The sequence below is a fragment of the Rhineura floridana genome, chromosome 2 (genome assembly GCF_030035675.1).
Source record: "Rhineura floridana isolate rRhiFlo1 chromosome 2, rRhiFlo1.hap2, whole genome shotgun sequence".
NCBI lineage: Eukaryota > Metazoa > Chordata > Lepidosauria > Squamata > Rhineuridae > Rhineura > Rhineura floridana.
Genome location: NC_084481.1, coordinates 227,300,843 through 227,372,931, shown reverse-complemented (window position 1 = coordinate 227,372,931; position 72,089 = coordinate 227,300,843). Strand labels below are relative to the sequence as shown.

General features: G+C 41.7%; 1 protein-coding gene across 5 annotated transcripts; it reads right to left on the bottom strand.

The window, feature by feature from the left end:
* Positions 1-42,424: 42,424 nt before the first annotated feature.
* On the bottom strand, positions 42,425-71,402 carry C2H14orf39 (chromosome 2 C14orf39 homolog). 5 transcript variants are annotated; one of them, XM_061613295.1, is made up of 18 exons: positions 71,040-71,402; positions 68,914-68,970; positions 67,724-67,780; positions 67,100-67,226; positions 63,356-63,445; positions 62,698-62,885; positions 57,471-57,513; positions 56,354-56,474; positions 54,649-54,743; positions 53,542-53,675; positions 52,506-52,585; positions 49,941-50,023; positions 49,179-49,243; positions 47,908-47,975; positions 46,530-46,639; positions 46,235-46,367; positions 43,498-43,555; positions 42,425-42,978 (listed from the first exon to the last, which is right to left on the bottom strand). In XM_061613295.1, the coding sequence occupies exons 2-18, from the start codon at positions 68,960-68,962 to the stop codon at positions 42,788-42,790; spliced, it is 1,692 nt and encodes a 563-aa protein (XP_061469279.1). In that variant the 5' UTR covers positions 68,963-68,970; positions 71,040-71,402; the 3' UTR covers positions 42,425-42,787. The 5 variants fall into 5 exon arrangements, with proteins under 5 accessions (XP_061469279.1, XP_061469277.1, XP_061469280.1 ...); XM_061613293.1 differs by lacking the exon at positions 71,040-71,402 and adding an exon at positions 69,713-69,744; XM_061613296.1 differs by lacking the exons at positions 57,471-57,513; positions 71,040-71,402 and adding an exon at positions 69,713-69,744 and having other exon boundaries at positions 56,354-56,478.
* Between the last annotated feature and the right edge of the window lie 687 nt (positions 71,403-72,089).

Below are 72,089 nucleotides of genomic sequence, written 5' to 3'. Positions count from 1 at the left end.
TGGGGGGTTGTTAGCCTCTACTGTAGTGCTCAACTTTTAGTGGGATGGGATAGGACTTGTCCTTGTCCTTGGATTATTGGATGAACTTCATTTGGCTTTTCATTTATTTTCCATTTTTTCTATTTGTATCTTAAGTCATTTTGAGACTTTTTTGTATAAAGCAATTAACGAATGCAAATAAATAAGACTCTCTTAGAGCCTTAACTCTGTTCTGTAATGTAAACAGGCAAGAGGAACTTGATGTGGCTAGAAAGGCTGGTTCGTATTAAAACTGGGAAACAAAGATACTGGAAATGAGGCATTCAGCTTGGAATCCATGCAGTTAATATGGGGTGGGGAGAGAGAGGGCAAATATTAAATTATATCACTAAAGGCAAAAATTAGGGCCTCCACCAAGTTTTGCCCAACCAGAATTTGCACTGGAATGCATGATGGGCTGGAGTTGGTTGCAAAACAAGAGTCAGACTTTATTGGGATCCAGAGTTGGTTCCATAGGCTTGGGCAGGATTACGCCACTTTGCACCTCATTACATACTTCATCAGAACAAAAATGGATAATTTCTCACAGATAGCACCTGGATATCCCCTTATATCTTATTTTATTTTCCAAAACTATGATCATCTCTAAATATTTTATATATGTGATAATGGCATCCCTTTGAATGGAATCCAGAATATAAGAGAGAATAAAAAATCATAATTTGGGTATTTGGCATAGTTCCTCCACAAGAGTTTAATCAGTGGAGATATACTGCAAGGGTTTGTTGCACCTAATGTGACTGTAATTTAATGGGTCCTTAAAGCATAACATAGAAAGTTTATATAGTATAAAAATACACGCCTATAATCCAAAGGTAAAATCCCCAAATATAAGAAAAGGATGATTCTCACAGCATCCTGTTCTCACAGTGACCAGCCAGGTGCCTGTGGGAAGCCTGAAAGCAAGACTTGGGCACAACAGCACTCTCCCCGCTTATCAGCTACTGGCATTCAGAGAGGCATACTGCCTCAGACAATGGCACAGTGGGGGGGAGAGCCTGGCTGGGAGTCCAGAGTCTGTGAGTTCAAATCACCACTCATGTCTCCTGGTTGTAAAGGGCCAGCTAAAGATCACCCCACAGTGAGTGGCTCAGGGGTTACGTGCCCTGCCACCTGTGCAGCCGTGGACAAGCTGCAGAGTCCCAAGGAGCCCAGTTGCTCCCCAGCTGCGGACAAGGAAGAGACTGGCTTGTGCAGCTGTGACAAGCTGAGCAGGCCCTAGCCAGCTGGGGAGGACTAGCCTCAGAGGGAGGCAATGGGTAAACCCCATCTGGATACCGCTTACCATGAAATCCCTATTCATAGGGTCGCCATAAGTCGGGATCGACTTGAAGGCAGTCCCATTTCCATTTCATGGTGGCTAGCAGCTATTGATAGCCTTATCCTCCATGAATTTGTCTAACCCTCTTTAAAAACTATCCAAGGCGGTGGCCATTCAGACAGATGATTCCCCACTGCTGGGATATGAAATGGTACAGCCTAGTAGCAGCTGCACTGTTTGTGGAACTAGTTTTAAGAAACAGTGATTAAACGTTGACTATTAGACCAGGCCTTAAAAGGCTGATTATTTTCCCAAATGCATGCTTCCGACTGTCACTTCATCTTTGCATTAGCCCTACTTTGGGGAAGGGGAATAAATCTGCACTGCAACATTTTTTCTTTATTTACGTGTGAACTGGTTCAGATGAGAGTCTGGGACTGGCAATAGGAAGAGGCAGTTGCAGGTGATGATTAAGAGACAAAATATATGCTCCACTGCGAATGTGGGTAGCAGCCAAGCAGCTGCCCATCTCCCAAGGCCAGCCCTACCATTAAGCAGAGTGAGGCAGGTGCCTCCAGCGGCAGATGCTATAAGGGGCAGTGGCGGGAGCACCTTGCATGTTCCCTTCTGTTGGGAGACTGAGCTGTAAATGGCCTGCCCAGCACCCCCTGAGCTAGCCTGCTGCCCTCAGATCTGGTAGGGGACAGTCATTCATTGCCAATACCATCTTATCAGGAGGTTCATTCTGCTCGATATAGGAAACGGACCTTTAGTGTGGCGGCACCAACCCTGGGGAATTCCCTCCCTTTGAATATTAGGCAGGTGCCATCTCTGCTACCTTTTCGGCGCCTTTTGAAGACTTTCCTCTTTCAACAAGCCTTTTAGGTTGAGAGCTATCCCAGTCTGTGTCTGTATTGGAATTGCTTTTAATATGTTTTTTTAAAACAATATGTTTTTAACCCTTTTTTAAAGATTTTTTAAAATGTTTTTAACACTGTTTTGTCTTAATGTATTTTAAGATTTGTTTTTATGAAGTTTTAAAGTGTTTTTAGTGCCTTGTTTGCCACCCTGGGCTCCTGCTGGGGGGAAGGGTGGGATGCTAATTGATTGATTGATTGATTGATTAATTAATTAATTAATATAATGATGATGATGATGATGAAATAAAATGCAACAGCCAACCAACTGGGCGTCTGTACATGGAACAGCAGTGCAGTGGCAAATTCAGAAATGGCTTCCTTTATGGAATCTCTTGTTTGGCCTTCCTCTTTTTCTACTCCCTTCTGTTTTCCCAGCATTATTGTCTTTTCTAGTGAATCCTGTCTTCTCATGATGTGTCCAAAGTATGATAACCTCAGTTTCATCATTTTAGCTTCTACAAATTATAGAATAATCTGGCCAGGCCTGAATACTGCTTTCTGCTTATCACCGCCACCACTTGTCCTTTCTCACTGTCAAGAGATATTGCTTTAGATTTATATCCCGCCCTTCCTCCCAGTAGGAACCCAGGGTGGCATAAAGGCTTGCTTACAATTGACACTTATTGGACTCCTCTCAGTAGCTAACACTCTCCCTTTCTTGCTGATTGGCTGATAGGATGCTGGAGCCATAGGGATCCTGCTGGGACCTGGCTTCCAAAAAAGTAAGGGGTCTAAGACTCTCTGGGACCCTGGATGACTACACTTCTGACATGGAATGATGGGGGCACCATCTTTACCTTCACCTTAGGCACCAAAATTCCTTGGGGTGGCCCTGCCATCTTCCACTGCAAGCATCCTTGGGAGAGGGCAGTTTGCATTGGGGGAACAAGGGGAATGCTTAACCCTTCCCCTGAAACTTCCCCCCGTACTTTTGCCCTTAGAGGGTTTATTTATTTATTTAAAGGGTGTATAAAACATCCACCCTTTGAAAATATTGCGGTAGTGTTCAAAAAAAAAAGTAATCCAGTAAGAACATATGAAATCCGTCCGTAAAACCAACATGAACAATATCTAGTAATGCTACCCTAAAGAAGCCTGGTTGGGTTTCAAAAGGTCTTAAGGGAGGCATCTGAAAGAACAAATTGTTGGCCCCGTCTTGATTTCCAGGAGGAGCATGTTCCAAAGTGTGGGTGCCAAATACAGAATAATTTTTTCTCCTTAATCTTACCCCCTGATGATGCTTCATGGAAGGGACAGGACAATTTCCTAATAGCTGAATGTGCTTTTTAAAAAAAGAGTAACGCAGTGTTGCACAGGATTGCTCCAATCTTTATGATTCAGATCACTGATGCAATTAGACTCTGGATGTAATAGTCTTATGCCCCACCCTTGGAAAGCTGGTCCTCCTGCTTCACCCCCCCACCCCTCCTGCTGAGTGAGCCCTCAACTTCTGCCCTAAACATCACCTGCCCCAACATCACTGCTGATTCTGATTTGCCATTCTCACCTCTCTGCATCTTTACATGAAGAAGTTTCTGTCCCCTATCTCCCCAGAGGGTGCGGAACATCTACATGCATTCACATGGGTGAAGACAGCAGCATCCTACATATTCTCTCTGAGTTAGATGGCGACATGTTCAAGGCAAAGACTTTGTTTTGTTTGTTACATAAGAACATAAGAAGAGCCTGCTGGATCAGGCCAGTGGCCCATCTAGTCCAGCATCCTGTTCTCACAGTGGCCAACCAGGTGCCTGGGGGAAGCCTGCAGTCAGCCCAAATAACAAAAACAAGACGTGCTGTGCTTATCTTGTTTTAGCAGGGAGGAAGCAACAATATTAAGACAGTTGGTATAATTCAGATAGTTACTTTAAATATGTTTGTTTTGTTTTATTTATTACATTTATATACCACCCCATAGCCAAAGCTCTCTGGGCGGTTTACAAAAATTAAAAACATTGAACATTAAAAACAAATATACAATTTTAAAACCATACAAAGTTTAAAACCATGAAGCACAGATGAACAAGGTAAAAGACCTGGGATCAGAGCTCAGCACATGCGGTTAGAATGCCTGGGAGAAAAGGAAAGTCTTGATCTGGCGCCGAAAAGATAACAATGTTGGCACCAGGCGAACTTCACTGGGGAGATCATTCCATAATTTGGGGGCCACCACTGAAAAGGTCCTCTCCCTTGTTGCCAGCCTCCACGCTTCCCTTGGAGTAGGCACCCGGAGGAGGGCCTTTGATGTTGACCATAGTGTACGGGTGGGTCCGTGTTGGGAGAGGTGTTTCGTCAGGTATTGTGGTCCCAAACCATGTAAGGCTTTATAGGTTAAAACCAGCACCTTGAATTGGGCTCGGAAACATATAGGTACCCAATGCAAGCGGGACAGAATAGGTTTTATATGTTCAAACCATCTGTCCCTGTTACTAATCTGGTTGCTGCATTTTGCACAAGCTGCAGTTTCCAAACCATCTTCAAAGGCAGCCCCACGTAGAGCACATTGCAGTAATCTAATTTGGAGGCTACCAGAGCGTGGACAGCTGAAGCCAGGCTATCCCTGTCCAGGTAGGGGCATAGTTGGGCGACCAACCAAAGTTGGTAGAAGGCACTCCGTGCCACCAAGGCTACCTGAGTCTCAAGTGACAGAGATGGTTCTAGGAGAACCCCCAAGCTACGAACCTGCTCCATCAGGGGGAGTGCAACCCCATCCAGAACAAGTTGGACATCCACCATGTGGTCAGAAGAACCACCCACTAGCAGCATCTTAGTCTGGACTGAGCCTCAGTTTATTAGCCCTCATCCAGTCCATTGTCGCAGCCAGGCACCGGTTCAGCACATTGACAGCCTCACCTGAAGAAGATGAAAAGGAGAAATAGAGCTGTGTGTCATCAGCATACTGATGGCAACACACTCCAAAGCTCCGGATGACTGCACCCAACGGTTTCATGTAGATGTTGAACAGCATGGGGGACAGAACTGACCCCTGTGGAACCCCATACTGGAAAATCCATGGGGCCAAGCAGTGTTCCCCAAGCACCACCTTCTGGAATCGACCTGCCAAGTAGGAGCAGAACCACTTCCATGCAGTCCCTCCCACTCCCAACTCAGCCAGTCGTCCCAGAAGGATACCATGGTTAATGGTATCGAAAGCTACTGAGAGATCAAGGAGAAGCAACAGAGTCACACTCCCCCTGTCCTTCTCCAAACAAAGGTCATCATACAGGGCAACCAAGTTTGTTTCTGTGCCAAAACCAGGCCTGAAACCCGACTGAATTGGATCCAGATAATTATTTTTCAATTTTAGTGAAGGTTCCTATAGTAAATCATTTTCTTTTGCTTCTGTTTCTGTGAATATGTGAAGTACAGCAACACTAAAAAAAACTTCCAAAAACAATTGTGGAATAATGGCACTGACTATTCTGCAGAATAGTTTCCAATACACATAAGGAGTGTCTCAGTTTGCACAAGTTAAAACAGTAGGAGGTGAAATACAGTCTAGCAAAATTCTGTGTGCTCTATGTTTTTAATTGACCATGCCCACCTTTCCTTATGTGGAGTGGTTTAAGCATAGCAGGCTAAAAACATGCATCTTGGGCAGGCCAAGTTTGTTTTTTCCAGCAGCTAGATTCATTGCTGAAGTAGCAACATATTGTAACCAGTCTGATTTTACATCAAACTGCAGTTTCACATTCAACAGTGCACCCAAAAAAGAAATAGATCATAACCTCCAGTTTGAAACAGAAAAGACTATCTTCACCATCATATGACATTGACCAATAAAAAGGCTTTGAAATTAATAAAAATAAATTTGACACAGATTTCTAGGATGAATGAGAGAAACATATTTTTTTAGGTTAGATTCTCTGTAGAAACAGTAGTAACGCAGGAAAGAACAAAAGTAAGAACACCAACAAACATACAAAAATGTAATTCTCCATCTTTGGAGATGGCAGGTGTTGTCACTACTCACCATATGCTCAGAGACACATGTTACCAAATTGTGCCAAGCTACACAGGAAGTAGATTGGACTGTGAAAGACCAACCCAAACTGTCTTTGCATTTTTATAAATGTGTAGGGCCGTCCAGTATCTCAGAGAGGAGGTCAGGTCTCCTGCTCCCCTGGTGCATTCACTATAGCTGCCCAATTTCCCTGCTTTTTAAAGTTTGATAGAAATATCTGTTGGTTATAGGTGCGTTCTTAAACTGCAAGTTTTTTTTTGCCTATTAGTGAATCTACAATAGGTTACCATGACTGTGAGAATGACCCCAAGAGAGATCTAAAGGTAGGGAGCATTAACAACATGCATGAAGTTAACTAGTAGTGCTTATAAAATTTCTATAAAGCCATGTTAAACTTTTTTAAAAAATGGGAAGGCAGAGGGTAAATGTTTCAAGAAGTAGTAGTCTTTTATGTTAAAAAAAATGTGTTGCTGGTACTGATATCTTGATAAATGTATTGCAGGTGCCAGTACGAAATGGCTGGCATTGGCAGCTAAAAGAGAGGTGCCGGTGAGTACTATCACAAAAAAGGCCCCAATTATCCTTTCTGTGTATAAAACTGAGGAGCAATAATGGGATTGTTTTCTACATCTAAGCTACCCCCCCCACTTAAGTTAGGTCTTGGTTCAGAAGCAGGTCTCCAGGTGGGCCACAGCCCCTATGCTAGCTTCCTGGCTGGTGGGTTGCTGTTGCTTGCCATTAATGGTGCATTTGCGCTACCCCATCCTCTATCCACCACCTCACCCCTCTCCCATCTGGTAAGCAACAGCAGCCCACCTCCAGGGTTGCTAGCATAGTGGTTTTGGCCCACCCGCCAAGCCGCTTCTGTCTAGGTTTATGACATTATTAGAGGGCCTCTTTACATAGTCACCCCATTCCATCTGGGGTGGGCAGGCAAAGCAGTTGTCCGTGTATAGATGGAAGTTTTGTAGCTGGATGAGGAGCCACAAGCATATCCCCTAAATAACAGAACCACAGATGCAGCACCACGTTAGAAAATTGGCAATACACTTCATCTACTGTTTGGAAAGGGGTTTGGCTGGTGCACATGGCGCGTGCGCGCACACACAGAGTTGGATCAGTGCTATTTTTCAGTGTACACTTTGAATTGTAACATGAATGTGATCACTGGAAGTTTGAAAAGACATGTCTCATACAGAGAGCTGGGATCTGCTGTGGCTTCCTGTTGAGATGTATACTCCCTGACAAGCACATTTATTTGTATTTAGTTGTTACTTTTTTATCCCACTTTTCTCCCAAGAAATCCAAGGTGGCGTAACATGTGACATGGCCCGTTGGGATTTCTATGGAGCCCTAATTTTTGTTTTTCCATCAGCATGAGATGTCATGCGATTGTCATAATGATGCTTAATTCATCAAAGAATGTTCCTGGCACTTGAGCTTCCTTTAGCTGTCAACTTGAAACCTCTGAAAAGAGGTGTGGTTGGGGGAAATGCATGCTGCACATGCTCTGATGCACCCTTTTTTTTGTTAACATGATTTTACAACTGAGGCCTGTGATGTTCCTGTATTAGTGTAAATAGGGTAAGTGCTGTTTGTATAGGAGATACATGGTAAGTAGAATGAAAGAGGAAGGGGGAGTGAATGGGCAGTAGAATGCTGGATGATTGGCTGAATGTTTAAAATGGCTGACAGTATAAAAGGAAGAATGACAGGTAAATCTGGGTGGACGTTGGTGGACTTGAGAGGGTTGTTTTGGTGGGTTTTGAGAGGAGATTGTGTGGAGAGTTGGTGGATGTGAGGAGAGGGTGGAGTTCGGATTAATACTAAGACCAGTACCTCAGGAATAGGTGAAACCATATGCTTAAGTGCCTTTTAAAGTAATCTTGTTATCTCTGTTATATAATAAAATACTTATTTGGTTTACCAAAGGCCTGATCCTTGGCTGGGGTTTCACAGACCAGAAGGGAGGGTAAGGTAAATACCAAGGCTGAAGAGTGACAAATGGTGGCAGCGGGGAAGGAAAGAATATAACGCCACAAGTATTCAGAGCAAACCAGAATTATAAGCAGTCTGAGTAAATCAAAGGGATTGGGACAGTTTAAGCACGCAGTCACAGAGGTAACCTAATTGAGGGAGACTCAGGCAGAGTCTCTGGGAATACTGGTTATAGGACGTGACTGGTGGTGCTGCCTAGCAGGGGGATCTGTTGAGATCTATGCTAGAGCGGGGAGAGAAACCATAAAAAAGGACAGTCCGGACTGGTGGAGTCCCTGGTGGTGCCTAGTGACAGGCAGTAACCACGAGCAGGTAGGAACCTGACAGGGAGAGCCAGGGAAGGGCGTCACAAGGCCTAGCACTGAAATCTGTCTTGGATCTTAGCAAAGGCTCAAATGCCTGGAAGCAAAGTAAGAAACAGCTACCTTCTCTATCTAGTTTCTAGTCCAGTGGTTGCCAAACTGTGGTGTGTAGTCCACCAGTAGTCTGTGAGCTTCATTCTGGTGCACAACAATGTGCCTGTAGATTTGTGGTTGAAGATGGGGGATTGGCACATCCATCACACTGAATATCCATATTGATTTTTAATTCTGTTTTTATTGCTTCTTTTTATATACATATATATATTATGTTTTATTGTATTACAATTTGAACACTATAGAATTACAATTGCACAGCAGGCAGAAAAATAGTTAAGTGGTCTGTCAAGATCCTTAGCAATTTTCAAGCAGTCTGGGGGGGAATGTTTGGGAACCACTCTTCTAGTCTGTTTTATGCATTCATATGGGGAGAAGTTCAAAACAGAGTATGTTCCAAGGCAGTAGGGATGGAATGCTCTCCTTGTTTACGTTCCTTTTTTAAGTGTGGTCATTAATGATCGAATTCATTTTTCCTTCGGTTTCTTTTCATTTTTCTGTTCTCCTCTAATGTTTTTTTGCTTTGCAGAGAATTTTTGATATTATAATCGCTATTTATTCACGAGTATTGATCTTTAATCTGAACTCTGTAATTCCCTATTTACATTTCTTTTCCAAGTGCATTGCAGAGCAGATTAAGGCAGACAATCACGTTAGTGTCTTCCCCCCTGCTGCTTACAATCAACACACCTCATTCCTCTCTTGCTTTCTGTCTGTCAGTTACAATCAACACTTTATTGACATCAGTGAAGGGAATATACATTTGAAGAGCTCATATAGAAAGTAGATCGATAGAAGTATCACTCACACTATCGATGATTTCAAAAGCGATTAAAAAAAAAGAATCAGAAAAGAAGAATGAATTGGAAACCAGGCATGGAGAGTTTCTACTTCCAAATTCTTTCTGCAAAGATAGAGAATATCAGAAAAAATAATCTGATGGCACATCTGATTACTGCAGAAACAGCCCATTGCTACAAGGCAGTAAGAAGGTTGTATTAAGGTGATTCTCCTGGAACCACGACAGCCACAGGTAAGTAGGTGCATAGCTGATACTGAGCCTGTATCCTTTATCATGCCATGGAATAAAAATTAAAACCCTGGGGAAAAAACCCTGCTTCTGCAAAAGATTAGACTTTTTGCAGTAAGGAAAGTGATTGGGCAATGTACTGAAAAATATGGAATAACACTTCCTTTGATGCAGTGTCATCTAACTGCCTCACAAACAAATCTGAATGAAAGCTCAATAAACTAGTCATCTGGAAGTACCCAGTTAGGACAGTTGACAGATGGCTAGAAAGGGTCCATTTCTACCAACGCCAGCAGGACTCTTAGCTTTCATTTAAAAAATAAATAAAAGTAAGTTTCTAAGTGCACTAGAGAAAGATTATAGACCAAAATGTGAGCAGTCCCCCTCTCCTGCAGTTTCTGTGAAAACAGCTAACTGGCTACTCCAATCTCTGCCCTTTCAGCTTTTTAGCCAATGAGTGAAATCCAAGCTGTGATTGACAAGGGATTTGTTGAAATAGCTAGAAACCCTTGCAAGTGCTGAAAAGAGCTGCATTTCCTGCTTGTCTCTGCATACTGGTTAACGGCGTGCATGTGCATGTCACATGAGCTGAGTAAGTGTACAGCTTTCAGCTGCGGTCCATGTCCTTGCCTGTCCACTTTTCCCTCTCTGTGCACATCCAGAAAATCAAAAAAGCAGACACAGCACGGCAGGATCTTGGTAGGTATGCACAGTAAACAATTCCAGTGATAATGATGATAATAAAAGTGTACATGCAGGGTTTTTAAAATTATTTGTAAAAAAATAGCATATTATAAATATTATCTATCAAATAATTTTTGAATAAAAAAAGTATACATGCAATTTATGATGCCATTTTAATTTGTTATAGTGTTCTAAATATAAGGAGGAATAAAGGTTTAAATTTTTCTGGGCTACTAAACAGGGCAGTTTATTTGTCTAATTCATAACCTGCTTTGAAAACATTCTCAACATGAGGCTTTAATGCTGTGCTCACTTTTTTGGGAGTAAAGCTGCAATCTTAATCCCATCTACCTGGGAGCAAACCCCACTGAATTCAATAGGACTTACTTTTGAGTAGACATGGTTAGGATTGTATTGTAACTCAATGGGACTTTTGAGTAGATATAGCATGGGACTGTGTTGTTAATCCTTCTCTTTCTTTCTCTCCACCCTCTCAATCCTATTTTTAGGGCATTTAGGTAGGGCTTACCTGCCTGTCACTGCTGTAATGGCAGGAAACTATTTTTTTTAATTATTTGCAATGACCAACTGGTTTTGACAATAAACTTTTATATGGGGTATATGTATTCATGGCCGGCGCTAGGTATGATTGGGCCCTTGGGCACCAGACTGCCCTGAACCCCAGTCATCATGTTCCCCGACACCCCCTCCCAGTGCAGGTACCGCAGGCTTAAATAGGCTCACCCGCCGCACCTCCCGTGTCACTGTGTCAGCATGCTAGAACACACATGCCTGCCATCACCCAAGATAGCAGTAGGGGTGTTAACCCCTTAGGGATGCCCCTTCCACAATCCTAGGTGATGGCAGGTGTGTGCGCGCAGTGTGCTGATGCAGCTGCATGGGAGATAGGTAGGGTGGGTGGGCCTATTTAAGCCTGTGCTGCCTGCATTGGGGGGTTACCCAAGATGGTGGAGCTCCTGCTCCAAGATCCTTGGCAGCATTGGATAACTAGGTGCGATTTGCCCCTTGACCTGATGCTGGTGCAGATCACAGAGTGGAAGCTCCATCCTCAGCAGGGGTCTTTCTGGGCCACAGGGCCTCTCAGCCAGTGGCTGACCTGGTCACCAGGCCTGTTTGTATTTTTTCATCTCCTCTATCTGTGTGGAGTCTTTCCAACAATCCTGTGAGGTAGGTTAGGCTGAGAGTTGGTTCAGTCAAGCTGCACACACATGTGTGTGTTGGCAAGTTTTTTTGGGGGGGCTAATTTGCTGTAAAATCAGGATTGTGGAATGTTGCAGTTAAAGCAATGAGGAGGCTGCCTTTGTGCATGCAATTTTCTGCTCAGTGCATGGTTTGTGAATATGGCATAATAAGTTTGCACCTCGCACCTTGTATCATACTCATTGTTATCCTCCGCCTGTTCTGCCGTTGAGGACTTTCTTGGATCGTTCTTTGTCTGGTTCCTGTCCCTTGACCTCACCACCATGGGTGACCCTGCTGGGAGTACATGACTCTCGACGGCATCGCTCACAGGGTTCATTGGAACATGCAAGCCCACTCACCACTACAAGGTGACGATCCATCAAATGGGGAATTATCATGTATCTAACCAGTGGTTTGGTGTTGTAATATACTGCACCACAAGTGAACACTAGGAGGCTCCCATACCTTGTCTCAGGGACTTGGCCAAATAACTCTGAAAGCTGAGATTAAATTCCTTTGCAGAATTAAGTTGTAGGAAGCTGTGTTTCAAATTAATTCCCAGCATTGCAAAGGTGCAACCAGAGGAACGGGACAGGATTGGAGGCAAGTAGGAAATGCACATCTAGTAAAATTCTGGGACTTCTCTTGCAATTCACTCATCTTATTAGCATCTGTCCATTCTCTAACATGACAAAGGTGTACACTGATCATTATTTCAGAATGCCTCCTTATACTTTTAGAACACGCAGCCCATGTGCTCCTGAATTCTGTTTCTAACAAAAGTCAGGCAGATTCCTTTGGGGAGCTCCAAAGCAAGGCATGAAGGTGAAGAACATCCCCTGTTGTTGTTTCCAGCCCCTGGTGTTTGGAGGCAGACTGCCTTTGTACACAGAGGTTCTATTTCGTGATCTTAGGCTCATATCTATTGAGAAATCTGTCTTCCATAAATAAGATGGGCCAGGCTGTAGATCAGAGGTAGAACTGCATGGAAAGCAGATGTGCCAGGTTCAGTCCCCAGCATCTTCAGGTAGGACTCGGAGAGACTCCCTGTTTGAAACCCTGAAGAGCTACAGTCACATATTGAGCTAGATAGACTAATGGTCTGACTATGGGTTCTATTCAATTAACTTTTACTCGGGGTAGATCCATTGAAATTAATGGACCTAAGTTAGCTATGGGTATTTTTTCCTTTTTTAAATTTTTTGTCCTCTTCACCCCAAAAGGGAGACCAGGGTGGCAAACAAAGGACAAAACACTAAAAAAACCCTCAGAACTTCTAAAAAAAACCCTTAAACATAATTTTTTTAAAAAATGCTTAAAAACATCTTAAAATGCAATTGCAAAACATGCACAGAGTGGGATAAAGTCTCTACTTAAAAGGCTTGTTGAAAGAGGAAGGTCTTCAGTAGGCACTGAAAAGACAACAGAGATGGTGCCTGCCCAATATTTAAGGGGAGGGAATTCCACAGGGTCGGTGCTACTGCCCTAAAGGTCAGCTTCCTATGTTGTGCCGAATGGACCTCCTGATAAGATGGTATCTGCAGGAGGCCCTCACCTGCAGAGCACAGTGATCGACTGGATATATAAGGGGTAAGACAATGTTTCAGGTATCCTGGTCCCGAGCTGTATAGGGCTTTGTACACCAAAACCAGCACCTTGAACTTGACCCAGGAGCTAATGGGCAGCAAGTGCAATTAATAACGGGATAACAGGGTCACACTTCCACTGTCCTTTTTCAGTGGGTCTACTTTGAGTAAAAGTTAGTTGAATACAATCATAAGTCTAATCCTTTTTAAAAGTCATCTAAGCAAATAGTCTCTCTATATGTTTGGGCAAAGAAGTAGTTATCTATTTTACTTTCTAAATTTTTCAGATCTCCAGTAGGTATTGCTGCCCACTTGGGGAGGGAGGTAAAGAGGGAGAAGTTCCACTGCACTAGTGGATCTCCTGGTACTAGCAGATCTATTTCATTGGATCCTACCCAATCTACTTCTCCTCTTTTAAGGTGCTTCTCAGTGGTGGCACCCAAAGGGTGAAACTCTTTCCCCAGACATACTGTTCTCGTTTCCTGGTGCCATTTTTTAAAAATCTTCTGCAGTGTAGGTGAACATCTGTCCAGTCCTCTCACACTTTTAATGGTACCCGAGAATCCTTTTAATGGCTTTTATCTGCTGGCGCTATGTTTATCCTTACGCTTTTATGGCTATACATTGTTATTTATTTATTTATTTATTACATTTATATACTGCCCCATAGCCGAGGCTCTCTGGGCGGTTTACAGCAATTAAAAACAATAAAAACAAATATACAAATTCTAAAACACAAAAACAATTTATGTATTTATCTATTTACTTAACAACATACTGCTTGATTGTGAGAAACCTTTAAGCAGTTTACAAAAAATTTAGCATTATCAAATAATCAATAAAAACAGTTTAAAACAGGTAATTAAGCATTTTAAAAAACAATTGGCAGTAGACTTAAAAGAGATTAAAACACATTAGCGTCTATGTGTATGGATAGGCTTGCCTAAATGAAAACACTTTAAGCAGGCATGGATGTCAATAGGCAGGGAGTTCCAAAGCATAGAGGCTGCCAAACTAAAAGAATTTCTTACACACACAGAACGCATATTAAGTGGCACATGTAACAGTGCCAGTATGTATTGTGTATGCATGATTACTGCAAAGTGCTGCCCTTGAAGGTGGTTTGGAGGCTGCAGAATGCAGCAGAGGTCTGACTGGTTCAGCCATCCATAGCCAAATATAACACCAGTTTGGAAGAGTTTGCATTAGCTGCCTATATGCTACCAAGCCCAACTCACAGTTTAATGCCAGCATGACTTAGGACCTAGCTAACAGAAGAGGCACCTCTGTCTGTCTGTCTTTCCTGCCCATGCTTTAAAATCAGCCAAAGAGACCCTTCTTGGTGTTCCATCTCCAGTCAAAGCCATAGAGCTTTAACTCGAGACAAGGGCTAAGAACTTAAGAAGAGCCTGCTGGATCAGGCCAGTGGCCCATCGAGTCCAGCATCCAGTTCCCACAGTGGCCAACCAAATGGCCATGGGAAGCCCGCAAACCTTCTCGGTGGTGGCACCGCAGCTCTGGAGATATTAATGGCACTGACGTTGCTTAGTTTTCAACACCAACTTAAAAAAAACAACCTTTTCCTCCAAATCTTTGATGGGAGTGGGAGCTATCAGATTAAGGTATGGGGAAGGGCCATAGCTCAGTGGTAGAGCATCTGCCTTGCATGCAGAATGCACCAGCTTCAATTCTCAGCATCTCCAGGTAGGGCTGGGAATGTCATCCTGCCTGAAACCCCAGAGGGCTGCTGCCAGTCAGTGTGGATGATACTGAGCTAGATGGACCAATGGTTTGACTCAACATAAGGCAGCTTCATACGTATGTATGTATTCATACCCCTGACTATCTTCATTGCCCTCCTCTGAACTCGGTCCAATTTGACTGTGTCCTTCTAACAGTGCTGGGTTCAAAACTGAACACAGAACTCTAGAACTTGGGGTCTGGCAAGGGCCAAATAAAGTGGAACTATGTGATGAGATCATGCCGCATTATTTGGACAGAGCAGATTAAGGCAGTAAAAACTTTCATGCTGTTTTATGGACTTTTGATGTTACATGGGTGATTTTGTGATCTGTTTATTCTGTAACTTGCCCTGGGATCACCTGGCAATGGAGAACGGGTGCAGACATTTTAAAAAATAAGTAACATGTAATAAACTAACCAGTAATAATTTAGTACATAGGTAAAATGTAGAGCAGGGTTAAGGATTGTGTGGCCTTGCAGGTATTGTTGGACTCTACCTCTCATCAGCCCAAGCCAGCATGGCCAATGGTCAGAGGTGATGGGATGAGGAGCCCAGCAACATCTAGAGAACCACAGGTTCCTCATCCCAGATTTAGAGTCCTTACAGCCTATTTGTTATTATAATATTTGTTATTTAATTTAATTTTTGTAAATTGTATTGCTTTTATTGTATTTTTATTGTATTTTTATACCTGTGTTTATTTTTCTTTGTAAGCCACCTTGAGGGCCTTTGGCTGAAAGGCGGGGTATAAATAAAATTTAATAATAATAATAACCTACCTGCTAAACAAAAGGTGTGATATCCAATTGTGGCATCCCACTTGCTCAGTGGACATCTCCTGGTGCAAAAGGGACTTGCCCTTCCTTCCCCTGCAGCCCTCTGTGCACCCCCCCAATCTGTTCCCAAGGGTTGGAGGACCCTCTAGAGCAGATGGGGGGGCACGGAGGGCTGCAGGGGCAAGGGAGGATGGGAAGCCTGTCTCATTTGCTGGCACAGTATTGGATCCTGCATAAAGATGGGCTCCTGCTGGGAGCAAGGGCGGGATGTAGTGGTTAAGTTGTTGGATATGACCTGGGAGACCAGGGTTCGAATGCCCACACAGCCATGAAGCTCACTGGGTTACCTTGGGCCAGTCACTGCCTCTCAGCCTCATGAAAACCCTTATTTGTAGGGTTGCCATAAGTCGGAATCGACTTGAAGGCAGTACATTTACATTTTAAAAAATAAATAAAGTGCCCCCCTCTTGTTCTCAGAGGTTGCAACTGCTTCTCTGAAGCCCTCCCAACACAGGACGCTCCATCCAGACAGGCATCAATATTATTCTGAGTCACTATGGCAGGAACACCAGAGGTCTTGATCCTGAGCTCCACGTGCAGGCTGATGCACAGAGCGAGATGCAAGCAATTGAAACTGGGGCCTCTTATACATGCAAAGTGTGAGGTCTACCACTGAGCCCCGATTCCTCTGTAGGGATGGGTGATCTGGTCTGTTTTGGTTTCTGTCCGTTTCTCATTTTTCCAGTCTTAAGTTTAGTTCTCCACATCCCTGCATCGTTTTACAATATTTTTTAAAAGTCCTTATGAAAAGTCATCTGCCTTTGTGTGAATTTCTTCAAACATGCACATTTTTGCATGCAGTCTTTGCCTAATGCAAAAGGTATTTAGTCTAATGTGTGTTTTGCTTGTCATTTTCACTAATATGTGCAGTTTATGCACACTTTAATATATGCATTTTTGTACACATTACTTGGCCAGAGAAGTGCATTGCAAAATTCAGAAAAGTTCAAATTTTGAAGGAAGACTGTTTTCATTTTCATAATTAGGCAGGCTTGCCTTTAAATATGAACTGAATTGAATGCCCCACCCCCCACTTTCTAGCCCTCTGGAGAATAACTGGTCTCAGTTACAGGGCTTTGCTCTGGGGAGTTTTCCGGCTGATAAAACTGATGCTCCTGTCGAAACCCTGGTCCACCTGTGGAATACGGAAATGACCCGGGCAGCTGACACGATCGCCCCAATGCGCCCTCTCCTTTGCAGAGCTCAATTGGCTCTGTGGTTTACCCCGGAGCTAAGAGTGATGAAGCAAGAAAGGAGACGGCTTGAGTGCAAATGGAGACGAACTCCCGACGGCTGTAACCTTGCACTTGTGAAGGTCTCTACCAAGCTCTATGTGAAGGTGGTGAGGGCAGCAATGAAGCAGTAATAATAATAATAATAAATTTAATTTTTGTGTCGCCTATCTGGCCGAAGCCACTCTAGGCGACATACAAACTAAAATTCAGTAAATTACAATACAATACAGATAAAATACAATAAAATCAGAACGATCATTAATCACAGCAGCATGAAATCAGTTAGGGCGATCAATAGATAATAAAATATCCCAAAAAAGTTAGCCCTCCCCGGAATTCCTGAAGGCCTGTCCAAAGAGCCAAGTTTTTAATGCCCGGCGAAATATATCCAGGGAAGGGGCATGGCGAAAATCGAATGGGAGGGAGTTCCAGAGAGTGGGGGCCGCCACTGAAAATGCCCTCTCTCTAGTCCCTACCAACCTAGCTGTTTTCGTTGGTGGGACTGAGAGAAGGCCCTGTGTGGCTGATCTGGTTGGGCGGCTTAATTTGTGGTACTGGAGGCGCTCCTTCAGATAAACTGGGCCGAGACCGTATAGGGATTTAAAGGTTAATACCAACACCTTGAATTGGGCCCGGAAAACAACTGGCAGCCAATGTAGGTGAAATAATACTGGCGTGATGTGATCACGGCGGCAGCTGTTTGTAAGCAACCGAGCCGCCGCATTCTGCACCAGTTGTAGTTTCCGGACCGTTTTCAAGGGTAACCCCACGTAGAGCGCATTGCAGTAGTCTAATTGAGAGGTGACCAGGGCGTGTACCACCAGTGGGAGCTGATGAATAGGGAGGTAGGGTTGCAGCCTCCGTATGAGATGTAATTGGTACCAAGCTGCCCGGCTCACTGCCGAAATCTGAGCCTCCATGGACAGCTTTGGACAGTACTTTGCTGCCTCTATTCAGTCATCTTCCAACCGCCCAGCGGAGCTTTATAAAGTTGTTCGGGGACTCTTACATTCTGGTCCTCAGAACGCAATAATATCATCAACAGCTCGCTGTAATGAGTTTGTGAGACACTTCCAAGATAAGATCACGAACATCCGCCGGGACCTTGACTCCAATATTGTAGCAGTTGATCCTAATGAGGTGTCCAGAGCACAGTCTTGTCCTGTTTTATTGGATGAGTTTCAGTTGGTACAGCTCAAGGATGTGGACAGGGTGCTTGGACAGGTGCGGGCGATCACGTCCGCTCTGGATCCTTGCCCCTCGTGGCTAATAAAAGCTAGCAGGAATGGAACAGCCGGATGGGCCAAGGAGGTGATCAATGCCTCTTTACGAGAGGGAGTGGTACCACTCTGTCTGAAACAGGCGGTGGTGAGACCGCTCCTAAAAAAAGCCTTCTTGGACCCTGAAAATTTTGACAACTATAGACCGGTAGCAAATGTTCCATTCCTGGGCAAGGTTTTAGAGCGCGTGGTCGCTCGCCAACTCCAGGCTCTCCTGGATGAAACTGATTATCTGGATCCATTTCAGTCGGGCTTTCGGCCAGGGTTTGGTACAGAAACAGCCTTGGTCGCCCTGTATGATGACCTTTGTCGGGAGAAAGACAGAGGGAGTGTAACTCTGTTGGTTCTCCTGGATCTCTCAGCGGCTTTTGATACCATCGACCATGGTATCCTTCTGGGGTGACTTGCGGATTTGGGAGTTGGAGGCACTGCTTGGCAGTGGCTGTGCTTCTACCTCGAGAATCATCTCCAGAAGTTGGTGCTTGGGGAGCATTACTCGAGTCCCTGGATACTCCAATATGGGGTCCTGCAGGGTTCGGTTCTGTCCCCCATGCTTTTCAATATCTATATGAAGCCGCTGGGTGAGGTCATAAGGAGATTTGGAGTGCGTTTCCAGCAATATGCTGATGATACGCAGCTCTACTTCTCCTTTTCATCTTCTTCAGGTGAAGCTGTTGATGTACTAAACCACTGCCTGGCCGCGATAATGGACTGGATGAGAGCTAATAAACTGAGACTCAATCCTGACAAGACTGAGATGCTGTTTGTGGGGGATCTCTCTGCCCAGATGGCTGATGTCCGACCTGCCCTAGATGGGGTTACACTCCCCCTAAAGGAGCAGGTCTGTAGTTTGGGGGTCTTATTAGATCTGCTCCTGTCATTGGAGGCCCAGGTAGCCTCGGTGGCACGGAATGCGTTCTACCAGCTTCGGCTGGTAGCCCAACTACGACCCTATCTGGACAGGGAGAACCTTGCCACAGTTATCCACGCTCTGGTAACCTCTAGATTGGACTACTGTAATGCACTCTACGTAGGGTTACCTCTGAAGACGGTTCGGAAACTTCAGCTGGTGCAGAATGCTGCGGCCAGAGTTCTTACTGGGACTAAAAGATATGATCATATAACTCCTGTCCTGGCCCAGCTGCACTGGCTGCCAATATGTTTCCGGGCCAGATTCAAAGTGTTGGTCCTTACCTATAAAGCCCTTAACGGCATTGGACCGCAATACCTGGTGGAACGCCTCTCCCGCTATGTACCTGCCCGTTCACTGCGCTTGACGTCGAAGGCCCTTCTCTGGGTTCCAACGCATACGGAGGCCCGGAGAGTAATAACTAGAGCTAGGGCCTTCTCAGTGGTGGCCCCCGAGTTATGGAACGCCCTCCCTGACGAGATACGCCTGGCGCCTTCTTTGTTATCTTTTCGGCGCCAGGTAAAGACCTACCTCTTTGCCCAGGCATTTTAAATTTTAAAATTTAAATTTAATTTTAATTTGTTTTTGTCTTAATTTTGTTTATATTTTCTTTATAGCGCACTGTTCTCATGTTTACTTGCATTTTAATCTGTTTTTACCTTTTTGTACACCGCCCTGAGAGCTTGTTGCTATAGGGCGGTTTAGAAATGTAATAAAATAAATAAATAATAAATAGTGGCAGAGGGTTCCACAATTTCCAGTTGTGCCCTGTGTCATTTCAACCCCCCACCCATTTGTTTTGGCTTTCTGTCTTTCTTTTTTTTTTGCCAAATCCTCTCAACTGCAACTTATCTCTTGCTTTGCATGAAAGGCTAAACGAGTCCCACCTGCTCACTTTTATCCAACTTCTTGAAAAACAGTTAATGTTGTGACCAATTGCCTGAAATTACACATTCTTTCATTGAAAACAGTTAATTAGGAATTGAGCTCTGAAGTTAATTTAGCCGAGGTCACCCAGTATTCTGTTGGGGCCCAGTGACCCTGTCTTGACTAATCGGGGCTTTAGCACACAAAAGTTACGGCTTTTCTTTTCAGTTGATGACATAATCTCTTTAATTGGTGTCAGGAGGCCTGCTGGTGAAAGAGCCACAGAAAACACCTATAGGCGATAATTTTCCTGGGCCTCCATTCGCAGAAGAGTGAATGAAACAAGCGTTAAGAATGTACTAGAGTCTCATTACGTCCCCCTTGGCTGTCAACACAAAATCCCTCACCTTTCAAGGCGGAGGATTAGCAATGGGAAATTCTGTTTGCTACTTCCTTCACTCCCTGAACTATTAACCTTTTCAGCAAAACTGGTGAAAAGTGAAGGTTGGCTAATCCTCCCTCGAGAACCTTCAGAGCAGGGAGGGTGGGGGAGAGGAGGCAGCGGTGGTACATTTGAGCAGATTAAAAGTTTCTTGAGTTTTTAAAGCATTTTAAGTTTTTAAAAATCAAATGGGAGTATCTAAGGAAGCCAACAATTTATTTAATTAAAACATTTCATAGAATCATAGAATAGTAGAGTTAGAAGGAGCCTACAAGGCCATCAAGTCCACCCCCCCGCTCAATGCCGGAATCCAAATAAAGCATTCCTGACAGATGACTGTCCAGCTGCCTCTTGAATGCCTCCAGAGTCGGAGAGCCCACTACCTTTCTAGGTAATTTATATGCCCCCCTCCAAATGTGGCCCTCCAAGCCTCTTGATCAGGCTCTCAGGACTATTGCTGTGTCACACACCCCCTCCCCTGGCCACATTCCTCACCATCCTTGTTTCACACCCTCCACGAGTGTTTTTTTGCTGGTCCCCCCCCCGAAGGCATGCATTTTTGTGGACGCTGTTTGATAGAACTATGTTGCAAAATTTGGAGAATTGTGGATTTCAAAGAACAGCTGCGTTTCAGCTCTCCTCTTGTTTCAGAAAGTGCGAATGGGATGGATTCAGTTTCAAATGCAAACAAAATCAAATTTCTCCATCATCCCAACTTCCAGCTTGACTCATCCGAGAGGCTGGCAAGCCTTAAAACGTGACTCTTGCCGCTCCGGATGAAGCGGCGACGACTGGGATGTCTCTGGACCTCAGCAAAGAAAAGAGACAAATGGAGGAATCCTCTGAACAGAGTTAATTATGGGAGCCGATTAAAAGGCGAGGTGAGCCCAAGGATAAAAGGGGCGCAAACCTCCGGCGTTGTCAAGATAGAGTGACATGCAGCCGTTGTCTGTCACCTAGCAACAGGTTTCCTTCCCCTGCTGTGCTCTTTAATTTGCCAAATCTGCTCAGGATGTTGGCCTGTTCGCCTGACAAAACGCATTATGCCGGAGGACTGAAGGAGACAGGAATCCACTGTACACAACGGACTGCTCCCTGTTGACCGCTTGCTTGTCTCCTTTCTGGGCCACAAAAGAAGCCCGCAGGAAGCTCTGAAAGAGGCTGGTGGCAGTGGGGGGAGAGGAGAAAGGGTAGGGGAGAGCTTGACAGAGAAAAATTTGCTTCTAATTGAGTTTGACTATGTAAAGAAAAGGATGTTCTTTTCAAAATGTTGCCTTACAGAGGCTACACACTTTTTTGGTCTCCTAGCACCCTGCATGCATTCCCCGCTGTGAAGAGGAGTAAACACTGAAAACACTCAAACCTGGGTGCCCTCTGTCCCTCGCACAAATGCATGCACGCACTCTCTCTCTCTCTCTCTCTCTCACTCACTCACTCACTCACTCACTCCTGTCTCCAAAATCCTGCTGAATGAGGAAATAAGTGTCCCCTGTACTTCTACTAAATAAGTCATTATGGTAGAGGTGGGGAACCTTGGGCTGGGGGCCAAGTGTGGCCCTATAGGCCTTTGGGTTGCCAGGTCAGAAGCATCCCAAGCCCTGAAATTTCAGGGGCGGTCCCTAGTGATGTCATTAAGCATGATACATTAAGTATCAACCACAGTTGCTTGGAGCATACCATTTGAACAACAAACAATTCTCAGATTGGAAATTATGATAGAAAACTTAGCTAAAAGAAGATGTTCCCAGGTCCAGCTGACATGATGGGATTATTCCTTTTCACATGCTTGGGAAGCCTTGATAAGGGGACATTTAATCTAGCCTACTTGCTTTTGGCAAGAAGGGTTTAAATGCCCTCAGGCCAGACCAGTCACCAGAAGGCCATTGTAGGAAGAAGGGAGCCTAGTGCTGTGGAGATGTTAGATGGATGGTCCTGAAGGCTGCAGTTTTAACTACACATACTAAGAGACTAAACCCCCTAGAACTGAACAGGACTTACTTCTGAGTAGATATGGTTAGGATTGTGCTGTTGGTAAGGCTTGACTAGGGATCCTCTGCAAACATATCCATATCAAAGCAGGGTTGGTTTGATATCCATATCAAAGCAATTCCCCTGCCTGGAATGCCCTGCTCCTGCCTTTTAATGTGGCTGCTCCAAATCTCTTTACAGACTTGACCCTTCACTGCAGAGAGAGGTTTGAGAAATGAATAAGAAGATGCTCTACCCTTTCCTGCCTACTCTGTGGGTTCTATAAACTCACTTTAGCAGCCAACCCAGTTCCAATGAGTAATAAGGGACAGAGAAAACACACATGGTTTGGTCTACCTTCACAGGCAGTAGATTGGGAACAAAAGTAATTGAGACCACACTTCCCATTATGTGAATTCTCTTTTACCATTATTGGGCAAGAAACAAACTATCATGCAACCTATCTGGATAGGGAGAACCTTGCTTCAGTTGTCCATGCTCTGGTAACCTCTAAATTAGATTACTGTAATGCGCTCTATGTGCGGCTGCCTTTGAAGACGGTTCGGAAACTGTAGCTCGTGCAAAATGCAGTGGCCAGACTGATAACGGGGACCAGGCGGTCCGAACATATCACACCGATTCTGGCCCGCTTGCATTGGCTGCCTATATGTTTCCGGGCCCGATTCAAGGTGCTGGTTTTAACCTATAAAGCCTTACACGGCGCGGGACCACAATATCTGGTGGAACACATCTCCCGATATGAACCTACCCGTACACTACGCTCAACATCGAAGACCCTCCTCCGGGTGCCTACTCAAAGGGAAGCTCGGAGGGTGGCAACAAGAAAAAGGGCCTTCTCAGTGGTGGCCCCCGAATTGTGGAATAGTCTTCCTGATGAGGTACGCCTGGCGCCAACATTACTATCTTTTCGGCGCCAGGTTAAAACCTTCCTCTTCTCCCAGGCATTTTAATACGTGTTTTAATATGTGTTTAATATGTGTTATAAACGTTTTAAATTTAAAAAATTTTAAGGAAGCCCATTTTTAATGTTGTTTGAATTGTTTTAAATATGTGTTTTATTGTATTTTGATATTGTCTGTTGTGAACTGCCCAGGGAGCTTTGGCTATGGGGTGGTATATAAATTTAATAAAATAAAAATAAATAAAATAAATGCAACCAACAAGATGCATCATCAGTGAGTTTAAGGGGGTTGAACTAACCGCATGGAACCTCTATTGTTGCTTCTATGAAAGTAAGGGAGGTCAGAGGTAAACAAAATGCAAATAGAAAAAGAAAAGACAGCGATAATTTCCTAAATGCAATACCACATTAACCACAACAAGATTCCTATGAGTAAGGCAGAATACTCAGCATCCAATAACCAGTCAGGGTTTCCAACGAAAAACCAAAACTAAAAGAATCCTGGCAGCCAGTCAGCAAAGGTCACAGAAATCCCCATGCAGCACAACCTGACCCGGGGGCTGCTGTGGCATGATTGCTGACATGAGTGAGACTGTGTCAGCGCATAATACCTCTGCTCTGAAATCTGCACTGGTTGCTGATTTGCTACTAAGCCATGTTCAAGGTGTGCTTTCCATGTTATGGGTGCTACATAGTACTTGTTCTGCTCTTGTATGAAATCAATCTTTTAGTGTGGCAGCACCAATGCTTTGGAACTCCCTGCCTACTGACATTAGGAAGGCCCCTTCATTGTACTCTTTTCAGGAAATGCTAAAAAAAAAAACAATTTAGGCAAGCCTACCCAGGCATGTCGAAGCTATTATGTTTTTAACATAATAAACCATTGTTGGTTTTCTTATTTTGAATGTTTTTAAATACCTGTCTTTAACTGTTTTTGCCAATAATTTTGTTGTTTTAATTCCTTCTGTAAACCGTTTTGAGGTTTTTTACAATAAAGCTGTATATAAATGTAAATAAAATACATAAATAAATTTCTGAGTCACTGTGGTCCTTGGGTCTCTTTCCTCTTTTAGGAACAAAGGAATTTGCCTTATACCAACTTTAAAAATGTAAATGTACTGCCTTCAAGTCGATTCTGACTTATGATGACCCTATGAATAGGGTTTTCACGAGGCTGAGAGGCAGTGACTGGCCCAAGGTCACCCAGTGAGCTTCATGGCTATGTGGGGATTTGAACTCTGGTCTCCCATGTCGTAGTCAAACACCTTAACCGCTACACCACACTGGCTCAGAATACCAACTTAGTACACAGAAACTTAGTTTCTTAGAAACTAAGTACCAACTTATGCCATTTGGTACCATCTAGCTGAGTACTGATGACATGCACTAGCACAGGCTCTCCAGGATGCCAGGCAATAGTCTTCTTCAGAGATTGGATTTTGGACCTTTGCATGCAAAGCATGTGCCCTATCACTAAGCTACAGCCCTTCCCCTGTTAAAAAATTACCTGTTAGAGTGGTTCTTTTCAATTTACTAATGAATGCACAGCAAACCTAGGGCAGATCCACAGCATGCATTTAAAGTACATTCAACACACATCTGAAGCACATGAATCACACCACAGAATCATGAGAACTGTAGTTTGCTAAGGGTGGTGGGAACATAACTGTGAGGGGAAACTACACTTCTCAGGATTCTTTGGGGGAAATCATGCCCTTTAAATGCAAGTTGGATGTGCTTTAAATGTATTATGTGGATGTGCATTACTTCATAATATTTACCTGCATATAAATCATTTTAATAATTTTTTAAAAAAGAGAAACCAGCTACAAAGTTACTTGGTGACCATGGGCTACTCACCATCTTCCAGAAAACAAGAGGGGGACCATGACCATCCCAAGGAAGAAGGGCACACTTAAAATGTAGAGGAAATAATAATGTACAAATAGCATGTGAAATCTGATACTTATCAAGACATAGTATGAAGAAATATTTATATAAGCATGACTGTCAAATATGTTTATTATTTACACAACCAGTAAAGATATTTACAGTGTAATCCTATGCATGTTTACTCAGAAACAAATCCCAATGTATTCAATACGGCTTACTCAAACAGGGAAATGTGTACAGGGCTGCAACCTCAAGTGATAAGGAACTTCACTCACCCAACCCAAAATTTGGAATAATGCCACTTTAAACTGTTTTGCAACTGTTTTATACTAGTTTTTATGGTTATTGGATTTTAAATGGATTTATTTCTTATTTTGAGCTGCCTTTGTTTCTAATTGGCAACCCTACCTCACAGGATTGTTGGAAAGACTTCATTCATATACACAGACACTGGAGATGTAAAAATACATACATCCCATATAAAAGTTTATTGTCAAAACCAGTTGGTCATTGCAGAACATTTTTTTTAATCTAATTTGCTACCAAATAAAAGTAGGGAACCTAAGTAAGCTCTGCCTAATTGCTTAAAAAAGGAATGGATGGGGAAAGAAAGGTTTACAGCTCAATCCTTTGCTGTGGTCACTCAAAAGTCCCACTGATTTATAGCACAATCCTAACCATATCTACTCAAAAGTAAGTCCTATTGACTTCAGTAAAGTTTACTCCCAGGTATGGAGAATTAGCATTGCAGCTTTAATGGGGAATTTTATATATCCACACATAATAAATATAGATATTAAGAAGGTATATGTTTAGAATCACAAGGAACTAAGCAATAGGCCACAGGTTTTGTGAGACTACAAAATCTAGTCTCACAGAGGAGCAAATGAAGTTCAGGCTGAACCCTTTCACCCTGGGTCCCTGATGCCATTCTATTTACAAGTCCCATAGATATAGATATATATGTTAAGAAATATACTTAGAGAACCCTAAAACCCCTAAATCTTAGCATTTAATTCAGACCTGTGAGCAAGGTTTGAAGAAGCAGGCCATGGTCACAGTGATCTCCTGTTTCCTTGCCAAATTCGGCCAGTGCATGACTGACAAGTGATTAATTAGTCTATTGTGTAAACCCAATCAGCATATAACTGGTAAGCAGTGATTGATATGATATTTGTTTTGATCCAAGGAGATGGTTTCTTGAGTGAAGCAGGAACTCCATCTAGGGGGGAAATTATGTAACATGTATTAGAAGTTATAATGAGACAAACGGTGTGATTTTATAATGATTTTAAAATAATCCAGTGTGTTATAATACAGCAACAGAAAGCGTGTTTTTATCATAAAAAGGTATTCTGAGGTAGCTTGCCTTTTCTATTTTCTCTGAGGCTGAGAAACAAGAGCTGGTTTTAGAATTGCCCAGTGTATTCCTTAACTAAGTGAACTTCCAACACAGTATAGCCTCTTAATTATAACTTTTCCTCTACAGTTAAGTATTTTACAGTTAGAGATGGAACTTCTAAGAAAAATATAAGAAATAAGAAACCCTATTAAGATACTGTGGGGCTCATGGAAATTCAGTCCTCCTGAGTTGAGGCAAAACCTAAGCAGGAGTACCTGGGTCAGCATGCCTGATCAGAACAATGAAACAATGTATGTACTAGATAAACTTGAAGGCACATTCACAATGGTACTGGCCTGAAAGAGCATTACCGTAGGGTCCCGCTTCCCAGCGCTTCGCTTCCTGGCATTCCGCTAATGCGGTGGCATTCATTCCCCATTTTAAAGCCAATTTTGCACTTTTGTAGCATTTTGCGGCATTTTTACGCGACGCACCCCATTATACTCAATGGGGTTCCGCTTTATTTATTTTATTTATTTATTAATTAAATTTCTATACTGCCCCATAGCCGAAGCTCTCTGGGCAGTTCACAACAAATAAACATCTGAGATACAAGTAAAAAGCCATATATAGCACAAGTTAAGAATGAATTAATTAAAACAAAAATATAAACATAATTAAACACATAACTGCAAAACTCAATACTAAAATATTAAGATGTTAAGATGTAAAATTAGTAAGAGTGTTAAGATAATTAAAATGTCAGCATATTAAATAATTTAGATGTTTAAATGTTTAAAATATTTAACATGTTTAAAATGTTTAAAATGCCTGGGAGAAGAAGAAGGTTTTTACCTGACGCCGAAAAGATAGTAATGTTGGCGCCAGGCGAACCTCATCAGGAAGGGCATTCCATAGTTCAGGGGCCACCACTGAAAAGGCCCTCTTTCTCATTGTCACCCTCCGGGCTTCTCTCTGAGTAGGCACCCGGAGGAGGGCCTTTGATGTTGAGCAGAGCGTATGGGTAGGTTCATATCGGGAGAGGTGTTCCATCAGGTATTGTGGTCCCAAGCCGTGTAAGGCTTTATAAGTTAAAACCAGCACCTTGAATCGGGCCCGGAAACATATCGGCAGCCAGTGCTAGCGGGCCAGAATCGGTGTTCTATGTTCAGACCGCCTGGTCCCTGTTAACAGTCTGGCCGCCACATTTTGCACAAGCTGTAGTTTCCGAACCGTCTTCAAAGGCAGCCCCACATAGAGTGCATTGCAGTTGTCCAATTTAGAGGTTACCCGTGCATGGACAACTGAAGCAAGGTTTTCCCTGTCCAGATAAGGGCGTAGTTGGGCCACCAGCCGAAGTTGGTAAAAAGCACTCTGTGCCACCGAGGCTACCTGTGCCTCTAGTGACAGGGATGGTTCTAAAAGAACTCCCAGACTATGAACCTGTTCCTTCAGGGGGAGTGCAACCCCATCCAGGACAGGTTGAACATCCACCATTTACAGCGATTTCCACTTTACGGCGGGGGTCCAGAATGGAACCTGCCGTATAAGCGGGGCCCGCCTGTAGTCTTGAGGGACAGCGGAACAATGGTGACATTAATGAGATGGACAGAATATTGGAATCAGCACTGGAGTTACTTAATGCTTTCTGATTGGTTTGGAACGATTGTAGAGAGGAGGAACTGTGATGTTATATGGGCAGGAACTCGTGAGATTGGTGAATCACTGTCACATGCTGTAACTGTACACTATAAAAGAGCTTGCACATAGTGTCTCAGTGCAGTCTCTCCTGGATGTTTCTGGGAGGCTGACCCTGCATATGCTTGTAAAGAATAAAGGCCTACTTTTTTGCTTCAAGCCTGTGTCTTCTAGTTACTTCAAGGATCCCCAGCAAAAGATCCCATGGAGAAAATTCTCCATCAGCTTTACACCCGGAAAAGTGAGTATAGAATTAAAACTTCATATTGAGAACATTTTCAAAACAGGCTATGAATTAGACAAACTGCCCTCTTCAACAGCCCAGAAAAATTCAAATTTGTGTGACTCCTTATAATTAAAAAAAGTATCACACTGTAATGGCATTATAAGCTGCAGCATGTACACTTTTTAAAACTTCTATTCAAACATTAATTGAAAGATAACATATATAAAATGCTGTTTTTGCAAGTAATGAAAAAAAGCCCACTGCATGTATACTTTTATTATACTCATAACTGAAATTGTTTGCTGTGCATGCCTACCAAGATCCTGCTGTGGTGTTCTAGATCTGCTGTATTGTGCAGCATGAACAAATCCCTTGTCAGTCACAACCCTGATTTCATATTGGCTACAAACCTGAAAGGGCAGGGATTCAAGCAGCTGGCTACCAGCTGATTTAACAGAAGTTGCGTGTAGGGGCTGGCATTTTGGTGTATATCTCTTGAACCAGACAACCTAGGAACTTAATTTTTTAAAAAAATAAAAGTTATGAGTCTGGAGATTGGGGTGGCTCACCTGGAGACCTGAAGAGTACCCCCCAAAACCAGAATCTCTGGATGAAAATCAGAGACTTGGCAATCCTACTAGGCCTCTGTCCCTCAGAACTCTCCCCAGGCCAAACTCCTCACCACTCCAGCTTCACACTCCAAGTATTATTTTTTTACCCTCTGGAATGCGTCCATGGACAGTGATAATGCCTCTTGCTTGTCTGAATGGATGATGAGAGAGATGTGTGTGTGTAGAGAAACTAGCCTACTGTACAAAAGTAAAATTTATGTTCATTGCTCCACCCACTTTTGCAACTGACCCCACTCACTGCTGGCATGTGGCCCTTGGAAGGTTGCTCGAAGGGAATATGGCCCTCATTTTGAAAAAGGTTACTCATCCCTACATTATGGCTTTAATATGCTTTGATGGACTAGAATCGGTATGGGGAACCTTTGGCCCTTCATATATTACTGAACTACAACTCCCATCAGCCCCAGCAAGCACCGTCAGTTGCCAGGGATGATAGGAGTTGTAATTCGGTAACATCTGGCGGGCCAAAGGTTTCCCACACCTGGGCCCACTTCATCAGATGCATGATGGGTGAGCCACACCCCTGGAGTGTTGCATCTACTGAAATTGTCTTTTTGGCGCCAGGCCTTCTGCTTGTGCAGCAGAACTTACCCTCCCTCTCCTCCCCCCCATGTGGCCCCAAAATCTGTTCTGAGTCCCCTTCCAACCCTCTGAAGCAGATTGGAGGGGGTGCGAGGACAGAGAGGGGAAGTTCCTTTGCGGAAGCAGAATTCCTGGCATGAATGGGACAACTTTGTTGAATACAACCCATAATATTTTTATTTATCTGCCTACTGCTCACTTGCCAAAATTGCTTTAAAGCAGTAATATGTGAGTGTGGTATAAATGGCGCTAGTCCAGGGAGCCACACCCCAAATCCTGAAGATGGGCCAGCCAGCAGCACATTGGCAGTAAGTGATAGTAGCACACCTTTGAGGAAGGGAATGGCTGCGTTGGCAATATTTCAATTTTTACAATTTCTGGCCATAAAGTGAGAGTGGCATCTGGTGCCCATTGAGACTGGTTGGGCAGAAGGCAGGGAGGCCAACAGTAGCTGCAGCCAGAACCAGTGATAGGAGGAGCTAGAGCCAATCACAGTCAGAGGTAACTAAATTCTGTGTTTGTCCCCATCCTCTGCCCTGCTGAGTTCTGTAAGGGACAACTCTGGGACGAAGGAGGAAGAAGCTGACAGCCAGAGCCAACCCCTGGGCTGGTTGGAAATAAGAAGGCTGGCAGGTGTGGGCTGGCTGAGGGCAAAATGAAGTTGGTGTGGCAATGCCCCACTTACCCCAATGGACCAGCCTCCACTGTGCTGGTGGGTGGAGCAGGGACAGGACTGGGGGGAGGACACCCACATCTGGCCTCTGTGCTGCAGTCCAGGCGTGTAGTTGTCCGGGGTCTCGGGGGGACTTAAACCCTTTACTTTTGGGGGAGCAGGGTCCCAGCAGGATCCCTGTGTCTCCAGCATCTTATGAGCCAATCAGCATGAAAGGGCAGTGGGTTAGCTACTGAGAAGAGTCTTCTAATATACTTCCTTGTCCTTTCCTGCTGATTGGAGCCAATCAGAGTGAAGGGAGGTGAGTCAGCCACTGAGAAGACTCTTTTCAGTAGCTAACACTCTCCCTTTTCATGCTTATTGGCTGCTAAGGACATTTGTTGTGGTGGGATGAGAGATTAACAAGGATCTCGTTTAGCAAAAAAGGGGGGAGGGGCATGGTTATGATTTTGATGAAGGGACCCTGCACTTCTGAATTTGCCACTACACTAGTGCTGCAGTCCCACCAAAAATATCTATTAGTCCCAGGAAGGAAGCTTCTGGGGTGGGAATTTTTGGCAGGACCACAGCATGGGGGGGGGGTCACCTCCCCCCCTTCTTGCATGCTGCAGTCTCAGTCCAGCTTTGGGGGCGGGGCTGCAACTGCTTTTGTTGAAGGAAAAAAGCAGTCCAATGTGTTCACGCAATGGTCATGCCTGTTTGGCCCCTAATACTGGGACAATGAGCAGAATGCTTTAAATTTTTTAAATTGTGTTTTAAATTGTTTTTAAAATATGTGTTTTTAAATCTGTATATTTGTTTTAATGTTTTTAGTTACTGTAAACCACCCAGAGAGCTTTGGCTATGGGGCGGTATATAAGTACAATAAATAAATAATAAATACATAAATAAACGCAAAGAACTTGTTCTAGGAGCTCCAGAGGGGTTTTGAGCAGGGACGGGGGACCTGTGGCCTCCCAGGCATTGGCAGACTACAAGTCCCATTCTTTGTGACCATTGGCCATGCTGGCTGCTGGGAGTTGGAGTGCAACAACATCTGGAGGGCCACAAGTTCCCCACCCCTGATTTAGAGAACAAGGAAGTTTATAAAGCATCAGGCACTTCTCACATGGCAAAAGCAATTTTAAAAAAATTAAAACAACAACTTGATAATGCTTGTAAAATGTACTTGCACTCATATCTGGCGGTGGGGTGGGGGTAGGAGGTGGGACATCTTTTTCTTCTCCCTCTCCACAGCTAAATAGCTCTGCTTTCAGTGCAGGACGGTGCTTCTTGAGATGCGCAACGTAAATTTAATGTAGCGGGGATAGAAATTGCAAACAAGAATGCTGTATTATTGATGAAACAAACATTGCCCAGGCAGCCATACGCTATTAGCCGTCCCCTTCTGCTATAGATTCTTTTAACTAGGTCTTGGCCACTCAAAATGGCTTCACCATTAGTACTTGAGGCAGAAGTAAGTGGGGGTCTCTTCTCCCCTCCCCCAGTTAGCTGAACAAACCAGTATGAATTAGGGCCGTAAAATGCAGATAACAGCATGCATTTCGTCTCTGGCACTACCAGGGATACTCTTAAAGTGGAGGCAATATAGTTACAGGAGGAATTTCCCCCCCAACCTTCTTCATATCATGTATTAATATATTATGGCCTCAAGCATAGCTTTTGCTCAGCTCTAACTGGATGCATTTCTGTCTCCATTTGTAAATCACTTTGGTTTATGGCAGAATGAGAATGGAGACAGGCAATTTATCTCACTCACTCTCCTATACACACACAGATATTTTTTTTAAAAAAAGCGACCAGACATTGTCATGTGAGAATTAAAGGAAATGTTTCCAGTTATGACGATAGTTCAAAAAGGCCAGGATCAGCCCCTAGAAAGAGGCAGAAGCTCTCTTAGATGTGCTCTTTGCGGTCGAAGTGCAAGGTCTCGCAGCCCATATAGAGGGTCCAGGTGTCCTACTTTACAGAGGGTAGGCCTTCATTTGAAGGCCTGCCCAGAGCAAATCCAATTTAAAGATAAAGATCCTCTTAAATATTTGACAGGTGCTGTCTCTATTGTCTTTCTGGCTATTGCTGAAGGCCTTCCTCTTTCAGCAAGCCTTTTTGAATTGAGACCTTATCCCAGTCTGCATCTGTACTGGAATGGTTTTTAAGATGTTTTTAAGATGTCTGTTTGTCTTTAAGTTGTCTGCGTCTGTGTTGGAATTGCTTTTTAAGATTTTTTAAAGCTTTTTTTCAAAAATATGTTTTAAAATATGTTTTTTCATGTTTTAAAATCTCTTTTTAAGATGTTTTAGAGTATTTTTAGTCTTTTTGTTTGCCACCCTGGGCTCCTACTGGGAGGAAGGGTGGGATATAAATTTAATAAATAAATTGAAAAGAAAGGGGAACAGGGGCCTTGAAGTTGCTTCCCAACAGTGAGCATCTGGATGGCAGACACTGGTCACCTGGTCCTAGACTTCCCCACTACGATGAGATGCATTATATTTCCACTAAAATGATAGCAATTATTTCTAAATTTGCATGTATGTCTATAAATTAACATATGCCGATTTTATGTAAATCTCCCCCACCCCTTTTTTTGTGATGGGGTGGTGCTAAGATGCCGGGCACACTACAGAGCAAAGCACTGAACCCTTCACAAGGGGACCAGAATCAGAGTGCACACTGCCCATTTGCACAAAGCATTTTTTAGAAAAACAAATGGCACAGCAGGAGAGAGGGGCAAGAGCAGCCCAGGTGCCCAAAAAGTTTTTTAAAGCGGGACAGTAATAGAGAGAAGCAGAGTGTCCAGGGAGAGTAGGAGAGAAAAAAAGTAACCAGGGTGGTGGGCCTGGAAGGTATTTCACCTGGGAGTCGCTCAAATCTGGCAACATGTGGTTTTGAGACTATACAGAGAACAGACTATAGGAGCACCTTTGTGTGAGCCAGCAAACAAACCAGGAGATTTCCCATTAAATATAGTTTCTCTTTACATCCCAACCAGGAAACTATGGTTACCAGCTTTGGAATAAGCCAGGATGATAAACCATGGTTTGAAGCTGACTTAATGTCCTGGCTTGTTTGGATGCTGTTAATCATACTTTCTTGAGTCAGATGAGCTGGAAAACTGTAATTAACTGAAAACTTCCAGGTTTGTTTGTTTCTGCTGCAGAGGGAAGAGTCAAGGGGCTCTGTGGCAAAACGATCATTCACATCTCGGCTTATTAGACCAAAATATGATTGTCTGAATGCCGTCTTGGTAAATGATTGCTGGTCTCCAGTCCTTTTTTTGGTGGGCGAGGTGCGCAGCTCCTCAGAGCATGTGCTTTTCATACAGGAGGTGGTTCGAAAGAAGAATCACCCCTCCTGCTCTGTGCACTGAATCCACTTTTGCTTCTGGTGAAATAGGTTCTGCAGGCTTTAGTAATGTTTCCAAAACCTGTTTGACCCTGATGTAACAGTGGTATGAAACAAATACGTGCATATACACCAGCAGTGGGCAACCTTTCATCAGTCAAGGGTACATTCTGTTGGGTATAATCTGTCCAGGGGTGCATCCCGGTGGCTCATAAAACTGAAGCCAGCGGTGGGTAGGGCCACAGCCAAAAGTGGGGGAAGACACCCCTTCCCCCTTCTCTGCTCCCTTCTCTCTCTCTCTCCCTCCCTGCCCAGCTAGCTGCACGGGGAGGAACAGATAACACTTGCCAAAAAACAGTTATGATCAGCAGGGCAGTGGCACTTTCCTGACCTCCCACTGTTGCTGTGGCATCCCAGGAGGGAGGGAAGGAAGGATGGAGCAGGTGGCTGCAAGGTTGGTTTGGGCAAATGCACAAGTGGAGCCAATCCAGTACTCCCACTGCTGCATTTGCATTGATTATGCTTTTTAACTGGCTTTTTTATTGTATATTTTAATTATAGGTGGTTTTTAATGCTTCAATGAAACTGTTTGTGTGTTTTATTTATTTTTTTATTTTAATAAATTTATATCCCACCCTTTATTTATTTAATTAAATTTATATACCGCCCCATAGTCGAAGCTCTCTGGGTGGTTCACAACAGTCATACATCAAATACAATGAACCACATATTTAAACAATTTAAAACATCTTTAAAAATTTTAAATTCTTAAAAAGTTAAAAAACAATTTTAACACATACTAAAATGCCTGGGAGAAGAGGAGAGTTTTAACCTGGCGCCAAAAAGATAATAATGTTGGCGCCAGGCATACCTCATCAGGAAGATTGTTCCATAATTCGGGGGCCACCACTGAGAAGGCCCTTTTTCTTGTTGATACCCTCCGAGCTTCCCTATGAGTAGGGACCCGGAGGAGGGTCTTCGATGTTGAGCGTAGTGTACGGGTTGGTTCATATCGGGAGAGACGTTCCATCAGGTATTGTGGTCCTGAGCCGTATAAGGCTTTATAGGTTAACACCAGCACTTTGAACCGGGCCCGGAAACATATAGGCAGCCAATGCAAGCGGGCCAGAATCGGTGTTATATGTTCGGACCGCCGGGTCCCTGTTATCAACCCTTCCTCCCAGAAGGAGCCCAGGGTGGTAAACAAAAACACTAAAAACACTGTAAAATATCTTAAAAACAGACTTTTAAATATATTAAAACAAAACATCTTTAAAAACAATGCCAACATAGACGCAGACTGGGATAAGGTCTCTATTTAAAAGGCTTTGTTGAAAGCAGAATTATGCATGGATTTTATCATTGATCTTATACTTGGAAACTGCTTTGAAGCCATTTTGACATGTTAAGCAGTATATAAGTTAATACATAATAATACCAAACTTGCCCCTACCCCTTTTCCTTCTGGTAATCCGCAGCAATGTTAGTGACAGGAGGTCAGGCAAGTGCTGTCGCCCGCTACTGGCCAGAGGTCTGAGCTGATTACTTGGTAGGTACTTTTTGAAATTAGGCTGACACCAAAGGTTGCCCACCATTAGATGTACACTAAAGATGGGGAGAAATTCTCTTTGGTTTGCATTTAAAACTGAACTTATCAAATTCACACTTTTGTGAAACAATATAATTGAAACACAGCTCATCTGAATTTTGCGGTGCAGTTTTCCAACCAAAACAATGTTTGCAGAAATGCATATATTGGGGAAAGTGTGCATAAAAATGAATACATGAGTGAAAATAACATACAGCAATGTATTATATTAGATGTTGCTTGTAAAAATGTGTACATTAGTCAAAACTTCATAGAAAAATGTGCCTATTAGGAGAAAAATGCTGAAGAATTTTCAAGATTTTTTTTTAAAAATTGCAGATTTATTCAGAAATGTGGAGAAATGAATTTAAGAATGGAAAAAATGAGAAACCAAGAGGTCTGAAATGTCAGATCCTTCCATCCCCAATGTCCACCATCAGAAGTGAAACCTCTCTCAAACCACTTTCAACTCTTTTTAAAAATCCCAGCCCTGGTCTCCTTGGAATCACCCACTCTGACAACCAAAATGAGTGTGGGAGAGATTTAAAAAACAAAAAACAAAGCAAGACTGGTATTTTGCTTCTGAATGAGGGAGCAATACTGTTAAATCAGTTTTGACATCTTAATATAATTACGCCATATTTGTGTCAGATGAGGTTCAATTAATGGGCCATGATGCTTGGTGGTTAGCCAAAGCTGGAAATCTATGCTGATTTTTAAAAAAAGAGAAAGAAAAAACAGCAACTCGTACATTTACCTTTCTGCTACAGTGCTCTGCTAATGACATAAGTATATCTAATGAGCAGAAGGCACTAATGGGATTGTCTCAATATGCCCCTTGTGTCTGTTAAAGATCTTGACGCACTGTTAATCACTGCCTTGAGAGGACATTGTTGTGCTGTTGGATACAGCACAATTTTGGACATTATACAATTGAACTGATGCAATAAAATATATAATCAATAATTATGTGATATAATGATGAAACTGAGGTTATCATACTTTGGACACATCATGATCAGACGTGATTCATTAGAAAAGATAATAATGCTGGGAAAAACAGAAGGGAGTAGAAAAAGAGGAAGGGCAGACAAGAGATGGACTGATTCCATAAAGGAAGCCACAGACCTGAACTTAGAAGATCTGAACAGGGTGGCTCATGACAGATGCTCTTGGAGGTCACTGATTCATAGGGTCGCCATAAGTCGTAATCGACTTGAAGGCACATAACAACAACAACAAGCTATTCAGCTAGTGCTGGTATTGGTGTACAAAGATCTGTTTTAAATTTGTATATTTGTTTTTAATGTTTTTAGTTACTATAAACCGCCCAGAATGCTTCAGCTATGGGGCGGTATATAAATACAATAAATAAATAAAATATACAGCTTGGGAGCAGAATACCTAATAGATCACCTCATCTCCTATATACCCAACTCATCACTGCATTCTGCAGGAGAGGGCATCCTGCAGATACCAGCCTTTCAGAGGTATGTTCCGCAGATGTCAGAATCGAGCCTTTAGTGTGGCTGCACCCACCTTAACTGTCTCCCATTGCATATCAACAAGTGCCTTCCCTATTGTCTTTTCAGCCACCTGCTAAAAATGTTCCTCTTTCAATAACTCTTATAAAATCTTTATCCTAGCTGGATCTGTTTTGGATCTGAATTGATTTTATGTATGTGCTGTTGTTTGAAACTGTTTTTATATTTATAGTTTTTTACAATTGTTTTCACATATGCAGTTGTTTTATACATTATTATGTTCTAAATCGCTTCAGGATGCTTCATGGGAAATGATTCATAAATGAAATAAATACTACTGCTACTACTTAATACACAGCTGGTATAGCACAGTGAGGAGGAGAGCCTGGCTAGGAGTCCAGAGTCTGTGAGTTCAAATCCCCGCTCGTGTCTCCTGGGTGTCAAGGGCCAGCTAAAGATCACCCCCACAGCGAGTGGCTCAGGGGTTATGTGCCCTGCCACCTGTGCAGCCGTGGACAAGCTGAATAGTCCCAAGGAGCCCAGTTGCCTCCCAGCTGGCAGTTGCAGACAAGGAAGGAGCTGGCTTGTGCAGATGAGGCAAGCTGAGCAGGCAGTAGCCAGCTGGGGAGGACTAGCCTTAGAGGGAGGCAATGGTAAACCCCATCTGGATACCGCTTACCATGAAATCCCTATTCATAGGGTAGCCATAAGTCAGGATCGACTTGAAGGCAGTCCATTTCCATTTTTTCACTACTTAATAGAATAGTATTTTGCATTAGAAATGGAATTTCTATGGGATCACCAGATATGGCAAGCTAGCATCCCCCATTTTTCTCCTGTCTGATTTGTATTTTTGGGTGTTACTTAAATACCTTCCTTTCTTTTTGTTCTGTAATATTATCTCAGTATTACAGATTGGGATGGGGGGAGGTGGAACGAAAGAAAGATCATGACTCTCACTTAAGTTTACCCACATAGTTTATGACCCAGCTAAGATCTAAACTGGAAATTCATGCCTCACAGTTCTTAACCACTATGGTTTATGAGCCCTAGAAAATGTATGTTGTTAAGCAACTCACAAATGCACATAATAAATAATATAAAAAACAATCTCTCCCACAAAATGGTGTCACAGAAGATCATAAGAACATAAGAAGAGCCTGCTGGATCAGGCCAGTGGCCCATCTAGTCCAGCATCCTGTTCTCACAGTGGCCAACCAGGTGCCTGGGGGAAGCCCGCAAGCAGGACCCGAGTGCAAGAACACTCTCCCCTCCTGAGGCTTCCGGCAACTGGTTTTCAGAAGCATGCTGCCTCTGACTAGGGTGGCAGAGCACAGCCATCATGGCTAGTAGCCATTGATAGCCCTGTCCTCCATGAATTTGTCTAATCTTCTTTTAAAGCCATCCAAGCTGGTGGCCATTACTGCATCTTGTGGGAGCAAATTCCATAGTTTAACTATGCGCTGAGTAAAGAAGTACTTCCTTTTGTCTGTCCTGAATCTTCCAACATTCAGCTTCTTTGAATGTCCACGAGTTCTAGTATTATGAGAGAGGGAGAAGAACTTTTCTCTATCCACTTTCTCAATGCCATGCATAATTTTATACACTTCTATCGTGTCTCCTCTGACCCGCCTTTTCTCTAAACTAAAAAGCCCCAAATGCTGCAACCTTTCCTCGTAAGGGAGTCGCTCCATCCCCTTGATCATTCTGGTTGCCCTCTTCTGAACCTTTTCCAACTCTAGAATATCCTTTTTGAGATGAGGCGACCAGAACTGTACACAGTATTCCAAATGCGGCCGCACCATAGATTTATACAACGGCATTATGATATCGGCTGTTTTATTTTCAATACCTTTCCTAATTATTGCTAGCATGGAATTTGCCTTTTTCACAGCTGCCGCACACTGGGTCGATATTTTCATCTTGCTGTCCACTACAACCCCGAGGTCTCTCTCCTGGTCGGTCACCGCCAGTTCAGACCTCATGAGCGTATATGTGAAATTAAGATTTTTTGCTCCAATATGCATAATTTTACACTTGTTTATATTGAATTGCATTTGCCATTTTTCCGCCCATTCACTCAGTTTGGAGAGGTCTTTTTGGAGCTCTTCGCAATCCCTTTTTGTTTTAACAACCCTGAACAATTTAGTGTCATCAGCAAACTTGGCCACTTCACTGCTCACTCCTAATTCTAGGTCATTAATGAACAAGTTGAAAAGTACAGGTCCCAATACCGATCCTTGAGGGACTCCACTTTCTACAGCCCTCCATTGGGAGAACTGTCCGTTTATTCCTACTCTCTGCTTTCTGCTTCTTAACCAATTCCTTATCCACAAGAGGACCTCTCCTCTTATTCCATGACTGCTAAGCTTCCTCAGAAGCCTTTGGTGAGGTACCTTGTCAAACGCTTTTTGAAAGTCTAAGTACACTATGTCCACTGGATCACCTCTATCTATATGCTTGTTGACACTCTCAAAGAATTCTAATAGGTTACTGAGACAGGACTTTCCCTTGCAGAAGCCATGCTGGCTCTGCTTCAGCAAGGCTTGTTCTTCTATGTGCTAGTTAATCTAGCTTTAATAACACTTTCTACCAGTTTTCCAGGGACAGAAGTTAAGCTAACTGGCCTGTAATTTCCGGGATCCCCTCTGGATCCCTTTTTGAAGATTGGCGTTACATTTGCCACTTTCCAGTCCTCAGGCACGGAGGAGGACCCGAGGGACAAGTTACATATTTTAGTTAGCAGATCAGCAATTTCACCTTTGAGTTCTTTGAGAACTCTCGGGTGGATGCCATCCGGGCCCGGTGATTTGTCAGTTTTTATATTGTCCATTAAGCTTAGAACTTCCTCTCTCGTTACCACTATTTGTCTCAGTTCCTCAGAATCCCTTCCTGCAAATGTTAGTTCAGGTTCCGGGATCTGCCCTATATCTTCCACTGTGAAGACAGATGCAAAGAATTCATTTAGCTTCTCTGCAATCTCCTTATCGTTCTTTAGTACACCTTTGACTCCCTTATCATCCAAGGGTCCAATTGTCTCCCTAGATGGTCTCCTGCTTTGAATGTATTTATAGAATTTTTTGTTGTTGGTTTTTATGTTCTTAGCAATGTGCTCCTCAAATTCTTTTTTAGCATCCCTTATTGTCTTCTTGCATTTCTTTTGCCAGAGTTTGTGTTCTTTTTTATTTTCTTCATTCGGACAAGACTTCCATTTTCTGAAGGAAGACTTTTTGCCTCTAAGAGCTTCCTTGACTTTGCTCGTTAACCATGCTGGCATCTTCTTGGCCCTGGTGGTACCTTTTCAAATCTGCGGTATGCACTCCAGTTGAGCTTCTAATATAGTGTTTTTAAACAACTTCCAAGCATTTTTGAGTGATGTGACCCTCTGGACTTTGTTTTTCAGCTTTCTTTTTACCAATCCCCTCATTTTTGTGAAGTTTCCTCTTTTGAAGTCAAATGTGACCGTGTTGGATTTTCTTGGCAATTGGCCAGTTACATGTATGTTTAATTTAATAGCACTGTGGTCACTGCTCCCAATCGGTTCAACAACACTTACATCTCGCACCAGGTCCCGGTCCCCACTGAGGATTAAGTCCAGGGTTGCCGTCCCTCTGGTTGGTTCCATGACCAACTGGTCTAGGGAATAGTCATTTAGAATATCTAGAAACTTTGCTTCTTTGTCATGACTGGAACACATATGCGGCCAGTCTATGTCCGGGTAGTTGAAGTCACCCATTACTACCACATTTCCTAGTTTGTATGCTTCCTCAATTTCATATCTCATCTCAAGGTCTCCCTGAGCATTTTGATCAGGGGGAGGATAGATCGTTCCCAGTATTAAGTCCCTCCTGGGGCACGGTATCACCACCCACAACGATTCTGTGGAGGAGTCTGCCTCTTTTGGGGTTTCGAGCTTGCTGGATTCAATGCCTTCTTTCACGTATAGAGCGACTCCGCCACCAATACGTCCTTCCCTGTCCTTCCGATATAGTTTATATCCAGGGATAACCGTATCCCACTGGTTTTCTCCATTCCACCAGGTCTCCGTTATGCTCACTATATCAATGCTCTCCTCTAAGACCAAGCACTCCAGTTCTCCCATCTTGGTTCGGAGGCTCCTAGCATTAGCGTACAGGCACTTGTAAGCAGTGTCTCTCTTCAAGTGTCTTTGGCACTTGTGGTTAGGCCTGTGGTAATTTTGCTCTTCTGAATTTATATCCTGTGCCCCTGCTCTCACAATGCCTACTTCTAGGCCTACCCCTTTTAAAATTTCATCATTTCTTTGGTTTTTATCCCAGGGGGGAGGTTTATTCCGAACCGGACCTTTCTCAGCTCCTGTCAGGTTTCCCCCCTCAGTCAGTTTAAAAGCTGCTCTGCTACCTTTTTAATTTTAAGTGCCAGCAGTCTGGTTCCATTCTGGTTCAAGTGGAGCCCGTCCCTTTTGTACAGGCCCGGCTTGTCCCAAAATGTTCCCCAGTGCCTAACAAATCCGAACCCTTCCACCCGACACCATCGTCTCATCCACGCATTGAGACTGCGAAGCTGGGCCTGTCTGGCTGGTCCTGCGCGTGGAACTGGTAGCATTTCAGAGAAAGCCACCTTGGAGGTCCTGGCTTTCAGCATCCTACCTAGCAACCTAAATTTTGCTTCCAGGACCTCACGGCTGCATTTCCCCATGTCGTTGGTGCCAACGTGCACCACGACCACTGACTCCTTCCCAGCACTGTCTACCAAACTATCTAAACGACGGGCGATATCCGCAACCTTCGCACCAGGCAGGCAAAACACCTTGCGGTCTACACGCCCATCACACACCCCACCGTCTATGTTCCTAATGATCGAATCACCCACTACAAGGATCCCTCCACCCCCTGGAGATATATCCTCGGCACGAGAGGATAGCTGCTCATCTCCCAAGGAATGGGTCCCTTCTAAGGGATCGTTTCCCTCTTCCTCAGCTGGATGCTCTTCTTCCCCAAGACCATCGTTGTCCATGATAGCAGGAGAGCTATCATCGTTGGAGTGGGACACAGCTATAACATCCCTGAAGGCCTCCTCCACACACCTCTCTGCCTCTCTCAGCTTTTCCAGGTCCGCCACCTTGGCCTCAAGGAAATGAAGTCGTTCCCGGAGAGCCAGGAGCTCATTGCACCGAGAGCACACCCACGACTTCTGTCCAACAGGCAGATAGTCGTACATGCTGCAGGCGGTGCAAAACACTGGAAAGCCCCCACACCCCTGCTGGCTTCTTACCTGCATAGTTTTGTTTAAGGTTTATTACGTCAATGGGTTGGAGACTGCGGTTTAGTTGAGGTCAGGGAACAGACGGGCAGAGTGGGTGGCCCTGGCCTCCTCGCCCTGCTGCCGAACTCGCTCTGCTGCTTAACTCGCCTTGACGCTTCGTCAGCTGGGGCTCCCTCTAGCTCGTGGAGCAGGCTTTAAAACAGCCAGCTAGCAAGTAGTCTGGTAATGTTCTGAACAGCCCTGACATCAAATGATTTTTTTTTCTTGAAACAGGAGCTAATTTGCCATTGTTCATGGTAACTTTGGCCCCATGAAGAAATGTGCAGACTTTAATATAATTATTTTTTATTTAAAATTAAAGTGTCTTACAAGAAACTATCCAAAACATTGAAATTAACTATTAAAACACTGTGGCAAGTATTTTGTTGCTATAATGACTTCTAACAATTTTACTAAAATTGCTCACAATTTTTAGGTGTAGTTATAAAATTGATAGTAAAGATCTTAATAATATATAGCACCAAACCTGTTGAAGAGGCTATTTCAAAATTTGAAGCTTACACTGCAGCGCCCCGTAACAAAAGTTCATCAAAAGTTTTAATACACTGAATCAGTAACTTTAAACTGTTTTAATTGGATCCATTTAAAATCTCACCAGTCATCACTTGGATGAAAATATTTATGCTCTCTTTTTCTTTCTTCGTCTTCTTTTGTTTTAGGTGGGAAGCTGAAAAACGTGCTAAGGCACTAAAACTCTAAGCCCAATCAAGGAACATATTTAAAAAAGTGAAAATTGTTTTCTGCTTTGTGAGGAAGACTGAAAACCTTTTAGGGAGGCAGGCTGGGATGATTGGAACGCAAAGGGGAAACTGAAGTCATCTTTCCCATCTTGAAAAGCTTGAGCGGAAGAACACGATGGAAAGGAAAATGCAAGTGAATCCTCGCTGTCCATTTTCCCAAATAAATTTCCTTGAAGGAAATAATGTTTTGAATTAACTTTTTACTTCATATGCAATACAATAAATAGCGCCTGAGCATTAATAATTTCATTATTAGAAAAATGGCAAAAGAATATTATTTGAGTTAGATATAACATGGATCCTAAGATTGTCCCACACTCTTAAAGGAAAAGATATTGTGACTATGTTCAAAGAAACCTTCCATTTCAAATACTCAGATCACTGTTGAAGGAGGGGGGAATGGAGTTAGTACTGTGAGCTGAGTGACACAGCAAACCACAAGAGCAGATGGAATAGGTGGAGAAAACCTGCTAAGCCCATGAGCTCTAGAATCTTGTGAAAGGGCAGTTGGGATCCAATTTAAACATTTAGTTAAAGGAGTGAAGGCACTGGGTGGCTGTCAGCATACATGTTATAGGAATATATGAATTAATAGAATTATTTATTTATTAAATTTAAATCCCGCCCTTCCTCCCAGAAGGAGCCCAAATTTGTTCAGAAAACAATTTATTTCCTGGTAAAAGCTTACCAATATCTTTGTGTGGGGAAATAGGATTTAAATTTCCAGAAGAATAGTCTTCACCTGACTGAGACATAATAGTCATTATATAAGTGAATTAACTGGAAAACTAAGCAATAAATCAGTAAATGAATTTCAAAAGCACCATGTTTGAATTATCCATGTTCAGAAAATGTCGTAAGATAAAAATAGCATACAACAGCTGTGTACACACTAACTTGCTTGTAGCACAAAAATGTAACTTTTCTCAATCCAGAACCATTTCTGCTCATCCTCAACATGCTGCTGTCCACAAGGGTGATTATGGTTATTTGATACACCTTTGAAAACCCTCTCCTTGATTAGGTTATCCATGCCTTTTCCTCCCTGTACATTTCCCAGGGGAATGAAAAAGGAAGTGATTGCGATCTTGGTATATACCCACCCACGTCATTGGGAAGGTGTAAATACACCACCACCCCCATTGCTGGGACTGCCTATATCTGTTTTAGGGGAGAGACACACTTACTCTTCTGCTGGTTCCAGTGGGTCTCCATCTCTCTTTTCTGGAAACGGGCCCACAACGCTAGTCAAATCTCACACCTTATTACTGTAAATCCTGGTGGTATCAGCTCCAGTGGGTTTTTTTTTTAAATTGCTTCAAAGATATTTTGCAACTAATCGGCAGATCAACCTAATTCCCCTTTCAGGTGTGGCCAATGGAAACACTTTGCTGTAAGTGACTAGTATGCTCACACCTAAATCTCTTTTCAAATGGGTACACTGCAAGGTAATGCAGAATTAATCTGCAATGGGCTTTTATTTTCAAAATGAAACCAGTTTCTCAAGATGTGCTTTTCAGGGGCAAAACAATATCCAATAGATCTAGACTGTGTATGGACTATGTAGAAAAAACGAGTAGTCAGTCTCCATTTATTCTAGAATAAAATATCATGTGTACACAGCCTACTACAGGGGGTCAGTTCATTTCCAAAAATGAACACCAGATGCTGTTTGCCATTTATTTTATTTATTATTAATTTTATATAGAGAGCCATTTTTATATTTTATAAAATATTTTTTTTATATCCTACCCTTCTTCCCGAAAGGAGCCCATTTCTACCAATACTGTTAGCAGAATCCATGCATATTCCTTCCAGGGGTTAGCCTTCTACCAGTGAGACATCACTTAAACCAAATGTTCCAGAAATCAAAGAAAAAACTATGTCTTCCTTAAGATGTGCGGTATAATCCTATGCATGCTTCAGAGTACCACTGTATGCAATGGTGTTTACTCCCATGTAAATTGGAGAATTACAGCCAGAATGCAATGTTTTTATTGTTTCATGTGTGCTACAATATCAGAAGCAAACATATTCTATTGATTGTGCTGCTTGAGAAACTGAGATTACCATACCACTCCTCAATGCAATAATTTACTCCCAGCCAAGTAAACTTAAATCCATATGACCACATTTTGCATGGCTAGACAGCATTTTTCTTGCGCAGAATGCACAAAATAGTTTATCTGAATCATTCATGACAAGCATAACTGCAGTTTAGCACTTTGCAGTGTCATGCAAACCTACAATTCATACTTGTGCTGAGCAGTTCAGATAATCCATTCCACGTGGTTATGATGCAACCTGAACAAAGCAGCAGCAGGAGCAGGCTAGACACAGGTTTGTAATGAACCGGGCCCCACAATCCTAGAATAAGAATATCAAAGCAGAAAAGCAGCACTACTGAGCAGCTGTGGTCAGTGAAGAAGGGGTTGCACATCAGTAGTAAGGAATCTAGTCTGCCATTGATTTGTTACTTGGCATATTTAGCTAAAGCCCAAACTAAATGTGACATGCAGTTGTGGGGTCCCTGAATCTCTTTACTTTGTGGGAAGTAAATCTTGTGGAGATTATTTTGAATGAACAGCTGGAAGGGAAAGTGTGAAGTAGTCCATCTCCCCTTGCACTCTGATTGCAGCCACCAAGGCTGCTTTTCACAACACAAAAAAACCCAACCCAACCCCATCAGCAAAAAGAGGCACATAATTGGATGCCATGTGTAGTTTGGACCTAACTGATCTCAGAGACAGACTTCTTCAAGTGACAATCTGGAGAGAATGGCCACAGGTGACTTTGCAATGACCCTTTACATATTTTTAACAGGTATGAAGCAAAATGCTGCATGCAGCAAGATAAAGCCATTTTTCTTTCTCAAACTCCTGATGTATTTTCACAGTCCTTGGTGAACATGGCTCCTAGGGACAGGTCACTAATGTCAGATACATTCCTAGTGGTTGGATATCCAAAAACACTGGGTTATTCTTTTGCAGCTGACTCCCCATGAACTAGTTTTGATTATTGCTTGCAAATCTATACCATTCCCTGAAAAGAGACTTCCCACTTTGTATTTCAGAACAGTATCATTACTGTAATATGTTCACATAAATATGTCTATTAGTTTGACTGTAAGTTCAAATTAGCTTTAGCATTCACGCTGTGTTTCTAATACTTTTTTTTTAGATATTATGTAAAAAATCTGGCTTATCTTCCAAAGAATGCATAGTGGTGGCAATCATGGTTCTTCTCCTCACCTTTTATCCATTTCCCTCACCCAATGATGTTTACGGTTGATTGGAGATTTAAATCTGCATCTCTTCAGTTCTAGTCTGATACTCTTACAATATAATGCTTTACTAATGAATAAGTTGATCGACCTCACCATATATTCTTTCATACAGCCCTGCATTTTGACAATTTAATATTACCTGATCGAGTGAAATTTCAGCTCCAAATGCAGAAGAATCAAAGAAATTAAATCCAGGGGACTTTGCAGTAAAGCCAGAAAGAAAAGAAAAAGCAGGCGATTCTGACATCGATCCTTCTCTTTCTGACTGAATTCTGGTGCAATGAAAGAAAAGGAGAAATTAAGTAGCAATTGGAAGAAAATACTTGGTGTTAAGCCAGGAAGAAGCCAAAACTTGGGCTTGGTAGGGTCTTTTACTATGAGAGCTTTGGACAATGGCAAAGCTCATTAATAATATTTGAAATAAAAATTCTTACAATTCAAATGGAGTTTTCATCACACTAGAATCAGGTGTCTTTGGCACTGGAATTCTTGGAAAATTTTCAGCACCTTCTTCTCTTTCTGCAGAATAACTGTCAGCTTTTGCCTGCCCATCCAATAAAAGAGAAATATTTACATGACAATTACAGCTATGGCAACACCAAGACACGCATGTACTGGGGCTTTTTATAAAGAGAAACCATTTTTATATTCATCATTAATAACGCTGCTGGCTGTGGAGCGATGAAGATCCATAATAAACATTTCTAAAACACATATATAATGGGAATAGAATATCCTTCAACCAACTCCCTATATATATATATATACACACATTGACATTTATTTTATTTATTATATGCCACTTAATTATAAATGTCTCTAAGTAGTATACAGCAAGCTCAATAAATACAACAGAGATAAGATCAGTTAAAAGCTAACTATAAAATCAGAAATGACTTAAAATGCCTGCTGAAATAAAAAAGTGTTCACTAGGTGCTGGAAGTTTGACAGGGAGGGGGCCTGTCTGATCTCACCTGGAAGGGAATTCCAACAAAAGTGGGTCCATGTGTGGCTCCTGGTGGATACAAGCCAGGCATTTGAGCCACAGAGCACTGATAATATGTATGTGAACATTATGAAGCTGCCTTATGCTGAAAGACCATTGATCTGTCTAGCTCAATTTAGCATACATTGAATGGCAGCAGCTCTCCAGAATTTCAGGCAGAATCTTTCCTAACCCTACCAAGGACTGAACTGGGGCCTTCTGCATTATTTATTTATTAGATTTCATACCCACCGTTTACCTGAAGGTCCCCAGAGCAGGTTACATATCACTAAAAACATACAACATAATACTTATGCACGATAAAACACACACAAAAACAGCAGAGGTGAGCTGAATCAGACAAAAATGTCACTTCAGGCCACCCCACCCCATCCAAAGGGATGCCTGTCAATGAATTCTATGCAATTTTGGTGCAAGATGCACCTTGGAGGAGACAGCATTCCACAACTTGGGGGTCACCACTGAAAAGGTTACCTTGCATGTCATCGCCTGTCAAAACTCATTTGGCAACAGCACTACAAGTAGAGCCTCCTAGTTGAGCTTATCGCTGATACAGAGCATGTGCTCTACCTGCCCCCGAGTTCTAGTCCCTCCTTGTGACAACAGTTTCTAATTCCTCACAAAAGGACAAGAATCATTATTATTATTGCAATGGGGGGGAAAAGCTACTTTTACAAAGGAGAACTTAGATTTAAAACATTTATTTCAAATAACATTTCATTATAGAGCATGCTAGAACTGCAAAAATTTATACTAACTGGGTATTAATATAAAGAAAGAATTAGATAAAACAAAAATAAACTGACTTGAGATGCATATTCAGAATCCTTTGCCCTGTTTCCTCCTCCTTCTTCCATATAGTCAACTTGTATTTCTGTTATAGAAAATTGCTTGCATTAAAAAAAATAGGTCATACCATGTGAAAAGAATGTTTTGAAAGAAGCACTATTATCTGATCATACTGCTGCTGTACTGATACAAGGTGGTTGCTGGATTTTTTGAGGAGCATAATGCTGTATTCCACAAATGACTTAATCCATCATAGTGTCCCTTACATGCCTATAGCCCCATCCTACAGGGAGTACGTAGGGTGAGAGTGAGGTGCAATAACACAGGATAATCCATCACTATTGCCCTGAGAGATGACCTATGCTCCTGTTAGGAATGGGGTGTCCCAGGCACCACAAACAAAAGCAAAGAGGTGTAGGAACAATAGTGAGGAGAGGGGAGAGGTTCAAATGGCCAGAGAGGCTTGAAGGAGCTGATGTGTCCTGCAAGCAACATATTGAGGCAGTGATGGCCACTGACTTGGATTCCTTTAAAATATTAGACAAATTCATGGAGGATAAGACTACCAATGGCTACTAACCCTGATGGCTACGTTATCATAGTATCATACAACAATAGAGCTGGAAGGGACCTAAAAGGCTATGGAGTCTACCCTCCTTTGTCAGAGGCAGTATGCTCCTGAATACCAGTTGCTGGAAACCGCAGGAGGGGGGGAATGCTCTTGTGTTCAGGTCCCACTTGGACTAGATGGGCCAAAGGCCTGATCCAGCAGGACGTTCTTATCTTCCTACGGCTGTAGAAGTATCCTTGAGGGGGTGGAGACAGGAAAAGCAAGTAGAGCTGATCTAAATGTGTTATCCTTGATTCAATATAAGGGGGTCCATATTGACTGGAAAGCCTTTAACATAGTACACAGACAAGTCATGCATAGTTCCATTCTTTGCCTACTTTATGCAATGCTCCAGTTGGTGATGGCTAGTATTCCCAGTTAAGCAGTGATGACCGACACCAATCAGTGGAACCTCTCATGCTATATGTTATTGTGGCAGTTGAAAACCACCACAAATTCAACTATAGCCCAATGTGGTAGCTGTGGTGACATAATATATGTTTAGGAACATCTTATAGGATCACAGTTCTTCATTCTTTTAAAATTGAGAGCTCTGTTTGATGAAGTTTGTAATTCAAATGATAAAGCAATAATAAGGATGAAGTTTTTTCTTCTCACCAGCTATGTAATTTAGAAAATATATTTAATTTCTGCTCTAATGTTTCCGTAGCATTTTACCTCTTTCTGCAGCCTCAGCCTCAAACCACTGCTTGTCGTTTGTTTGCTTCTGATAAGCTAGCAACCTAAAATAGTAAACAGGATTTATTTATTTATTTATTTATTATTTGATATATATCCCTCCCCTCTTCCCAGTAGAAGCCCAGGGTGGCAAACAAAAGCACTAAAACCACTTTAAGACATCATAAAAACATACATTAAAATACATTAAAACAAAACAACTTTAAAAACTTTTTTTTTAAAGCTTTGAAGATTTTTTTAAAAAAAAGATTTAAAAACATATTGTTTTTAAAAAAAGGTTTAAAAAGGTAAAGGTGTCCCCGCACTTATAGTGCGAGTTGTTTCCAACTCTTAGGGTGATGTCTTGTGACGTTTACTAGGCAGACCGTATATATGGGGTGGGATTGCCAGTTCCTTCCCCAGCCTTTTTTTACCCCCCAGCATATGCCGGGTACTCATTTTACCGACCATGAATGGATGGAAGGCTGAGTGGACCTCGACCCCTTTTACCAGAGATTCAACTTCCTCCTTCTGTTGGAATCGAACTCCGGTGGTGAGCAGAGCTTTGGCTGCGTTACCACCGCTTACCACTCTGCCACAGAGGTTTAAAGGCATATTAAAAAGCAATTCCAACACAAAAGCAGACTTAAAAGGCTTGTTGAAATAAACTAGAATGACTAGTTTATTTCAACAGCATTATCTTCATGCAAGATTCATAATCTAAACTTTCACTAATGAAAATGAGATTCGTTAAGAAGTTACCTGAATGGTGTTTGATTTTGTAAGCTTGTTATAGATGAAAGCTGGGTAGTTTTTGCATTGTTCGTTCTTATGGTGTTACATTTCTAAAACAAAGGACATATTTCAAATGAAGGGAAGTACAAAATGATGACTTCAGACATGTTGACTTTTCCTTAGGCTGTACAAATACAGTTCTTTTGACTTCTACTTACAGGTCAGATTTTCAAACATTATTTTTCTTGCCATCAGAGCCCCTCCAGTTTGCTCTTTTTGCTTCTCTTTTTTAAAAAAGAACAAAGTGCAGCCCCAGGCTCCTACTGGGAGGAAGGGTAGGATATAAATCAAATAATAAATAAATAAAGTGGAGGGAAATTGCTGTAGTGAATAAATTAATTTGCATTACTATAGAATATCCCTTTGCTTAATGGCTTTTTTTTGCTGCATGTTAAGTAAAGAATATAACTGAAGTGAGTACAGCATTTACTTTTTTCTGAGTCATTTATCTGAGTCAGTTTTCGAAAGCCTATTATATGGAATATATTAGGACACCTCCTCATTATACTATGAGCTAATGTACTCTTAAAAGGGAAAAGGAAAGCATAGCTCTAACAAGAGGGGTCAGACCAAAGGAGCACAGAGGACATTGTGGTTTGTCATGCGGAAGATCAAAACAAGGGCACAATGCAGACCAAGTTAAGCACTTATAAGTTTCATTGAGTTCAATGACAGAGTTAAGCACCTGTCTATATTTCTTATTGAAGTCAATGGGACTTCAGATTGCTTATTAACATCATAACACTCCTGAAAAGTCTATACCAAAGGAGGGGAAATAAAAATGTCTATGAGTATGTCAGAGTTTGTAAAGTTTTTCCTTCCTCCATCAAACCTGTGAGCTTTTAGCTCTGATCACTTACTCAGAAGAATGGGATGGACCACAGTGGTAATGGTGTAGACTGAGTGGGTGAAATGTGTGTTTTTGTTAGGCACCGCATGGATATGAATCTCTGAGTCAGGGCCAGACCCATATGCACAATTCTGTCTAGACAGATGTCCTATATTTCTTGTGAAAAATGGAACAGTAACCTACAGGCAGAAAGATTTCTCTGCGAGTGCATCACCTCTCACTGAATCAGCGAGCTTTTATTTTTGTATTTTATTTTATTATTCTGCATTAAAAATACCTTGCTCTTAAAACGGAGATCACTGCTGTATAAATGTAGGCTGTGCTCCTTTCTAGAGAAGAAGGATTGTGTCTGGCAAATCCATGCTCTCACATCAACTACTATAATGGGCTTTGTGTAGAGGTGCTCTTGAAGACAACTGAGAAGCTTAAGCGAGTGCAGAATGCTGAAGCTCACCTCATGCTGGATGTTGGGATGCGAGAGCATTTTTGTGGCTATTGTACTGGTTGCCAGTTAGCTTCCAGGTCTAAATCAAGGTGTGTTTTTTTCCTTTTTAAGCCCTTCACAGCTTAAGACCTACAAATCTTAGGAACACCATTCCTCTTACAAGCCCTACCACTGTTACATGGCCTGTATAGTCTGAAGGCATATGAAGCCACATTTTGCTGAAGCTAAACAGGTCTGGGTCAGTGCCCAGATGGAAGACCACCCAGGAACCACATATATGCTACCTTGGATTCCATGATGGAAGAAAGATGGGATGTAAATATAAGAAACTAAAATTAAAAAATACCTCCGGAGCTCTCCTCCACACACCTAACCACATGAAATGGGGACATCTGTGTGTGATGAATATCAGAGCCTTTTGCTGGAGTTGCTCCAAGACTGTAGAATGACCTTCTCAAAAGTCTTAGGATGCTGTCTTATTCTGTCAGGCCATTGGTTCATCTAGTATCATCTAGACTGACTGGTAGCAACTCTCCAGGGTTTCAGAGAGGAGTCTTTCCCAGCCCTGCTTGGAGATGTCAACTATTGAAACTGGGACCTTTTTGTGTGCTGTACCATTGGGCCACAGCCTTGAATTGTATTTAGGTTCAGACCAGCTCTTTTATTACAGCCTTCAACCCTGTCTCCTCCAGAGGCTTTGGGTGGCTTCGTTTTAATGAGCTTTTGTAAAATGGGGCTAGCTATATTGTTGTTGTAACTTGGTACTGCTAGGAAAGGGCTGTAGCTCAGTAGCAGAGCATCTGCCTTGTATGCAGAAGGTCCCAAGCTCAGTCCTCAGCATCTCCAGGTAGGGCTGGGAGAGATTCCTTCCTGACACCCTGGAGAGCTGCTGCCAGTCAGTGCAGATAATACTGAACTATATGGACCAATGGTCTCACCTAGTGTAGGCCAGCTTCCTGTGTTCTTTAAAAAAGTTGCTTGTTTGGGTTGTGTTTATATATATTTCTTGTTTTTTTTAGTATTTCTCCTAATGTATTTTATGGCTTTAATTATTGAGGTGGCATATAAATGTTTTAACTGAAGCAATAAAAATAATAAAACATTCAGACATCAAAATTCATATTTCTTTTGTCTGTTTTATATATAGAAGGTTGCAATGTAAAAATGACAGCTTCTTTTCAATAAAATCATCTGTTTCTGTCTTACCAGTGGACTTGTCTACTTTCCCTCTGCATACCTGTTTTTCATTTTCCACATTGCTGAAGTATGTACTGGTCACTTCTGAATGTCCTGCAGACTCTTCTCTCTCCTCCATGCCTATATAATGGCAGTTTGAGATAATTAGACCTATGAAATGTAGCATAATTATTAAACAAATGCAAATAAAATTGATATTAAACGTGTATAAACATCATGAACCAGTTTGAAAGTAACAAACTTCAGGACAAATATATCATTCTCTTAAAACATATATGGATGAATACTCAGAAGAACTGGAGCAAAGTATTATGTGGAAAAGATTCTGAATACTAGATCTGTCACCTTTGGTGCAGGCAATTCAGAATACGGACAACAGTCTTTTGTATTTACATACACATGGATAGGGGTTTTCTGGGGTCATGAGGGGGTCATAGACCCATTACTTTTTGGGGAGCAGAGTCCCAGCCTGGTCCCTGTGTAGGAGCCAATTAACATGAAAAGGGAGCGTATTAGCCACTGAGAAGAGTGCTTGCCCTTTTGTGCTGATTAGAGCCAATGAGAGTGAAAGGAGATGAGTCAGCCACTGAGAACTCTTCTCAGTAGCTAACCTAGAGCCTCCCCTTTCATGCAAATGCTAGGGGCATCTGTTGTAGTGGAGTGTGGACTTGCGAGACAACAGAGAGAGCAAGAGAGATCAGGGAAAATGGAAAAGGGGGTGTGGCTGTGAGGTGGTGTGGCATGACTATCATGAAGGGACCCTGCACTTCTGAATTTGCCATTACACTATTGCCCGTGGACAAGCATTAGGGAACCCTGATCTGATATACATTCAAATATGTGAACACATAATTTTAAAGACACAAGTATGTCACCTACACTTCACAGGTATGATGTGGAAAATACTGGTGCCAATACAGCAACTGTGTCCACTGCATAGTGTGTGGAGTCCCCTTCAGGTGTGGTAAGGATTGCTTATTCACTATAGGATAATTAAGATCTAAATTACCCCCCACCCAGTTAAACAAGCCAAAAATAAAACCTCAAAATATTTTCATTACAGATATAAACTACACCTGTCTCTGTGTGCTGAAACAATGGCTTCAGAGTTGGGACACTTCGGACTAATTTCTGAGAAATGCTAGGAAGCTGTAATGATTTATACATCTGATGTTTCTCATTTAACAAATGATGACTCTCTTTGAACAAGCTGAAAGAAAAAAGCTACAATGGAAGCAAGCAGTAAACAAGATACGTGGATTGTCCAAAGAGAAAAGAGAGATGGAAAGGCTAGGGATCGAGATTTACTGAGGTAAAAAACAAGCCATCTCTCCCTAAGCCAGAATCTCTTATATCCTCTCTAGGTAATACCACGATGAAGGCTCACCTGGCAATGGGCCTGACACAAATGTGACAAACTGTAGAACAGATATAATGGCATATTTTAATAGAGTTATGGACACATAGATAGACAAAACTTTTAACACAATTCTCTGCCTTCCTAAAAACCTTAAAAAAACAAACATTTTCCCTCCCATAAAATAAGGTATATATCATTTGGTACACAGAAAATCATGCATTAATTATATCAAAAAATGTCATGCAAAATCAAATGCAGAAAGATATCATAGTATTTATTCTAAATAGGTGTAAACCTGTTCCTGTTGCATTCAGCAACAAATTGCCACAAATTTCAGCAAAGTCAGAATTTTACCCTTAGACTTCAGTAAAGTATCTTAGGATAATACTTTTAAAATATTTTTTCCTTATAGAAGTATAAAACCAGTTCTAACAGGAACTGATGTTGCGGTTGAAAAATACAGCTACAATGGCAGTTCAGAATTGGCTCCTGTTATTTATAGCCTGGTCATAAGTGTTGCATTGGCACTGGAGTAATGCAAGAGCCTCTCACCACTGTTGCAGAGCACTGGCAACAGCCATTACCCCTCCCTGGAGAAATCTAGGCTTTGTGGGTGGGAACTAGGGATCAATACATGATAATTTCTACCACCCTCACCAAACACTACAGCTCGTAGGATTCTTTGAGAAAGCTCTGGCAATTAAATGGGTATAGAAGTGACATGTGTTTGTAGTGAAGATATGTCCAAATAATTTATATAGGATTATAGAATTTGGTTTACAATACTTGTCCATATGTGATAAAGCTGATTTTAAAATACTACCTTTCATCAAATGCCTTCCTTGTTTCTAAATCATTTGCTCTCTCTTTTTCTATCACTTCAGGATGATTTTGATCTTCTTTACTTTTTTCAAGTTGCTCAAAGAAAAATAACAAGTAAATAAAACAATTGTATCTACATTTTTACTATGCACTACAGTGCTTCATATAAGCTTCACTAAAGAATCTGTGTACAAAGGGTTACTTTGATGGTCCCCTCTAAAATTTGCAGAGTTGCTTCCAACCTGGGAAGGCAGCCTTATATTTCCATGGCTTGCCTGCACTAACCAAAGAAATCCAAAGGCATGTCTCTATCTGTTCTTATTTAATTAAATGGTACCTTTCCACCTTAAAAGGCACTCAGAGTGACCATGTGGGTCTGAAGCCCAAGTCATACATTTATTAATAATGCTAGCCAGACCACACTTTGCCTGAGGAACACCGTCCCTTTCTTAAAGTGTTTCTATGTGGCATGAGTAGGACTAGACAGAACCAGTCCCTTCTGGACTTTTAGTGGGAACCAAACCAAAATACAGATTTAATAAACCTAACCAGGCCCGCTTGTGCGGTAATAACACATGAATCAGGACACACCATGAATAGGATACATGATTTGTAGGTGTTTGAAGAGGAAGGGGTGTTGTATGGTCGTTGTAGTAACTTTTAATTTTTACAGGTATGTGTGGGACTGAAATGAGGGAGTTTGTATTGCATGTTGGTTTGACATTACAACAACACCTTTTTTTGACATTATAGAGTATCACAAAAACCAGAAGGCTGAGCAGTTAAATAGTTCAAATCTTAATTCAGCCATGACCTCTGTGGGTAGCCTTAGACAAGCCCATTTCTAAGCCACAGCCTCAAACCTGCAATAGGAGGCAACATACTCAACAGGTAGAGGAAAATGAATTGTAGCTATAGCTGTTGCAGTTCTCAAGAAAATGTAGTTTAATGCTTTCCTGGCAACAACAGAGACATTTCATTGACATTTATAAGATATTAGCATTCAGTTTCTCCATTTGAAAGCCAGTGTGGTGTAGTGGTTAAGGTGTTGGACTACGTCCTGGGAAACCAGGATTCTCATCCCCACCTAGCCATGAAACTCACTGGGTGACCTTGGGCCGGTCACTGCCACTCAGCCTCATGAAAACCCTATTCATAGGGTCGCCATAAGTTGGAATCGACTTGAAGGCAGTACATTTTCCTCCATTTGACTACTTATCAGTCTACAGCTATTTAGCTAGAGTTTTCACTCTTTCCTACTTTTATTTGGGTATGTCTGCTCTTACTTGTCAGATTCCAAAATCCTGTCAGGCCCTTAAAATGTGATTAAGATGTTCCTTTTACATGGGTGGGGAAAAGGAGACACTGAGGATCTACGGACCCTGTTAGGAGAGGGACTGGAGGAGAGAAGGGTAAGGAATAGCATCAGGATGGGAAATTGCTGGATCTGAATGAAATGTGATGCCATGGATGGTATGTAATCTGATGTGTTTGGGTCCCATCCCCGATGCTTTATCAATGCATAGGGAAATCCCATTTCATACTCTTAACATAAAATGTTATATTCTTCTAACACCGATAATTACTAACTACAGAATCCAGTTGATTTATACTCCAAGGATCGTAATATATCTTTATCCATTGTGGTGTGATATAGTGGTATTTTAGCAGGCTTTAACATAACATTGGAATTAATAAGCTTTTACCTGTTTGAAAGAATTCATTTTCTTTTGGAGCTCTTCTGCTGTTTTCTCTAGTTCAAGTGATTGTTGCCTGAGAACCTCTGCATGCATAAGAATTTCTTTTGTGTTGTGCCTCAAAGAAGCACTTTCTTATGTTAAGAAATCAATAAAACACACACAATAAACAGCCAAAGTAAAATGCTAAACAGAATCACAGTTTAGCCCACAACTATTAAGTGCTCACTTGGAATTAAGCCAAATGGGCTGATTCACACTTAGGCTGCTTCATTTCGGTACTTTTATTCTCCACCCAGATTCAGCCATGTTTGTGCTGAACATGTTGTCTGAATAATTTGCTATTAGCCCAAAAAGGAATGTGCTAAAACCCACATTTGGAAGATTAACAGTGCACCCTAAAATGTATTTAAGGCTTGAGGTTCATATAACTACTCATCATAACCTTTGTTCAGTCTGGATGGAAGGGACAACAATCATATCACAACAATGTTGGTTTTGTGAAATCAGCCCCCAGACAACTTGAGTCCTAAACTTAAATGAACTGAGGATTGGTCTCCAGTGGCTAAAGAACTGGATATGAATATGGTCTAAATCCCTAGATTTAGTACATTGCTTTAAGTAAGATGAGCCTCTGCTCTGCTTCTGTAAATATGAAACAATGTTACTGATGCTATTGTGAGAATTAAGCACATTTTGAATAACAAATAGCAAAAAAGATCTTTGAATACCCAAACTATATACACTACACTTATCAAATGTTTATCCTACCCTATCCTGAAGATTCAGGGTGAATATATAACAAAAACCTAACTCAGTACTTTCAGCATTACTATAAAGAATTTAAAACAAACAGTAACTTGTAAATATGAGCTAAATAGGGCAGTTCTAAGCCAAAGTTAAACTAATATTTCTTCCTTGCTCATGATTTATCTACATGCCCCTAACTATATGATTTTCTCCTTTGCTTCTACTTCAATTACAGTTCAATGGGCTTAATTACAGCTTAGTAGGAAAGACTATCTAGATACCTGTGTTCTTCAACACTGTGTAGCTATCATAAAGCCAACAACAAAGAAAATGAAAAACCACAGCTCCTAAACAGATAATCTGAGTATATGGATACATCTGGGATGCCCAGTGTGAAAGTGACTGAAATGCACCAGGTTCTGGAAAAAAAATGGTCATGAATTAATCTCACTTTTATGCATTTGGGATAAAAACTGTTCCCAAATGAATACATTTCTAAAAAAACTTTTCATTCCAGCTTGTGCTGCATCATGTGTTGTCACAAAAAGGGAGCCACATCTTCTGGATGGTATCCAGTGGCGTCCATCCACTGACAGAACAAATCCATCAGCTGAATGGGGTAGGGAGACAATTATCAGCAGTTTCTTCTCTCCCTGCACCTCCCCCCCATTCTGCTTCAGAGTGTTGGGAATACCATCCCTTGTCTTTTAGTCTCCTCCCCTCCTACTATTTTGTTTTAGTTGGAGGGTTTTACTAAAAGACAAGAGCAAATAGATTCCAAAAAGAATGAGAGGAAAATGGAAATACTTCATGTTCAAGTTAATGAGATCTAAATTATTGGGTTTTATTATAATATTACATGATGATGATGATGTATAGAAAAAATATCTCAATGTGGGGAAAACTCATTATTTCATTACAACCCAAAGCAGCTAAGCCATACTTAGAGTTGACCAACTGAAATCAAAAACTTGTTATCCATGTCCATTGATTTAAATCAGATTACTCTGAGTATTGCTAATGATGAATACAACCCTTTATATTGATGCAGACTTTTCAGATAAGGAAGTATTAACTAACTACTACTCTTTATTGTTCATTCACTAATAGGCAAAAAAACCCTTGCGGTTTAAGAATGTACCTATAGCCAACAAAGATTTCTATCAAACTTTAAAAAGCAGGGAAATTGGCCAGCTATAGTGAATGTACCAGGGGAGCAGGAGACCTGACCTCCTCCCTGAGATATTGTATTGCCCTATAAATTTGTAAAAATGCAAAGACAATTTGGATTGGTCTTTCATAGTTCAATCCACTTCCTGTGTAGCTTGGAAGAATTTGGTAACATGTGCGTCTGAGCATATGGTGAGTAGTGGCGACACCTGCCATCTCCAAAGATGGAGAATGACATATTTGTATGTTTGTTGATGCTCTTCTTACTTTGCTTCTTTCCTGTGTTACTACAGTTTCTACAGAGAATCTAACCTAAAAAAATATATTTCTCTCATTATTCATCCTAGAAATGTGTCAAATTTATTTTTATTAATTTCAAAGCCTTTTCATTGGTCAAAGTCATATGATGGCGAAGACAGTTTTTTGTGTTTTAAACTGGAGACTAGGCTCTATTTCTACTTTGGGCGCATTAACAGTTGAATGTAAAAATGCTGTTTGATGTAAAATTACACTGATTACATGTTACTACTAAAGCAATGACTCTAGCTGTTGGAAAAAACAAACTTGACCTGCCCAAGATGCATGTTTTCAGCCTACTATGCTTAAACCACTCCACATAAGGAAAGGTCAATTAAAAACATAGAGCACACCTAGAATTTTGCTAGAATATATTTCACTTCCCACTGTTTTATCTTGTGCAAACTGAGACACTCCTCATGTCCATTGGAAACTATTCTGCAGAATAGTCAGTGCCATTATTCCACAATTGGTTTTGGAGGTTTTTTTTAGTGTTGCTGTACTTCACATATTCACAGAAACAGAAGCAAAAGAAAATGATTTACTATAGGAAAACTCACTAAAATTGCAAAGTAAATCAAATATATTTAAAGTGACTATCTGAACTATATCAACTTAATATTGTTGCTTCCTTCCTGCTAAAACAAGATAAGCACTGCACATTTCTTGTTTCTGTTATTTGGGCTGATTGCAGGTGTTGCCACCACTCATCATATGCTCAGTGGCACATGTTACCAAATTCTTCCAAGTTACACAGGAAGTGGATTGAACTGTGAAAGACCAACCGAAATTGTGTTTGCATTTTTACAAATTTATAGGGCAGTACGATATCTCAGAAAGGAGGTCAGGTCTCCTGCTCTCCTGGTGCATTTGCTATAGCTGCCCAATTTCCCTGCTTTTTAAAGTTTGGACAGATTCAGTCTCAGTAGCTTTTGCAACTCTATTCGTATGCCATCTGTTCCTGGTGATTTGTTTCTTCCAAGTATTTTAAGAGCAGCTTTCACCTCACATTCTAAAATTTCTGGTTCTTCGTCATACGGTTCCTCCGTGCATGAATCTGTCATCCTTGCATCTCTTTTATAGTTATTCAGTGTATTGCTTCCATCTTCGTTTTATTTTATCTCGGTTAGTCAGTGTGTTCCCCTGTTGTTTATTCGACATCCCTACAATTTCTCTAATTTTTTGCAATAGGGCTCTTGTTCTACCCTTTTTGGTGTCCTCTTCTATTTCTATACAGTAACTATTGTAATAGTTCTCTTTGTCCTTATGTACTAGTCGCTGTGTTGTTGCATTTAGTGTTCTAACAGCATTTCTGTCTCCTTTTGCTTTTGCTTTCCTTCTCTCTTTAACCATTTTAAGAGTTTCTTCAGTCATCCATTGAGGTCTTTCTCTCTTTTTAACTAGAGGTATTGTCTTTTTGCATTCTTCCCTGATAATGTCTCTGACTTCACTCCATAGTTCTTCTGGTTCTCTGTCAACTAATTTTAAAGTCTCAAATCTGTTCCTTATTTGATCTTTATATTCTTTGGGGATGATATTTAAATTGTATTTTGGCATTAGGATTGCTTTGTTGTTCTCCTTTAGCTTTACTCTGATATTCGATATGACCGGTTCATTATCTGTACCACAGTATGCTCCTGGTCTTGTTTTTGCAGAAGGTATGGAACTTCTCCATCTTCTGCTACCAATTATATAATCAATTTGATTCCTATATTGACCATTTGGTGATGTCCACGTGTACAGTTGTCTTTTTGGTTGCTCAAAAAATGTGTTTGCGAGAAACAAATTATTGGCTTCACAGAATTCAATAAGTTTTTCTCCTGCTTCATTTCTATCTCTTAAGACCCATTTCCCCACAATTCTTAGTTCTTCTCTGTTCCCTACTTTTGCATTCCATTTTCCCATGATTATCAGCACATCTTGTTTTGGTGTGTGAAAATGTCTTCCTGTACTTCTGTGTAAAATCTCTCCAATTCCTCTTCTTCTGCATTTGCTGTTGGAGCATAGACTTGGATGATGGTTATGTTAATAGGTTTCCCGTTAAATCTCATTGATATAACTTGCTCAGACCTTGCATTATAGCTCTTAAATGCTTTTGCTACATCACTATTAAAGCAACCCGTTTGTTAAGAACATAAGAAGAGCCTGCTGGATCAGGCCAGTGGCCCATCTAGTCCAGCATCCTGATCTCACAGTGGCCAACCAGGTGCCTGGGGGAAGCCCACAAGCAGGACCTGAGTGCAAGAACACTCTCCCCTCCTGAGGCTTCCGGCAACTGGTTTTCAGAAGCATGCTGCCTCTGACTAGGGTGGCACAGCACAGCCATCACGGCTAGTAGCCATTGATAGCCCTGTCCTCCATGAATTTGTCTAATCTTCTTTTAAAGCCGTCCAAGCTGGTGGCCATTACTGCATCTTGTGGGAGCAAATTCCATAGTTTAACTATGCGCTGAGTAAAGAAGTACTTCCTTTTGTCTGTCCTGAATCTTCCAACATTCAGCTTCTTTGAATGTCCACGAGTTCTAGTATTATGAGAGAGGGAGAAGAACTTTTCTCTATCCACTTTCTCAATGCCATGCATAATTTTATACACTTCTATCATGTCTCCTCTGACCCGCCTTTTCTCTAAACTAAAAAGCCCCAAATGCTGCAACCTTTCCTCGTAAGGGAGTCGCTCCATCCCCTTGATCATTCTGGTTGCCCTCTTCTGAACCTTTTCCAACTCTAGAATATCCTTTTTGAGATGAGGCGACCAGAACTGTACACAGTATTCCAAATGCGGCCGCACCATAGATTTATACAACGGCATTATGATATCGGCTGTTTTATTTTCAATACCTTTCCTAATTATTGCTAGCATGGAATTTGCCTTTTTCACAGCTGCCGCACACTGGGTCGACATTTTCATCATGCTGTCCACTACAACCCCGAGGTCTCTCTCCTGGTCGGTCACCGCCAGTTCAGACCCCATGAGCGTATATGTGAAATTCAGATTTTTTGCTCCAATATGCATAATTTTACACTTGTTTATATTGAATTGCATTTGCCATTTTTCTGCCCATTCACTCAGTTTGGAGAGACCTTTTTGGAGCTCTTCACAATCCCTTTTTGTAGTTGTCCAACTGAAAATGTCCTGTTTCCATCCATTTTAATTCACTCACGCCAAGTATTGTTATGCTGATGCGTTCTATTTCTTGCTTGACAATTTCTAACTTTCCCTGGTTCATGCTTCTCACATTCCATGTCCCTATTGTGTGCGTTGTACAACTCCGGACTCTCCTTTCACATCTGTGCACATCAGCTTCTGGGTTTCCTTTCGGCTTTGACCCAGCTGCATCGTTAGTCACAGTGCTACTCGTATTTGTCCTTTGTTCTTCCCCAGTAGCTCAGTGAGTGCTTTCTGACCTGGGGGTCTCATCTTCCAGCACTATCTCTCATGTTGCGTTTTGGATACTCTCTTCATAGGGTTTTTGTGGTAAGAGGTATTCAGAGGAGGTTTACCATTGCCTTCCTCAGAGTTTGGATGCATCTTAGCGTGGTGTCTCAGCTTTGTATGTATTTCTTGTAGCAGAAGCTAAATATAGACACTCTGTGGTCTCAAAATCCTTCCTCTACTTCACAGTCTTGTCTTCCCCCCCGCGTCCACTTCTGGAAACATATTTCCTGGACCCTGCATATTACTTTATTTTGGGAGATGTGTATGACTATATGGATGCATTTGTGCAAATTCAGTATTATTTTAGGGAAAAAAATAAAGAAATTACAAGCCCAAGTCTGCAATTCTGCAATGAGAAAACATGTTTGGGAAATGTGCAGATCAATACTGCAAGAACTAAATATTGAATGAATGTGTACACAAAAGTGCTGTCCTGAACACATCATAATTTCATTTGAAAAAAAGCAGAAGGTAAAGTGCTAATCAGGACTATATTAGAGGATGAGATATGGACTATACCAATACCTTTCACTATTGCCAGATGAAAGGAAAATTGCTGGTCTGGGCCTTAAAGAAAAGACATCCTGACTCACTGCAATCTGTTGAATTAACTTTTAGATCCCTTCCAAACTCACAGTTTTATTATTCTATATATTTTATATAAATTAGGATAACTGACATTATAGAAACCATGCTTTCACCTTGAAGATCTATCACTTCAGCTTCTTTCTGCTTAAGTAGTTCACACTGCTTCAGAACTCGATTTTGGATTTCTTCAAATTCCTTTTTTTCCTGGTAATATTCCTGGACAGCTGCAGTTTCTAAATATTTTTCTTTGTGCTGCTTAAAAGTTTCTTGATACTGATCTGTGTAATCTTGGTACACTTTCCTTTTAAAACAAGGAAACACAATCACACTTAGATGCCATTTAACTGTCTTTTCAAAGCATGATCACTCCTTAAGACAACCCAGTTCAACCCAGGGGAAATCTGGAAGAATGTAAACACAACATGCATTGTTTTATTAACTGATCTACTACATAGTTGGGAATATGAGAGACTACTTATATTTTTCAGTTATTTTTCACTGGCAGGATGTGGTCAGCAGGTGTCATTGAAGTGTTGGTACACCCCAATTATAATTCTCCATTAAGTTATTAGATCCATATTAGATCCATTAGATCCTTATCTTCCTTAAACAGAGTTTTCACATTTTTATAGGTAACAAATGGATTGGCTATACTTAGCAATATTTTGTGAAATTATTCTTTATATACAACTCCCTGGGCTCCTTCTTAGAGGAAAGGTGAGATATCAATTTAATAAGTAATAAAATAAATGATCAAATGTTCTTACATACTTATCTTTTTCTGTTGTTTCTTGGCACTTCTGAAATTCCTTCTGCAAATATTGTTCATGTTTATTAAGAATCATGTATGTTGGTTTCCAGCTAGGGCAACAAGTTCAAAACTACAGTTAAATACCTATTTATTAAGCGAATACATTTTAAATATAATGAAAAGTAACAAAACCATCATAATAATGGGTAATTCCCATTAGCCCCTTTCTGTTTACACTCTCCCTTGGCAGGAAAAATGAACTAGCACTCCGTGGGAGGGGCCGCAGTGACAGTCCCATTAGAGTGTTAACTCTTTCCTGCCTCAAGCACTAGCAAGGGAAGACAGTACCCACTTGGGGGTGTCCTGGTGCCCACTGGAGAATATGGAATATACTTTTGGCTAATGTTGGCCTTTGTAACCCTTCCCTAAAACTACTGGGTTTTCCTCATTGATTTTAATGGGATGTAGTTTATAACCAGTGTCAAGTTCAGTACTAGCATGTGTAATTACTTTTCACACTACAAAAATATTAACACAATTTTTTTTATTATTAACACTATAAAACTCACTAGAAGCCAGACAGCCTTCTTAGTGGCTGTTCTCAGGCTCTGGAAATCCTTGCCAAGTGAGTAGCCCACTTATCCCTGTGTCTGATAACCCTCCACTAGTTGGCAAATACATTTTTATTTAGACAGGTCTTTAGCCCATAAACTAAATATGCTTGTAAATATGCTATAATTGGTTCAAAATTGTTTTATCTGCCTGTTTTTGTTTATATTTTATTGATATTTTATTGTATTTATTATTTTTATTATTGTTGCTAGCTGATTGGAGCCTCATTTAGTGGAAAGGCAGGACACAAATCTAACAAACCAACCAAGAAATAGTCATTCACTGACGATCACTTGTGGCCGAGTCAGATTGTCTTCCAAGATAAGGTCTTTAACAGTGGGTCCGTAAGTGACTGTGGAGGCCAATTCTGGATCCACACAGCCTCCCACAGTGAGGACATAGGTTTCCAGATGGAAGATGGTCACAATGAGGATTTGCTTGACGTGCCTTCCGCTTAGCTCTTTTGTCCCTTTCGCCCTGTACTCGTGCTTCTTCAAAGTCCATAGCACCTTTGATAATGGCCGACCTCCAATTGGGACGCTCATGGGCCAAGGCTTCCCAGTTCTGGATGCTCATGTTACATTTTTTTAGATTAGCTTTAAGAACATCTTTAAACCTCTTTTGCTGTCCACCAATATTCCATTTTCTATCCTTAAGTTGGGAGTAAAGTAGCTGCTTTGGAAGACGGTGATCAGGTATTTGAACAACATGGCCGGTCCAGCGAAGTTGATGTTGGAGGATCATTGTTTCAACACTCATGATCTTTGCTTCTTCCAATACACTAACATTAGACTGCCTATCTTCCCAAGTAATTTGCAGAAGTTTCCGGAGGCAGCATTGGTGGAATCTTTCAAGAAGTTGGGAGTGGCATGTTTCATGGTCCATGTTTCACAGGCGTACAGTAAGGTTGGCAGTACAATGGCTTTGTAAATAAGCATTTTGGTCTTCCTGCTAATATCCCGATCCTTGAACACTCTATGCTTCACTCGGGAGAATGTGGCACTCGCAGAGCTCAGACGATGCTGAATTTCAGCATCGATGTCAGCTTTTACAGAGAGATGGCTGCCAAGATAAGAAAAGTGATCGACATTCTCCAGCGTCGCACCATTAAGCTGGATTTGTGGCACTACAGAGGGATTGGTTCGCACTTGCTGATGAAGACTGGAAAGTGGCAAATGTAACGCCAATCTTCAAAAAGGGATCCAGAGGGGATCCCGGAAATTACAGGCCAGTTAGCTTAACTTCTGTCCCTGGAAAACTGGTAGAAAGTATTATTAAAGCTAGATTAACTAAGCACATAGAAGAACAAGCCTTGCTGAAGCAGAGCCAACATGTTCTTAAGAGCTTTGGGGTTTTTGATGTTAAGCAAGAGGCCAAGCTTCTCATATGCTTCTGCAAAGACATTTAGGATAGTTTGAAGACCTTCCTCTGAATGTGCGGAGACTACATTATCATCGGCATATTGTTCTACGACAGAGGTTGTAATTACCTTACTTTTTGCTTTCAGTCTACTGAGATTAAAAAGCTTTCCAACTGTTCGATATGCGATTTCCATGCCAGTGGGAAGTTTCCCCTTAACAAGGTGTAGAATCATGGCGATGAAAATAGCAAATAAGGTCAGAGCAATGACACATCCCTGTTTCATGCCTGATCCCACTTTGAATGGATTACTTTGAGAGCCATTCTTATACAAAATTGTCGCCGTCATGTTGTCATGGAGGAGTCGCAAAATATTCACAAATTTATCAGGGCATCCAATTTTCAGAAGGATGGTCCAGAGAGCAGTTCGATTTACAGTATCAATAAACGCCATATACAGAGGTCAGTTTTGCTCCCTGCATTTTTCTTGCTATCGTGCACTGAAGATCATGTCCACTGTCTCCTTGAAAGGGCGGAAACCATTTGGGGATTCAGGGAGGATGTCTTCTGAGATAGGTAGGAGGCGATTTGTGAGGATCCTTGCAAGGATTTTACCTGCGGTAGCTAGAACAGAGATACCCTCGGTAGTTCCCACAATCTGTTCTATCACCCTTCTTGAAAAGAGTGATAATTATGGCATCCCTAAAGTCTTCTGGGATCTCCTCCCTCATCCAGATTTTTTCGATAAGCTTATTCAGGCCCACCTTCTTTAAAGACTTCAGCAGGAATCCCATCAGGTCCACTAGCTTTGTTATTCTTCATTTGATTAATGGCTTACTGACTTCATCCAAATTAGGGGATACTGCAAGCTCATCTCTAATTTGTTGTTGTGGGATTTGCAAGAAGACCTCATCAGCCACAACAGAGTTACGATTAAGGAGGTCGTGGTAATGCTCTTTCCAATGCAGTGCAATAGACTCTTTGTCCTTTCGAAGTTTGGTATCATCTATTGAACGTAAGGGATTTGTACCATAATTCGTTGGTCCGTAGATAGCGTTTGTGGCATCAAAAAATCCCCATGCGTAATGAGCATCTGCAAAATGCTGGCTTTCTTGAGCTTTCTTTATCCACTAGGTGTTCTTAAGTTCTCTAGTTCTTCTTTGGACCTCAGCCTTTGCACTGGCATATATTTTTTTTCTTAGCAGCGCAGTTAATGTCTTTTTGCCATATCTGGAAGGCTTTCCTTTTCTTGACAATGATATGTTCAATCTCACTATCATTCTCATCAAACCAATCCTGATGTTTCTTCGTTTGGTATCCAATAGTTTGTTCACATGCTGCAATAATGGAAGTCTTCAGTTTAATCCAGTGTTCCTCGACATTTTCAGGGAGTTCCCTAGGTAGATATTTCTTGAGAGTTGTTTGAAAGCAAGCTCGCTTAATAGGATCTTGAAGGGTGTGGATGTTCATTTTACGCCTTGGTTTTCTTCCTTAAGGAACAATGCTGTGAACCAGGACATCCCCAGTTCAAATCTCAAATATACCAAACTTTATTCCACCCACGCAGCCTCCCCGCATCTAGCAATTATAATACTACTGGACAGAGTTACTGTAAATTTATTGAAATAATGTACTGAAAGCACTTATTCCCAGAAATTCTCAGAAAGCATTATTATCTTCTGTCTATGACAAAATAACTTGACACCTCTTATTAGTTAAATTCATTGCTTGATTACACAAAAGTTTATTTTAGCCAACTGCAGTTTCAGAAATAGTTTTTACAGCATACTTACACCTTACAATTCTCTTTGCAGCTGTTGTTTCGTTTGTGTAGGTTAACAATCACCTCATCATTCTTGTTAATATCTTCCTGTAGCTGACAGATCTCACCTTTTTTCCCCACAATAATTGCAGTACATACTGAAAGAAAATTATTTCATATATTATGGAATTTAAGACTAGTATAACCCACTGTAATACAAGCTATAGAACTGGACCCAGTTATGTCCAAATATTAAAACTAGAATGTGGATCCAGGACCATATTATGGGTACTGGAGGTCTACTAGGTCCTTGTGCATATTTCTTTCATTAGATATGCCTTTGATCAGACAGGGACAGACACCACAGCTTGTGAATCACAGGCAATTCCCAGACAATTCAAGAGTACAACGTCTGGACAATGAGGTCAAGTTTCCTTTACAGGGCACTGAGATAAGAGGAAAACATCTAGTGGACAAGGGCAGTAGATACGCAGTCGTCTGCAACAGCATGTTAATTCTGATACAAACTATACTGATTTCAATATGTGAACTCGGAATGTTTACATATTATACATACACACACACATATACAGAGAGAGGTTAAAATGTAACAAATTTGGGATTCTGAAAATATATATTAATAAAGTCTACTCACTTTGTATCTGTTGTCTCTCATGTTCCTTGGAGTAAGATGCTTGCTCAACCTGAAAAACTGCAGCAGAAATGTATATATGAATATCATTAACAGATATTAAATGTGAAAACTAATTTTCATTTTAAAATGCAGCTCAGTCATTTGAATATTGTTAGCTGTATTCAACTAAACTTTAAACTTTATCCCATCCATTGCTTTCCAATCCCCCCCCCAATTCCCCATCCCAAATCTGCTTTTCCTACATTTCGAATTCAAATACATTTACCTTATAAACATCCTTCTAAAGCAGTACAAAGGGGGAAACTACTTGGGGGAGAGTTACAAGGAGAAATTGGTGAGGGAAGAGTTAAGCAATCCTTGCCACTCTTTGCTATAAATTCCACTCTCTCAGTGCATTTGCTTAGAAGTGACTATTAAGACTTAATTATATTTATATGTAACATGTACTTGGCCTTGAGTGTAACTCTCTCCCGATCTAATAGCATAGATCCATGTGTAAGAAGACTCCTCACATTTTGGTGCCCATATGGCTGAAGCTCTCTGGGCGGTTTACAGCAATTTAAAACAATAAAAACAAATATACAAATTTTAAAACACAATTTAAAAACACAATTTAAAAAAAATTAAAAACAATTTAAAAACACATGCTAAAATGCCTGGGAGAAGAGGAAAATCTTGACCTGGCGTCGAAAAGATAACAGTGTTGGCACCAGGCGCACCTCGTCAGATAAATCATTCCATTTCCATGTAAATGCATACTTTCTCCCTCATAAAGGAGTGACACAATAAATTCAGGTCACATCTACAGAATACATTTTGTTGTTGTTATGTGCCTCCAAGTCGACTAAGACTTATGGCGACCCTATGAATCAGTGACCTCTAAGAGCATCTGTCATGAACCACTTTAACAGTCATGGCTTCCTGCAAAGAATCCTGAAAACTGTAATTTGTTAATGGTGCTGAGAGTTATTAGGAGATCCCTCACAGAGCAACAATTCCCAACACCCTTAACAAACTATAGCTCCCACAGTTCTTTGGGAGAAGCCATGACTCTGACAGTGACATAAGAGTGCTCTAGATGTATGGTGGGGCTGTGACCAATAATAATCAAAACTTTACATAACTGAAGACTAGGAATATGAGTATTCTTCTTTATTGCTTGTTTTCAAAGTTGAGCCATTACAACATACCAAGCTGCAGTAGTAGTTTGTCCAAGTTGTTTAAGACTATGTCATTCATTTTGTAACCTGCAATAGAAAAAAGAAAGAGGACATAATAAAAGCATAAACTCAAAATAGCATACTTAATATAACCCACTGATACAAAATGAAGATTGTAGATAAGTAAAAAGAACCCCCTCCCTTCCCGTAAAGGCCCTGCATAAGTATTCCAGTCTATGCTAACAGAGGAGGTAGCACTACATAACATGTAGGTTTTTCATACAAAGGGAGGAAAATGGGAGGTGATATCTCCCTATGTTCCCCCTGCAGGTGGAAAAGCAGCTTCAAGTAATTATTTTGATTGCAAAAAAATATTGTGGGAATGAGTTCCTCCCCCCTAACTCCTTTGCTGCAATCAAATTTGTGGTGGCAGGGTGGGTGGGCTGAATTTCAGATTTAAAAAAAGCTGGTGAGGAAACTAATCATACATCTCCCATGTAACCTGTAATTTGGCTCTTTCCCAGATTCTATTCCCTTATTTTTGACAGTGGAGTAATCCCAGCCCACCTCTGCAAAATCTAGTATTTAGGGGCAAATATTTATTTATTTATTTATTGTAAACCAACACACTCAACCTTACTATTTTACCACACCTCAAATCACACTCTATAAGCACTCGCATAATTCAACCTCACATCCTAAAAACAGCACACTCACATATCCTCACACTCAAATATAAGAAAAGCCCTACTGGATGAAGGCAAAGGCCCATCTAGTCCAGTATCATGTTTTCAAAGTAGCCAACCAGATGCCCCAATGGGCAACTCACAGGCAGGACCTGAGAGCAACATCTCTCTCCCTTGTGGTTCCCAGCAACTGACATTCCACGGCATGCTGCCTCAGACGCTGGAGACAGTACATCATGGCTGTTATCCTCCGTGGATTTGACCCATTTTAGAGCTGGAAAGTTGGCAGCCATCACTGCTTGTTGGCATAGGGAATTCCTTTGCTTTAATGATGCCTTGTGTGGAGAAATACTTCCGTTTGCCTGTCCTGAACTGGCTTCATAGGATGACTTTGGGTTATGAGGGAGAAAAGCTCTCTCGATCCACTTTCTGCACACCATGCAGAATTTTGTACACCTTTGTTGTGTGTCCCCCCCCCTCGAAAGCTCACAAGCTTGGCATCAGGGCAATAGCCTTCTCCCGCTGTTGTTCTTAGGAACGACTGGTATTCTTCTGACTGTGGCATTCTGCTTCTGAACATGGGGGTTCTATTGAGCTTGTTGCTGTTGTTATGTGCCTTCAATCAGCAACCTCCAATAGCATCTGTCATGAACCACCCTGTTCAGATCTTGTAAGTTGAGGTCTGTGGCTTCCTTTATGGAATCAATCCATGTCTTGTTTGGCCTTCCTCTTTTTCTACTCCCATCTGTTTTTCCCAGTATGATTGCCTTTTGTAGTGAATCATGTCTTCTCATGATGTGTCCAAAGTATGATAACCTCAGTTTCATCATTTTAGCTTCTAATGGTAGTTCTAGTTTAATTTGTTCTAACACCCAATTATTATTATTACCCAATTATTATTATTATTACCCAATCTATTGACCTATCATGGCTAATAGCCACTGACAGACCATAAATCTGTCTAATCCCCTTTTATCGCTATTTAAACTTGTCTTGTGGCTAATAGAATCGCATAAATTATGCACTGTGCGAAGCACTTTCTTTCATCTGCCCTGAATCTACTCGCCCTCAACTTCACGGGGTGACTGCAAGAGTCTAGTATTGTCAGAGACAAGCGAGAAAAGCTCATACACACGACTCTCTGTATCCACTTTCTCCACACCAACTCTCTGTAATGTCTTCTCATTTTGACATCTTTTTCCCCCCAACCAAAAGAACAACCGGGCGTTTTATGCTTTCCTCATAAGGAAAGATTTCCAGCATCTTACACTAGTTTGGCCTGCAGCAATTAACGGTGATACCTTCATGCCATGAAGACAATAACTTCAAAAACTCCCTTTGTTGATTTCGGCATGCTAGACCTGTGCAGAGAAATAGCAGCAAGCATTGACGGGTTGCTTGTTTTCCTGGCCTCTTGGCAATCCTATTTGATAGCCAAGGTTAAGCCCCGGGACTTTTAGAGACACTTGCCTTATATGACACAAGATCTCCTACTCTTCAGTCTCCCCTAACTTTTCGGTTTGTTTTATTTTTAATGGCGTAAATAAGGCTAATAGACGTATAGTCTGGTCGCCCGCGCACCACGCTGTTTAAGTCATTGCTATTAAAATAAAATGGCGCCGTAGTAAATACGGCCTTTAAGCCACGACAAACTTCCGGATCACTACAGAGACCCTTCCAAAAAGAAAAAGAGTGAGAGAGAGAGACAGCGGGAAAAGCTGACAGCGAGCAATTTCTCTGAGGCGGCTCCTGCCTGCCTCAGTTCTGAAACTGCAGCCCCGTTCAAGCTTTTCTTGTGATCCGCCTCAGTCATTCAGCAACCCTTTCCCGCCTTTTTCCTCTCCCCTTAACTGTTTTGTGGGCGGGAAGAAGCGGAGCGGCGTCGCTTGCTCGGAAGGGCTTGCCGAGAAGCCCGCCAGAAGTCAGTCCGCGCAGCGCAAAATACTATCAGAGTTTGCTTAGAACTGGAAGTCCCATTGTGTTCAGTGGGGTTTACTCCTTAGTAAGGGGGAAGTAAGTCCCATTGGGCTCAGCGAGACTTACTTCCGAGTAAATATGTTTAGGATTAAGCTCCTGGTGGAAGGGCAGGATATAAATTAAATAATAAATAAAATAAATAAATAAATAAGCGCATAAAAACTTTCTCTTGTCTGCCCCGAATCTTCCAACATTCCCCTCGATTGGATGTCCGCGAGTTCTAGCGTTATGCGGGGGGGGGGACTTATTCTATATTTATTAATGTTGTTGCATAATTTTATACACTTCTAACATGTTGCCTCTTGTCTCCAAACTAAAAACCTGGGGTGTAGTCGTCCAGGGCCTGGGGAGGGTGTCTTCGAGTAGGCCCTTTACTTTTTTAGGAGCAGGGTCCCTATTGCTCCAGCATGCTATGAGCCAATCAGCATGAAAGGGGCATGTGTTAGCCACTGAGAAGAGTCTTCTAACATGCTTCTTTATCCTTTCCTCCCGACTGGAACCAATCAGAGTGAAAGGAGGTGAGTCAGCCACTGAGAAGACTCT

Coding starts and splice junctions, on each gene's coding strand:
- C2H14orf39 (XM_061613293.1), bottom strand. CDS start 69,734: ATGTTGCTCTCAGGTCCTGCCT. Junction 67,781..68,913: donor CAAACTACTACTGCAGCTTG/GTATGTTGTAAT, acceptor TTTCTGCTGCAG/TTTTTCAGGTTGAGCAAGCA. Junction 52,586..53,541: donor GTTTCAGCACACAGAGACAG/GTGTAGTTTATA, acceptor GCCATTATATAG/GCATGGAGGAGAGAGAAGAG.